The 72089-nt window shown below is 36.0% G+C and overlaps 1 protein-coding gene across 3 annotated transcripts; it reads right to left on the reverse strand.

Annotated features, from left to right (window-relative positions):
* Window positions 1-14387: 14387 nt before the first annotated feature.
* LOC131040326 (uncharacterized) lies at window positions 14388-27521 on the reverse strand. 3 transcript variants are annotated; one of them, XM_057973225.2, is made up of 4 exons: window positions 27283-27518; window positions 26397-27205; window positions 15035-15116; window positions 14388-14925 (listed from the first exon to the last, which is right to left on the reverse strand). In XM_057973225.2, exons 2-4 carry the CDS (start codon window positions 27200-27202, stop codon window positions 14836-14838), a joined length of 978 nt encoding a protein of 325 aa, XP_057829208.2. In that variant the 5' UTR covers window positions 27203-27205; window positions 27283-27518; the 3' UTR covers window positions 14388-14835. The 3 variants fall into 3 exon arrangements, with proteins under 3 accessions (XP_057829208.2, XP_057829209.1, XP_057829207.2); XM_057973226.2 differs by having other exon boundaries at window positions 15035-15159; window positions 26397-27521; XM_057973224.2 differs by having other exon boundaries at window positions 26397-27518.
* Window positions 27522-72089: the final 44568 nt, after the last annotated feature.

Genomic DNA, 72089 nt, shown 5'->3' on the forward strand with positions numbered 1-72089 from the left:
TTTCCAGAAGCTATAATATCTGATAGGGATACCAGGATGAATTCCAGATTTTGGACAACATTGAATGCAGCATTAGGAACAAGGCTAAACTTTAGCTCAGCATATCATCCTCAGACTGACGGCCAAACAGAAAGGGTTAATCAGGTAGTGGAGGATCTTTTGAGAATTTATTGCATGGATCAGCAGTACAAATGGGAGGAGTACTTGCCCTTAGTTGAATTTTCTTATAACAACTCCTTTCATGCATCATTAGGGATGGCACCTTTTGAAGCACTCTATGGGCAAAAATGTCACACACCTATTAGTTGGGATAGACTAGACGATAGGATCATTATTGGTCCAGATTTACTCAAGGAAATGGATGAGCAGATGGTGTTGATTAAGAGTAGATTGAAGGAAGCAGCTGACCGACATAAGAGTTATGTAGACCGAAATAGAACTTTTAGACAATTCGCTGCAGGAGATAAAGTCTTTTTGAGAGTCAAACCTCATAAGAGCTCTATCTCGTTTGGAAAATCATCAAAATTGGCTCCAAGATATGTGGGACCCTTTGATGTACTGGAGGTTATCAATCTAGTTGCTTATAGATTAGCTTTACCCCCTGCTCTAGCTCGAATCCATAATGTGTTTCATGTGTCTTTACTGAAACCTTACAATGCTGATGCATCTCATATTCTTGATTGGCAATCCGTACAGGTTCAGGATCCAGGGGTGGTGCTAGTGGAGCCCATCTGAATCCTAGATCAGCGTAGTGTGAAGCTACGTAGCAGAGATTTCACTCAGTATAAGGTTCAGTGGGACCAATATTCTGAGGATAGTGCTATATGGGAGGATGCTGAGACGATTGACCGTCATTTTCCTCATTTGCTTTCTTAGGAAATAACTGCTATTTAATTTTGGATATTTTGATACAATTATTTAAATTTTATGATGTAAACTTGGATACCCTGTGTGCTATTGGTATTATTATTTGAATACGAGGTATGATTGACATTTTATGAGATATTATTGTTTTGTGATTATTGATGAGTGGCAAGACATCGAGATGATGTCTCTTCCAAGAAGGGAAGGATGTCACGAATCATTTTATTTAATAAAGTGCAATTTAAAGATTTAATGTGATTTTGAAATTAAAATAGATTAGATCATTCATTATCTAGTGTGAGGAAATATTGTATGCATTGTTACTCCTGTAATTGATATGAAATTCGACATTTAATATTCTTTTGGGTTTGTCAATACTGATAAACTTTTGAGTGCAAGTAATGCAAGATCAGGTGAAGGAGGTCGAAGGCGAGAACACGAATCAGGTAGAATTGTTTTTAACTAAATGACTTTGATGGAAAAAGGGAATCTCACACACCACATTTGCATATACATTTATCTTTGCATTTGTGAATGAAATATTATGTTAAATTAGACCATATAGGATGAAAAATTTAACAATGATTGAATTATATAGTGATTCCATGATTTCATTTGCTTTGTGTGAAATTATCGATTATGGTTGGTTTTTGAAATTACATTTTAGTCATACGAATTAGGAATAGATTATAAACTTGTATATTCAAAAGCGAATATAGTTCATGATTTATATTGAATATTTTAGTATGATTAATTAGTCATTAAATAAATTGAATTATAAGACCTAGTTTATGAAATGATTAGTCGTTTGGTAGACAACTTGATTTGGTCGACTACACGTATTCGTAAATATAGAATTTTAGGCGAAATTGTAAATATTAATTAAGACAAATATTGTTATAAGCTATAAAAACGACTATTCATAAAACGTATTTATCTAACATATACGTAAATTATATAACTTTAAACAAATAAGATTATTATTTATATTGCAAATTAGGAATATAAATTATAAACTTTAAATATTTCTAAGTTTATTATTAAATAGTCGCATTTTAATGGGTGGTGGAATTAGTTTGAAAGGCGATTATGTCGCATGACCAAATGAAGACCGCTTAGACTCCATTTAATTAATGCATGGCCAAACCAATCAAACCAAAAATATCAACTAACTTGGAGTTAAAATAACCACTAATATGAGTCGAGTGACATGGCATGCAAACGTTGGAATTAAAACAGTGACTTTAGTTAACTAGAGATGCAAAAACCAACGACTAAATGTTGAAATCTGAGGATTTTAACGTGGAACTTAGCATGCAAGGGACATAGACCATTGTTAGCGTTAGGGAATGCATAGACTAGTGAAATTAAGTGCAGAAGTAAGAGTTCCAACGTGGGTAAATAGCAAACAATCAGTTTACTTCTCCACTCCACGCAACATATGTTTGAAACCTCAGTTTACTTCAGTTTTACTTCTCCATCTCCACGCAGCAAAAGGAAGACTCTTAGTGGTAGCATAAACTAAACATAGCTAGCTTCAACGTGTCGTAGAGATAGACTTAACGTGGCATGAAGTTAACGTGGAGATAGACTTAAATTGTGGTAAAGAACTACAGGAAGAATGAGTTATAAGCTGCAGTGCACATAAGATAACATACATGTAAGTGACTGCCATATCAAATATGCAGATAGACTCCCCATCTCACGGTGTTAGGAGAAAGACCTATCAACCGTAGAAGCCAGTTGAATGCCAAACACGCATCAAAGAATAACATATCTCTCAGACATGGAAGAATAAGAGGAGATAAAGGTAAAAGACTTCTAAACCCTTGCAATCACCGAGCCCTTAATAAAGGAGTAAACGTAGGGAAAAAGTGAATAAATAGAGATGGAGGACGAGAGGAAAAGACATTCATTCAATCATTTTCTCAAGCAGAGAAGGGTGATAAACTCTTGAAGGGAAGGATAGATTAGAAGAGAGGAGAAGATAATTTGATATTATCGAAAGAGAGAAATAGAATAGAGATAGATTTGATAGGAATAGCTTTGAGAGAGACTTGCGAAGAAGGCGAGGAACTATTGGATGAAAGAACGTCAAGGCTGTACAAACCGGATCAAGTTTTCAAAAGGTCAGAATTCCTTTGTTTATGGTTATTATTTGTTATGATTTGGTATAAGAATGCATAGAATTAGAAGCTTTAGATATTAGGTATGATTATCCAAATTTGTTTCATATGTCATTATCCTATTTGAAATGCATTGTAAATCATTTTAGAATAGAAGAAAAGAATATAGAGAAAAGATGTTAACTAATTGTTAATAACGTATTTTGTCTGAAATAATTAGTTCTAATTATATTTTAAGAATGTGTTTGCGTACTTTTGGTTATATATGAGATTAAATTCATACATGTATAACACCTTCTTTTGCATGTACCTTATTTAATCGAAAGATTGATTTTAAGATTATTACTTATGAAAGTTTTATCGTTTTCCAAAATATGAAAGATTGTCTTCGATAGATATATTAGACAAGTAATGATTAGTAAAGAAAATGATATCTCTATTTTTGTTTTAAAAGAAAGATTGTATTCTCAATGAAATTTGTGTTTGAGGGAACCAAGCTAGGGTTAAGCTTGAGTTAGAAAATTACATTTCGGGACGGGTGTCGAATGTGGATGTTTTTAGGGAGAATAGTTGCTTTTTCCAACTATTATTTTGCTGTGCATGGCATATACTCAGCTGAGTTATTGTTTGAATTATCCATAGAAAATGATGGAAATTCCTTATTTATGCTCTCTACCACATCCTAGTATGATAGCGAATGCTTGTTTCTTAGAATGAAGTAGAAAAATGAAAATGCATATATTATCTAGGCATGCACCAGATTCCCTCTTGCTTTCGAATTCTTTGGTTAAACCAATTCGTGCAGGGTCGGGTATTCTTGATTGACCAAGAATTCCGGGGAAGCGTAAGCTTCAAGGTTGGGCAGAAAAAGCATTTGATTCTTGTTCTCGTCTGCGTTCAAAGGACAAAAGGAAGTGACTCAGACTAAAGATCGATGGATGCATCTTCTTGTATATTCTTAAAGCAATTTGGAAGCCTAAGTAGGAAATAAGAACTTCTAAGTATGAAATTGTATTATTCATTTGCATTATAATGATATATCTATGAATGTTTTTATATCCATATTCGATGTTTTCTTATATCTTGTATAAAATATGCTTAGAGATTGAAATTTTAGTTTATTTATGATTAAAGAGTAGTTTAGGTTTAGATCCTAGACTGACGTCTTTACAGAAGCCAACAATCTAATTTGCAACGAAAAATGAACTACTACTTAAAAATTCTGGAAGAAACACAGAAACTGCAACACAAAACAAGAACAAAACTAAAAGCAAATATTTCTGGTTGACACAAGATTGCTCATCGGCCGAGGATCCTCTTGCATCGTGATGGATCATGAGCAATCCAAAATGTTGATGTAAAAACTCTCACATAATCAAAGCTAGAAACAATAACAATTGGCAGGTAGTTGTTTTTGTGCTTGCTAACATCTACGAATGGTTCTCAATTTTTTAGGATTCTGGTTTTTCCTTGAGAAAATTGAGTACAATATTGAAATTTTACAATTTGTTATTTTATTATATAGGGGAGATTATCTATTAGTTGAGCATGTTTCAATAGTTGTAAGGGTGCTTGTCATATTTTGATCCATTAATAGAACATATGCCCACTATTGTTTGAACTTTAAAATACAATCTTTTATTTATTTTTGTGCTAATAAGTAGGATGCAATTAATTGTTTTAAATTTGCTTTGAATAAACAATTAACACACTAAAATCAATGGAGCTTCCCACTAGTCAAATACCAAAAGAGTAAACATGTTTTATTCGTTTCATACTCCATATGAAAAAAAATATAATTGAATAATAACTATAATTTATTGATGAACATATAACATAATTAATAGAAAATCTTATATTATGGTTTAAACAATCTTACAAGATAATTATCCAATCACAAAGACAAAATTGTCAAATCACTACACACTTGCTAGTCAATAGATAATATACAAGTGTTCAACTTTCTATCCTTATGTAATTATATATGTTCCCAACTTGACACAAATAAAAATTCTAATTTATCAAGCTCATTCTATCTCTCATAAATATTAAATAGTAAATGCATAGATTAAAGACTTCAACCATGAAATATCGAGTATATGTCAATTAGCATGCAAATGTGAGGCTCACTGTTTGAATCAAACCAAACACTTAATACATAAAAAATTTAAAATTACCTCTATCAATCCTTCCCATCACCTCTAATCCAATTAAAAATCATTATTTCAAATCCATAGATCAAACATTTTCAAAAATTAGGAGGGAAAAGAGCTATACAAATAACCTAGATAGTGAAAAAAGTCACTTACAATCTCACTCCATACAATCAGAGATGTAAAGAATAACAATTTGACTACAAATATTACTAGACTGTAAATAAGTTTCAACTATAGGGTTTGGCACTATCTTCTCTACATTAGAAAATGAAGAGTATCATTTTCAAAATAAGGAATAAGTTTCAACTATAGGCTTTGGCACTATCTTCTCTATGCTAGAAAATGAAGAGTGTCATTTTCAAAATAAGGAATAAGTTTCAACTATAGGATTTGGCACTATCTTCTCTATAGTTTAGATATTTGAACTATTTCATAGTTTGTCCACTTGTCATCAGTAGTTTCTGAATTTATTTGATCCCACTTTCTTAGATTTTTTACTTTTACTATTTTTCATTTTCTCCTTATGCCTTAGTGCTTTAATTCCATTCCCCTTCTTCATGGAAAAATTCCTAGTATACGTAAATTCTTTTATGCTATTAGGATTATATATTGACATGGAAGGTGACTCCCAAATTTGTGTCAACTCAAATTACAATAATATACTCACTAATTACAAATTATTGAACATAATAGAATCTAAACATAGTATATTTATTGTATGGATGATGTTACCAATCAAAATTGTTATTGAGAGGCTAATAGAGTGGTTGATCAACTGATCGACTTTGGATATGTACCCTAGCTAAGTGCTCTACTTGTTGAACAAAATTTGTCATTGACATGTCAAAAAGGGAGTTGTCTTAGAGGGATATTGTTGGACAAATGTCATTAGTAGTGCTGCAGTCATGTTGCTTACTCCTACTATAACATGACAAAAACCTTAACACACACACATTCTTGCAAATGAATGTTGTAATGTTGCTCCCATGGATGAATGAAGAAGACTTGGATTCTTGAATGCTTGATGATGACCTTGAAATCTTGCATCTTCTCCTTATGCTCTCTATCTCTTATCCTCTATTATCAGTCCTTGAATGAGGGTATTGAATTCCCTTTTATACATGCCTCAAGGATTGATTTCAACCACCAAAGGCCGACAAAGAGGAATAACAAACCCCGAAGACAATAAATGCATAGGAGATCAAACAACCCACAAATAGGACCACTCTAGGAGGTGGGGACAAGGGCACCACGCCAATTTCCTAGGGTGACAGGGGCGCCACGCCTTTGTCCTAGGGGGGACAAGGGTGCCACGCCCCTGTCCTGCCCTATTTTGGGGCCCAGACAGGGTCTAGAGAAAATACCAGACATGAAGGAGAAAGGGAGAAGGGTTAGAAATGCAAAAATAGGTCCTAGTTAAGGAAGGAGATGTCCTCGCTAAGGTGAGGACCCCAAATGTGGTTAAAATTGCAAAGGTCGCAATTTTATGACACTACATTTAACCCCCACTTTAGCGGGAATATGACTTACGCCACTACTGCCAATAAAGTAGAAGAAAGAGAGATGAAGATAAGAGATGCAGAGCAATACCACAAAGAGTATAAGACACCACTAATATTGAGGAGCAAAAAGCCCCCAATCTTAGGGTCTCAACTCCTGCCAACATATGCAAGAGCACACAAAACAAAAAGGCACAAGACACACAAAAACAAAAACAAAAACAAAGCGCAAAAGGACACATGACCAGAACAAGATACAAGACGACAAACTAACTAGCTGAAGAGATATTGAGCTCAGATGTCTCAACAACTAATTAGGACACAAAGACCAATGCCATTACATAAACACGAGCGACCACATAAAAGAGAAAAGCCGACATCATCCATGAACTATCAATAGTAAAACTATGAGTTCATGAGAGGAAGAAGAGAGAGAACATGAATACACACTTTGGTGATCCATGAGAAGAAAAACGAAGAAGAAAGAAATCATGGATGTCTCGCCCCTAAAAATAGGTGATCCATGAAGAGAAGGACATGGAAAATCTCGCCCCTAGAGCTTGTCTAGGTGATCCATGTAAAGGGAGAGAGTGAGAACACCGTTAGGTCCACTTAACCTCATGCGCATGTGTGCAAGTGAGGTTCGAAGCGCCTCATAGGAGTATATGCTTGAGTAAGCTACAACCTGTATAGAATGTATAGTACAAGTGTCAAGAAAGGTGTGATATCTTGCTCTAAGAGACCGTGCTTTGGTTCTGAGAATAATCACCCTGCATAAGAGAAAAGTGGCATCATCTCACTCTAAGAGACCGTGCTCTAGTTCCGAGAATGACCCACTGTACAAGAGAAAAGTGATGACATCTTTCTCTAAGAGGTTTCCCCCTGGTTCCAAGAATGTTTCATTGTATAAGACAAGAAGAATTGAAGACATCTCACTCTAAGAGATCATGCTCTGGTTCCGAGAATGACCCATTGTACAAAAATGACAACATCTTGCTCTAAGAGGTTTCCCTTTGGTTCCAAGAATGTCCCACTGTTCAATGCATGAGAGAAGTATAGTACAAAGGAGCAATGTGGGTGCCCCCCCCTTAAGATGTCAACATAGGCTAATGTTGATATCTTAAGGAAAGTAGAACAAGGATACCTACCTTGGTCACAAAGAAGATATCCACTATGCAACAATGTCATAAATCCAAGCAAGAGAGGGAATACTCTCCAAGCAAGGATAAGATAATTGAAAAGAGATATCTTGTTGTAAGTGTAAAGGTGATCCTGGGAGGAGAAGAGATATTTGTTCAAAAGACATCTACCCCTAAGAGGAGTTGTCTTAGACAGATATAACATCTTCTAGAACAAGAAAAGGAAAGAACAAGAATGCAATCCTTCCTCCTATTTCTAGGTGAAAGGGATTCTTAGTGAGGGATGACTCACTTTTAGCCCCCATAGGGATGGTTGGATTTATCATAGACGTACATTACCAAGTGTAAAAGAGGTCGTAGTCAAGGATTAACACTTCTTGTATAAGAGAGAATCCTTAAGTCAATAACCAACAATTCTACACAAGGAATGACATCAAGTAATAGAACTCACACCATACACTTAATAGGGAAAAGTGGATCCCTAGAGAAAGAGAGAGAGAAAGATCATTGCCCCCCAATCTAAGGGACAATGAGAAGAGCTTACACAACCCACTAGAGAGAGATTAAACATAAGAAAATGTACAATGAACTTACATAAACACATGCATGAAAAGACATTAGTAAATGTGAAATACCTATCTCAAGAAGTGGCAATCTTCGAAAACAAGAGAGAAAAAGCATCATAAATTCCCCAAGGGAGATTAATCATAAAAGCATACCATTGTAAGAAATGATAATCACATATGAAAAATGCAATTCCTAAAGGAAATAATGATACAAGGGAAAGGAGCAAAAATCCTTGCCTCCCAAGTGAGGAGAACAAGGAGAAATATTACACTTTTTTTTATGGTGATTAGTTTCAAGTGACATGTTGCCCAAGTGGAACAAAATCCTCTCAAGGAAAGGATACATACCTCCCAAGAGATCATTCCCTGCTAAGGGGCATATCATACTTGTGAATAATCGAAACCATAGAAGAGGTAAGATTTCCAAGAGAATGAAGGAAAGAGAAGAAGTGCAGTGCCCATTAAAGATGCACCTCTTCAAGCAAAGAGGAAAATCAAAGAACAATTATATGCTCACATAGAAATAGCCCTATGCAAGAAAAGAGATCTAATAATGAATGATGCAGAAAGATAGAGATAAATGTATAGAAAGAAGAAGAAAAATAGACTCCATGTTGTTGTCGTTAAAGTAAAATACTACCACCACTAATGATAAAGAGCCCCCATTACATGGGCTAATTATGCCATAGGGTGAAGAGCAACATGAAGGGAAAGGAAGTGCTAAGGCACAATGTTTTTACCAAGAAAGACAACTAGATCTTTTGTGAGACAAATGTGTGCAAGATCATATTGTAGTTGAACAAATTTCTTAAATGCATAACATTTTCCAATAGAATGTGAAAAATGCAATATTCAATACCTTTCACTTGCTTAAGATTTTTATTTTTATTTTGAGAAGGAAAGGAAACGTTCTTGTCATATTTCAACCTCCAATAGATTCTTGCAGCTAATCTTTTAGGATGGTAAATATCATCTTCCCATGAAGAAGATGGTTTGTTAGAAGAAGGTGTTTCGTTATCCATAATTATAATTTTGCCACTATCTATGCCATCTTGAATAGATTTTTGAAAATCAGGGCACCCATCAGCATTATGGTCATGAGTTTGATGAAATGAACAAAAATGATGCTTTGAAGATGAAGCATTCTCGCAGGCTCTCTTGATTTGTTGTTTTTGAAGGTAATCTTGAAAGTTTTGAAGTCTAAGGAATTCGTCCATAGAAAGAGGGGTACCACTTCCTAGGCCTCTTGTAGTAGTTTGTGGAGGAGGGTTTATAGGGACACGAATTCCATGCTCAAATTTCCCAATTCCTTGTCTTTTAAAACCTTGTTTTGTAATAATATGAAAGCCACGACTATAAGAATGTTGCAATTGACTAGATGGAGGAACAAGATCATGAATTTATTTGAAATATGATGTGTGAGGAGGTAGAAAAGGATTTGTAGATGAAGGAGGAGTATCATGTGGAATGAGAATCTCTTTGCCTTTATCAAGCTTATCCTTTTGGGAAGATTAGGGAAGAATATCTTCACCATCTAAAAGCTCATTTTTAGTGATTTCTATGCAAAGAGAAAGGTCATGAATAAAATGCATGACATCATCCTCCCTACATAGACTTTGATGTTGAAGATAGGTCTTAGGAGAATAAGGAGGATCTAAAGATGTAAGAATGTTGATGTTGTCATATTGCCCCCCTTGCTCAAGGGTATGTGTAGAAGAAGAAGATGGATCCATATTATTTTCCAATGCTTTGCTTTCTCTCTTGTAGAAAGATCATTGGGTAAAGCATTAGATCTGATTTCTTTCACACAAGATACCCTAGGAGAGGTACAAAGGTTAGGATCTCTAGGTTTAGTATCTACAAAAGCTTTAAGATGATTAACACAGGAAATGCATTTTGTTAACAACATCGCCATAATGCAACATAAGTGATACATGAAAGCTTTGAGATCAAATTGAAAAGAAAATAATTTGGAAATGCTAACAACACAATATGGCCAAGTGTTGTGAATACAGAGAAGCAACAGGAAATGAAAGAAACTCTTATCCGACACATGATTGTAGTAAATATATGCAAAAAACAATGTAATCATACGCGGAAGAGCAAGTAAATCCAATTTATTAATTGCCATTAAAAGTCTCTTAAGGGAAATCTGAATTTGCTGGAAAAGCAGATCTAAAATTAGGACCTTTTTATGAAAATTAATTTTAAGATGTGAATTTAATGAATTTTGAATTTGTGTTTGACCTTAGAGAGTGTTAAAAATAATAAAGTATGTTGATTTTCTGGATTTGAGCAGAAAAATACAATCAATTCTGTCTCCCGAAATTTCGAGAAAAAAGCCGAGGACCGTGGCGAGAACGCACACGGTCTGACCAACTTTTTTTGAAATTTTCAAGGATGGTAGAGATTATGATTCTAATGCGGAATCCAAAAACACAGCCGATTTGAAGATGTCTAGATCAATCAAAATTGCAATCAAAGGTCGAAAATGAAAAGATATTAAAAATTAGGGTTTTATGATTTAACCATTGAATTTTCAGAATAAAGAAACAAATTTGAATTGCAATTTTGAAATAGAAATCAGATCTGAAACAAGCAATGCAAACTTCACACCTCACAAGCTTAATTTTCTCAAAATGAAAAATTAGGGTTTTTATGCAATTAACCTCTAAAATTTGCAAATAGATCAAACTTGAAAATGAAAAAAAATTGAAATTCAAATTGCAATTAATCAGATTTAATAATGAGAAATTAGAATTAATGTATAAGACGACGGGTTCACCAAAATGTAAAGTGGAAAATTGGATCTTAGTGACTCCCCACCTAAGAGAGAGAAAGGAAGCCACTAGGATGATTTTCACTCGAGAGGAACCTTACATTCAAAAGAGGGGTTGAATCCACTAGATCCAAATCCAAGAGAGACAAGGATCTGAATACTAAGTGGATTGCAAGTGGTTGAAGTGTGATTTACCCTCTTTTGTAAATGAGAAAGTTGACTTGTTGACTATGTGGAAAAGAGAGAGGAAATGAGTGAAATGAGGTGCTACCAGTTCGGGATCGCGTTGTAACTTCAGATCTGAGCTAATTAAATCGACGCGGAACTGCCCTGCAAATTTGGAGAAAAGTCATCGAGACTGTGGTAGGAATGTACATGGTTCGCCACAAAATCCGTGAAACGAAAAGGGTTCTCCCGTCTCTGCAAATGAAGGCCAAACCTGCAATTACAACTGCGCATCTGCAACCTACACACAGAAAAGAGAAGAAAGGGGGGTTGTGGATAGGGGTTTGTCTCAGTCAAACCCCGGTTGAGGAATCAACCTAGAAAGAAAGTAATTGCAAATGCTTGAATGTAAACAATGAAGATGTATACTTTGTAGATCTACAACTTGTTGATGATGATTGCATTGATTCTTGAATGTAACCACAAATGTTGTATGAAATGGCATGTAACATGACAAAAAACCTAACACACACAGATGCTTGCAAATGAATGTTGTAATGTTGCTCCCATGGATGAATGAAGAAGACTTGGATGTTTGATGATGACCTTGAAATCTTGTATCTTCTCCTTATGCTCTCTATCTATTATCCTCTATTGTCCGTCTATGCACTATCCATCTATCCTTGAATGAGTGTATTGAATTCCTTTTATACATGCCTCAAGGGTTGATTTCAACCACCAAAGGTCGACAAAGAGGAATAACAAACCCCGAAGACAAGAAATGCATAGGAGATCGGGTAACCCACAAATAAGACCACCCTAGGAGGTGGGGACAGGGGTGCCACACCAATGTTCTAGGGGAGATAGGGGTGCCACGCCCCTGTCCTGCCCTATTTTGCGACCCAGACAAAGTCTAGAGAAAATACAAGACATAAAGGAGAAAGGGAGAAGGGTTAGAAATGCAGAAATAGGTCTTGGTTAAGGAAGGAGATGTCGTCGCTAAGGCGAGGACCCCAAATGTGGTTAAAATTGTAGGGGTCACAATTTTATGACACTATAGTTTATAATTATAGTGATGAATCATATATATGAGTGTCCTAGATTCATTCCTTGAGTGTTCTTGATGATGTAATGTACTTCTAAGGATACAAATTCATATCATGTGATTTGAAGAATGAATCAAAAGGAGATTATTTAATTTGTGTGTGTGATTATCAGAATAACATAAGCAAAAGAGGAGAGTTTGTGGAAGCTAATTTGATCAGAGACAAGTTGTAAGTTGAAGGTCCTAAAACTATATCATTCATATTGTTGAGATAGAGGTCCTATATTCTAGGTTGGTGCTCAAACCTAGGCTTATGATATTGGGTCTCTAGTGGGTTGGTGCTCCCAAAACATTAAGGAGATTGGTGTCTTCAAGGTTGGTGTCTACCCAATCTATGTAATTGATCCATTATTTGTGAGGATGGATTTGGGTAGTAGACCCAAGCAATTATTTTCACCATGGTTTTCCCATCTTGGATTTCCATGTATATTTCGTGTTCATTGTGTGAATGTGTGTTGATTTACATATTTTATTTGTTGCATCATTGGGATATTTAAGTGAATTTGATTTGATGTTTGAATTTATAAGTTGTTTGTGGTAATTAAGGTTGAGCACTACGAGAAAATTGGATATACTAATTCACAAATGACCGTGAAATGATGAACAAACATACATCAAAGTTGAATTTTATATAAAGTAACTAATGTAATTTGATTCAAGTACAAGGAGAAATAAACCCAATAAACCTAAAAGAATATGCAACATTGTCACTTAGAAAACCCTTTTCAAATAAAAAATCTAGCACAATAAGATTCTTCAACATTGCAAAAAAATTCAACCATTCTCCAATGTAATAATGATCTTGCTTCACCATTAAGCATGTACAAATTAAATAGACACACAAAGGCACTTTTACATATTACAAGAATAATGCAAAAGATAAACATGGACATTTAATTCTTTAAAGCATAAAGTAACATCCAAAAAATCTAAAATATCCCAACTATGAAACATGAGGAGTATACAACACTCACCCAACATAAAGAAAATTGTGACATTTGAATACATAAATTCAGTGTCCACTAACACTAATAATAACCTTCTGACGTAATATTCAAGATCACTTATCATCCTAGCTCACTATCTTTCTTTCTTTCTTTTTCCTTAGCACCTGATTGTGAATTATATTTTCGACATGATTTTGAATAGAATTTCTATGAATCTTGTACTGTTGCTATATCTTATTTGAAACAAGCTTGATCAAAAATTTAAATCTTTAAACATGGGTGAAACTGTGAATTTACATACCTCAAGCTGACTATGAGTGTCAACCGTTTTACTCTTTTACATGCATCTATGCTTTGCTATACTTCTCTCTCTCAGGCATTGACAAATGTGTGGGTGATAGCTTTCATGAATATGTATGAATAAGCTGAAAGCAGATATTTTAGGCTCTTTTTATTACGATTTTAGGGTTTCCTGGTGTGTCAGCTGGACTTCCTACCACTAAACTTGGGTGCAAGCGCACCCTGTTCCATCCATGCTTTCTTGCAACTATGGAAGTAACTGAAATAGCACATTGAATGCCTCAGTAAGTACATGACTATTCCAAAATGTTAGGTACTCTTTAACTTCATGGTGAATGTTATAAAAGTTATTGTTGCAGGACTCTTAAGAAAGAATTAAGTTACATTTTCAGGTAACAAGAAAACCATATTTCTTAGAATACGTCCAGCCATACACTAAACAAACTTTTCTTATCAACCCTTGTAGCAACATATGCAAGTCACTTAGTCAGTGCATATACACATTGAAAATGCTGAGATGGTTATGAATTGTATCCAATCACACCAGCATTACAATCATGGAAAATATACAAATCTACTTTAGGGCACCCTCTAAACAGGTTTTATTAAATTGTAAACCTGAAAACCAAGGATAGTCCTGTTCTAATTGTGGAACTTGTTACACTGAGCTTCATCAAATAGTCTCAAACTTCTGTATATAACAGCAGTTGTATTAGTGATTATAATATTAAAAAAGGAAAATAATTGAAGGGTGGAAACATATTATTTTCACCATTGCATTTGAAATTCGGAAACAAGGGGCAATGCATGACATCAATATCAGAAAATTCAGAAGCACCACACACCAACTCAATGAATGGTGCTCTTTGGTGGCCCTTTTGGTCAAGGTTGGATATTCCCCAAAGACCCTTCATTGCGAGGAGGAATCCAAATTAATAGGTCCTCAACATATTGTATTCTTAGTATTTAAAATTCATAGCATAACAACTGATAATCTACTCCCCAACTACTCCCCAACTAGAACACTGCAGTGCTAGTTTGTAACTTATGCGCATGATAAGATCCTGATTAACACTTATATATCCATTTATCTGTCAAGTATGTTTTCATAGATATCTTACTTCCATGGATAAAGTATAAGCCATAATACATATCCTTCTGCTAAGACATGCTATTAAGAATATTCTCTCTATTGATTCTTTCCGTTTCCAATGGAGATATGCTGCACATAGTGATTTCTTAGGTCTTTTAGTGTTGCTTTTTTCTGGCATGTTGGGCACTGTATAAAATTGCAACAAAATGAAATTAGTGATTTAATAGAAAACAATACCATTCTAACTGATTTCCAAAGCAAATAATTTTTACAGTGCAGGCTGAAGGAATCTTACCTTGGACGAATTCCCATCGCAATGTTGCTTAATCCATTTCATAATGCATGACCTGCCAAAAAAGTGCCCACAAGCAAGGGAGCTGCAACTCCACAATTATGAAAGTTATATATCTTCCTGTGACCCTGCTTCCAAACTTGAATTGGTATAAAAATGGACGGTCACATAGAGGAAAGAGACAGGCTTCCTCTTTCATATTTCCTTATTGCTTTAATAAGTTAGTTTTGAAATTACACAATGATACATACAGAAAATACTTGTCTATAACATTCATTACATTATGGTACTATTTTGCAAGCTTTATGTCACTGCATATAAAAACCCTTGAATAACAGGGTAAAAGAATATTGAATTTAAAATTCATTTGTAGAATGCTAATTAAGATACATATAAAATTGCAAAATATAATCCATTCGAGATGCTTGTTATGTTTTTTTAACATAGGAAATGAAAGGGTTTTTGGCAAATATGTGTAAAGAGAGGAGCAGAGGACTCGACAGGCTATGTAGTAGGCCTATCAAAACAATAATTTCTTGATTTAAAAAAAGAAAGCAGAGATCTATGATCTTTGAATCCATCCTCCCATGGTTGCTATGAATAAGTTAGATGAAATGATAGAATGTCTATACCTATTGCTAAATATTCTACAAGGTAAAGCGTTAGTAATGGAGAATATCTACATATTTCAGGGCTTGAAATTTTTTTTCTTAAAAGTATCATCAGAAGTGTCAGTTTCCATCAATCAGCTAGGACTCGAACCTAGGACCTTGCATCTGCATGATGGAATGCTCTCCACTAAGCTACTAAACATCTTTGTGACTAGGGATTTTTGGTAGGCTCCTTATCATGGTTCCAGCATGGCTCATTCCTCCAACACCCCCTCTTAAGCCATACTTTGGTACTTAGGGCTCCTAATATGGTTTTGATACCATGTTATTTTCCATGGACTAGCTAGGACCTACCATGTGCATGCTGGGGTGCTAAACCATTGAGCTACCAGCCCTTTCATGACCAAGGTTTTTTGCTAGACTATTTGTGATGGATCTACTGTGGCCCATTTCTCCAACAAGAAGAAAGACTGAGTAAAACATGTAAATTCCATAAGAGTCTCAAGTACTCTTTCTTAGTACTAAGATTGGAAGACAGATTCAGATTAATAACGATATGGATTTCACTTGAACTCTACTTGACAGCTGATATTTGGGCATCTTTCTGTTCTATGGAAGGGTCACTAACATCATTTGGTATGACTTAACTGGTAGATATAGAAAGAAAATTGTACGATGGCACAAAAAAGTGCCATCCACTCTATGTAATGTCCCCTATTAAGAGGCTGCCAATTCCTAAAGAGCAACATACATTACTACTTATTATGCTATACTAATTACATATTAAATAACTATGGTTGCTCATGGTACAACTGATATTGTCCTTATTCAAGCTCTAATCTTAATCCCTCCTAATTCTCAACCCTGGATGGGGATTTACTTGTCTAGGGCGTGATGACATCACCTCCGTAATGCAGCCCATATTTCAGGAACATCAGTCCATTCACCCTTGGGGCTCATAATGCAGCCCAGATTTCAGGATCATCAGTCCATTCACCCTTGGGGCTCATCTATTTTTGGGATGGATTTACTCTGCCTCTCCCTAACAACACCACGCCTCTCCTTGGGAAGAAATAGAATTTGTTAAGTACTTAGGCTATGAATACATTGATATCGTGTTGTACTATGAACATATTAATCTATAAAGAATTTAGACATTCTGATTTATATCACTGATTATCTTATGATCCTATTTCTGTTATAAATCAGACAAACTAATATACTTAATGAAACATGATAATAAGAAAGCATTTTTGCATAAGTCAGCACAGTGTACCAGTCTGTTATCACAAGACCAGAATGTAACTCCTTTGATATTTAATACAAACCTGATCTGAATTCCCTAATATGCATCTATAAATATAGTGTCTTATGTTATAGATATTTGTTCTTTATTCTTAATATTATATATCATACAATTGCAAATAGACACTTAGCAATAAGTGAGATGCGTCATACCAATCTGTTGTCACAATAATAATCTGCCTGTAAACAAGTATGGTCTGCAGAGAATATGATCTGCTAATCCAGAATCATTATCCTTCCATGCCTTTCTCAGTGGCCTAAGTGCTGCATATATATCCTGTTAATATGAATGGGAGGTCATGTCTCTCCCAGTGGTCACCATCTTTGCAAAGGTGGTGACTCTTTACAACTAATTAAGTGGTTGTCCCTTCAACAACAGACACAATTCCTTTGTTAATTGCACCCTTTCACTTAATTGATGTCTTATTATTTCCATTAGCCATTAGTTTACTTAATTGCTGCAATTATGAGAGCCTTAATTACTTATCGTTGCCTCTGGTATTTAAGCCTACATACTGTGATCACTTAGTCAATTGCAATCACTGCTCCTTATAAGTTATCCTGTGCCTTACCTAATAACTATTTGTTGTAATCAAACCTCTTTGATTGCTTAATGGTACGTATTAACATAAACACAAACCTTCATATGTGTCTAAATCTATTCACTGCATTATTATTTTAGATAAGTCTATGCATCAATGTAATTTAAGAATTTTGGCCATTGATAGAATGAAATCTTTGCCTTCATTTCTGCTTTGTGAAGATAACTACTGGCTGATACGTTGACTCCAGAAAATCACAAAGTCTCATAAATGAGGCGATTTTCTGATTAACAGTGTCTCTTGATTTATTTATTTATGTTTTCTTCCTGTGAGAGACTATTGATAGGTGGGGCATGACACTCTAGCAATACTACTCCAATTCATCATACAGCTTTGCCAACTTACTTCAAGTGTTTCCTCTTGCCAAAGTTAAAAATACAATTACCTCTTTATAATGTTAGTTCCTTCGGTAGGGGGTTGAGTAAAGGCACCATGTCCAGGCTCTTGTAACATATGATCAAGTATGCCTCTAAAAGTACTATGGATGTTCTAGAATCATAATGGTTAGAGAAATGAATAAAAGGAATTTCCTATGGGCTTCTTCTGACAATGGAAAAGGTTTTCACCATGTTGCCTAGAAATTTTTCTCCCTTCCCTATGGTTTTTGAGGGGGTTTTTCTCATTGATGTTTAGAATTCCTTGATGGAAATGAAGCTTGGGACATTTTGTTTCATCATTGTACTTCTACTACCATTTCCCTTGGTTGCAAAGCCTAGACATAATGAAGTTTTCAGTCCTATTATTGTTATGAAGGAAACTAGTCAAATTCAAGGCACTTTTATGGTAAAAAACGTATGGAAGGCTACCAAGTCATGGTTGATATAGAATGATAATGACTTTCACAATGTAATTTCTATGAACCAACAATCTCTTTGGTGGTCTCTTGACCACTTTCTAGGATAGACTTTTAGCCAAAGTTCCTGGGGTTCATACCCTTAAGTTTTCTCACAAAGGTTTTTGGACCATTTCTAACCATTTCTCTAAGACTAATAGGAATTTTTTATATTGGCTTGAAGCAAAGACAAAATTTAGACTTTGGAATAAGACTTTTGAGTCTTTTCAAACCATTATGGACTCTATCACTCTAGAGATATTGTAATGAAATTGTTTGCACAAGAGAGAAAATAATAGGAAATGCTTGATAATTTAATAGAAATTACTTGCCAATCCTTAATAATAAATTATTAATAATAAGCCACATTGAGTGGGCAACCTCCAAAAGTTTTCAATAAAAAACGAATTTGCAATATGATGGTAATATACTAACCATCACATCCTATGAATACCCTACTTTATGCCATGGAGGCTACCAAACCCGACCCTACTACCATATAAAGCTATATAAATTATCATATGAGTTAATTAAAGGTTATGATAACCACAAGTCGGCCACACATATACCAATTAACACTATAGGTTAAGGGCATAGCATGCCCCTCTCCTTAAAATCGATGTTGGTGATCTAGGAATGCTTCTACATGAACACTTCATCCTCCCATGTCACATTTTCACTTGCCATGTTCTTCCACTTTGATTAGATACTCTATAATCATCCATGTCCATAACCTCTTAGTCTATGTTTCAATAATTCCCTGAAGTTCTAAACTGATTTTTCTCTCCTAGTCAAGCTCTAGTAGCTCTATCTAGGTTGAAATTTTTGTTCAATGACCACCTTGAAGTAGGAAACACGGAAGATGAGATGTATATTTATTGACTAAGGTAACTCTAGTTTGTTTGCTACATTACTAATCTTCTATTTAAATCCCATACTCCTACTTCAACATTTCTTTTATTACGATGTTGATCAGCTTGTTGCTTCATTTTGTTCTATGCGTTGCCAAGTTCTCCCTTTCACTAGAAAGTACCTACTGCTATTGTTTGTACCCTCAAAGAAGTGATGATTAATGGATGGGTACCCATATAGTGCAGATAATAAAGATATTTTAGATTAAGTGTGAAAAGAAACATCATACCACCATTCTTTTAGTGGCATCTATTACACCCAACTCTCTTGTTTTTCTTAAGGAGAATAATAGAGATAACTCTCCAAACACTTATTGACCATTGTTGTCATTTTATGACACCCTTGGTCCATCAGTGAGAACTGATCAGAGATATGTTCCATGGACCAGCGCTGCCCCAGTTGATCAAGGACAAAACCAATGGAATCATGAAATGTTAAGTGTTGTCTTCCCGGAACCCCTAGGTTCCAAGGCTTTTCCTTCATGACCCCGGAATCTCGGAACCCCCAGGTTCCAAGCCTTTTCCTTATGACCCCAGAATCCTGGAACCCCCAAGTTCCAAGCTTTTTCCTCATGACCCCGGAATCTCGGAACCCCCAGGTTCCAAGCTTTTTCCTCATGACCCCGGAATCTCGGAACCCCCAGGTTCCAAGCCTTTTCCTCATGACCCTAGAATCCCGGAACCCCCAGGTTCCGAGCCTTTTCCTTCATGACCCCAGAATCCCAGAACCCCCAAGTTCCAAGCCTTTTCCTCATGACCTCAAAATCTTGGAACCCCAAGGTTCTAAGACTCCTCTCCCCTTGTGGCAGGACTCGACGTCTGACTTCCGATGACTTGTGACACTTCCAGATGACGTGATCAACACTCAAGACTCTTAATGCTCCGCCAACCCCTGCAACTTGTCTACTTTCATTCATGGAGCTACAGGGGTGCATTTAATGTTTTTGCAAGGTTGCCATCAAGTGGAGTCTAGGGCCATGCTTATTTATGGTTACTTGATGGCCTTCATGTCAAAATTGCATGCTCTAACTTTAACATGTCAGACAATCCACCTTCTAGAAGTACTTTTCTTCTTGGGTTTGCCTTGTTAGGGTATGGCCAAGTTGCCTGCATACACACTATGTCAGGTTTGTGCATCTCCCTGCCTTCCCTGACTGACATTCCTTTGTGCACGCTAGGGTCAAGGCTTCCTCTCCTTGACCATTGGTCTCTCCTCTGCGACCAATTTGCTATATATAGGCTATTAAGCCTCATTGTAAAGGGTTCTCTCCCTGTTGGCTTGAGCTACTCTTTGCTCTTTCACTTCTCTTGAAGATTTGTATTTTTTCTTGGATTTCTGCAACTGTAAGTTTGGCCATTGGCCTAAGAACAAATTGAAATCATCATTCTTGCCTCTCTACAACTTATACATGTTGTGTATGTTTCCTTACCTTCATTATAAGTGTATGTTTTATGGCTTTCACTCATGTATATGCTATGTTAACTTGTTTTTGAGTGTGACTTGTGGGAAACCTTCTCCCCTTTGACATTCAACAAACTCTAACCTCCTTACACATCGTTTGGGGTCCTTCATGCAATTGAAGTTTGTGCATCTCCAAGGTATTTCTATTGGTTCTTTGTGTCATTTCAGGGTGGGGAGAGGGACATCTTATCTTGGTGCATCACCTCCTTCCATTTCAACATTTCTTTCTTCTCTTTTCCTCTACAAGCCATTAGGATAGATTTAGAAGTAGAATTTGGAGTGTTGAGTTGGTTCAACACCTACACTTGGATTGAGAAGGAAGCCAGCCTTCTACGGAGTTTCAACCCCATTGCGCAAGGTCCTACACTTCGGGGTTGTTTCGATGTTTCATGAGGTTGTTGAGTTGTTAGCTTAGCAAGGGTGCAAACTTTTGTGACAAAAGCCACCTCAATTTAACCATCTAATTGGGGACATACAAGTGAGTTGAGCACCCAAACAAGATAATAAACCTGTCCAAAATTAATAGTAAATCTAGATTCACAATCACTTACTATGATTTTTGGGTTCCATGCAAATTCTCAATGGTGTTCATAAAATCTGTTGCTATAGTACTTGCTAAAAATGGATGTGAAAAAGCAAAAGAATATACACAATTGAGCCTATCCACACAATCATGATGATATTTTTTTCTTCAAACTTGAATGAACCATGATGAACTCCATGGGCAAATCCTCCCAACTTTGGCTTGGACTAGATAAAGATTGTAAAAGACACATTGTATCAATTGACTCCTCCTTGTTCTCTAGCATAGCATACATTCTACCACATTTTTATACATCCCCTTTGGACCCATTGCAAAAGAAATCTTATTTGATTATATACTATCTTCAAAAGCCTAGATGCCTGCCTACTAGAGAAGCAAGAATCTCTACTAAAACTTTAAGGGTTGAGTTCTTACACAAGTACAACCTACCCTTATACCATAAAGCATCTCCTACCCACACAAACTTGTTTGAAAGACTTGGATCTAGGAACTTTTGTAAGAGATTTTGTGTATATGTTTTCTCTCATTCTTCTCATGCTTCATTCATCGAATTTGCCTACAACATGAAAATGGAACACAATAGTGACTTTGTGAATTCATCCCTCTTAGAAAAAGCATAAACCACAACATTTTCCTTTCCTTTCTTGTATATGATTTCAAAGTCATTTCCCGACATCTTTGGGGCTCTTTTTATTTTTCTTTAGATGACAACCTCTATTCTAGAAGTATTTATGACTATCACGGTCTCTCTTCACCTTAAAGTGTCTTACCACTAAATATGGTCTCATTATTTCAATGCATGAAGGATAGCCTCATTTCCTTCGAGTTGGTGACTCTCAAATGCAAGGGATCTTCCCTCTTCCATTAGAGAAAATCTTATGCCATAACTTGAAGCATCACATTTCACAATGAAGGTTCAAAAAAAAAAATTAGGTAGCTAGAACTAGAGTAATGCACATGGCTTCCTTTAGCTTTTCCAATGCTTTGACAATTGCCTCATTTCACTAGGAGTAATCCTATAAAGTTGTTTGTGATGCTATGCTACTGTAAGTTTTAACAAATCAACGTTAGCAACTTGTAAGCCCTAAGAAACCTCATAGGTTCTAAGGGTTCTAGACACTTTCCATTCTACAATGGCCTTGATCTTGTGAGGGTCTATCTTGATGCCCTCATGTGAAACAATATGACATAGGTACCTCACCTCTTTAACTCCAAAAACAAACTTGTATGGCTTAGTATAAATCTAAATTTGTTTAAGCGAGTCTTAAAGAAAATTCTAATGCACCGACTGTTCCTCCCAAATTTTGCTATATATTAAGATGTAATATAAAAAAATACCAAAAGAAATTTCCACAAAAATAGCCTTAAAATGGAGTTCCTCAAATTCAGAAATATAGATGGTATATTTGTAAGGCCAAAGGGCATCACTGCGATTTCATATTGTCCCTCACGGGTTCTAAAGTTTGTCTTATGTGTATTCTCATGTGTAATTCTTAATTGATGATAATAACCATGAAGATCTAGTTTGGTAAAATAAACATCATCATGTAGCTCATCTAACAAATCAACAGTTATTGGGATTGGAAACTTATCTTTGATGATGTACTTGTTGAGATCTCTATAATCTAAATACATCCATCAAGTATCATCTTTCTTCCGCACCATTACCATTTGAGAGGAATAAGCATTCCGACTATGTTCAATATTGCCTACCTCTAGTAGCTCTTATATAATCTTCTCAATCTTTCTGTTTTGTACATATGAATACCTACAAACCCTAATGTCGGGCAATTGGTTCCATGGCACTAGTTGAATGACATGATTCTGATCTCTTTTGGGAGGCAATACTTTTGGCATATGCCCGAACTATTGAGTGCCCATCTACAATTTCTTATAGATATGGCAATGTAAGAATCATTGACTATTGTGCTTTGAATGAAAACAATTGGACTGCAAACCATTCCACACCTTTTTTAAGAATCGTTTACATTTGGTGAGAGTTTACCTTCTATGGAGACTTTTCACACAACCCTCTTAGTTAAAATTTCCGACCCTTTGAATGAAAAAAACACGAACAAATTTTAAAATTTCATCTCAATTGTTTCCAAGGTACTAAGTCATTGGACTCACTAAAAAATATCTACTCTGCCATGGGAATAGCAAACATAAGGACATCTAGCCAATATTCTCCCATAGAAATTTTTATACTAGACATCTCCTTGAAAAACTAATTGTATCGCATCCAAAATCATGACCTACAATTTTGGAGCTAGATAAATAAAACAGTTTAAATGAGCAGCCAACTTACTATTGATAAAGTTGTGAGTGTTTCTTGAGTCTATCATTATCGTTGTCCTCTTTTTTTCAAGAAACCCACCATCTTGAGGTTTTTTCGAGCACTAATTGGAAAATACATAACAAGAAAATTGTTGGTTGCATCTCTTCTAATTCTTTATTTGGATAATCAAAATCCTCTAGTAATTTATTTGTATCTTCTTCATTGCTAGCACCCTTTGTAGAACATTTATTTTTTTCAACACATTTATATCCTTGACTATATTTGCTATCTTAGTTATAACATAATCCTTTTGCCATCTTCAATTTGTTGAGGAGTCCACCACATAATGGTTATGCTAGAGAGCTCCTCTCTGTTATTTTTATGAACCCTTTTATCTGCCCTACATGCCATATTAAAATAATTTATTATAGTAAATGGATTAAACATGCATACCTCGTGTTGGATTTGATTCTTTCGCTTGCCAAGAAACAATTCATTCAAGTTCCCATTCCTAATAAACTCTAATTGCAAGTGTAGGTTTTGGAATTGTTGAATGTAATCCTTGACTGATCTTGTTTGTCATGGTTTGGCTGACTAGCTTAAGTAATTCTTTGGTACATTATTGCTATAGTGCATATAAAATTCCTTTGTAAAAACTAACTAGGCAACATTAAGAGTTTTCTTCCATTTTTTTAGCACACAACCATATGTACCAAATAAATTACTCAAGTTCCAAATATTTAATTGTAACCTTTTGTCCACACGGGACATAATGGATATAAAAAAATGAAGAAAAAATCTCCATTTGTTTAATCCAAGTTACTAGATCCTTTCCATCGAACTTTGATATGTCCACTTTTACTAACAAGTTTTGAGGTCCGGAATGAGTGCTAGCCATGGGTTGAGGTTACACATCATTTGGATCAAGATTGATTTGTCCTAGCGATTTGCTCTCAAAGGGTTACAAGTTGGTTGTGAGATAAACAAATTCTTAAAAGAATCTTAGAGAGATGACAATAACACATTGATGCCAACCATTTCTCTTTTCATTTCAGACTACATTTTGAGTGTATCTCTTCTAGATGGCGCATTTCTCCTTTGGTTTCAGAATACATGATGTGCATACGCTCGTCTATATGGTGCATTTCTCCTTTTCTCCTTTAATTTTAGACTGCATATTGTGCATGTCCTCTTCCAAATGGTGCACTTTGTCATCTAATGAAGGAAACACCATATCATAAATTGCACCTAGTACTATTTTAGAATCTATAACCTCTTTATTAGGAGGTTTCCCTGGTGTGTAGGAATTCTTGCCTCAACCTCTAGTTTGCAGTCCTATCATGCTGACACTCATTGGAGAAGTGGATCTTTACTCTCGAGCCTTGATCAAACTTTGACCATATAATTTCAAATTGAGGTCAGCCCCAAATCCAAAAATGCAAAGAACAGATCCACAATTAATTTTTGGAAGCTTTCCAAAAATATAAGACGATAAAACAAATCCAACAAATTGCATGTTGTAAAATGAATTTATGAAATCCCCTAATCTCAAGATATATCACTCAATGTTGATCAGAAAAAGCTAAAACTTGGAATATAATTTGCTTGAATGATTCTCCAACTTCAGAAAACAATTATAAAAAATTCACAATGGTTTGCAAGATATAGGCAAATCTTTAAAATTATGGTTTCTTCCACACTTTTGCCCAAATCAAATCTCTTATATCACTTATAATGAAATTACTTGCATGAGAGAATATAATAGGAAATACTTGAGGATATAATATAAATCACTTGCCAATAACTGATAGTAATATGCCACTTAAAACGGATGCTAAACATTGGATAGTTTCATAATGAGGAAGATGCTAAAGATTGGGCGGAGACAATCTGACAGTTGACTTGAGGGAAATAAGTTACTTTGCAGGAGCCATCCAAAAGAAAAGAGAAAGTTTAGAATTTTCATAACTTATGCATAAGAACTAGTAAGAATTGAATACTAAACTCAAAGCCTAATATAGATCTGAAACTCATCCATTAAAAATATCTCAAATGGGAGCAACCAGAAAGGGTAGTCCTAAAGTTAAACTTGATTGGATTGAAAGGAGAAATCCAAGAAAACAGGGGCAAGAGGAGTTTACAGAAATCATAATGGAGACTTGTTGTACATCTACTAGAAAAACATCTATGTATAAGTACTAAGAATAGGGCTGAGATGGAGGAATTGTATACCAATCTAGCTTAACAAAGGAGTATTAGGAATGGGCGTTTAAGGCTACTTAAACATTGTAAACTAAAGCTGTTCAGAACAGAATTATCCTAACTTGGCATCGACATGGTATGCTTGTCATTGGATCCTCTGATAGCTCTCTTTTACACATGCGTACAGAGAGAAAAGCATTGCATAAAATGAGACTGCAAATGAAGATATAGAATTTTGAAATCAGAAAGGGCTGTAGTGTATAGAGGGGTTGGAAGGCATCTGTTACACTGTGTGCTTAAAGAACGCACAAATTAGATTGAGAGAAAGCTCAAATCAAGAATAATTTATTTGTCCATGAAAGAATGGCCCGATGTTGTACCTTTAAAAGAGTCTGCTACAAAATTAAGCTATTTCAAAGACTGAAAGTTTCATAACTTCTTAATGCCATTGGGAAGACCGATGTGAGGGGAAAAACGTTCATATAACTAGTGGTAACCACAACAGAGGATGGCAACAAGTTTATTAAGGAGGTGAGGGAAATGTGAAGAAACCATTTGAATGTTTTCACATTGAAAAATTTCAAAATAAGATTACATGATTAGGTGATGCCAACATACCAGATATTATGCTCTCCAGAATGAGATTCAGTCCATGGTTCCATGCAAATAAGGCAATTAAAAGCATCATCATCTGTATCAGAATCTTTTGGAGAATGCTCACGGGCCTTCTTTAATTCATCTGATATTTTGTCCTTCTCCTCTGACATTCGATTCTTCTCTTCAATAGCAAATTTCAACACAGCTTTGAACTTCTCAAACTTTGTCTGCGTTTCCCTCAACTGGGTACCCTTGTGTCTGTAATATTCAACCATCTGCTCCGATTTTTGCAAGCTGTCGGCTATTTGATCTCTCTCTTTTAGTATCCAACCTTTCTCTTCACCCAAATATTTCATCTCATCTTTCATTGTGTTCAAATCCTTCATACTCTGTTCAGTTTTTTGCTTGCATTTCTCAATCTCCGGCTTGGTGGTTTGAAGCTCATCAGCTATCTTATCCTTCTCTTCTTTCAATTGATCAAATACTCGTTTACTACGTTCCAATTCTTGAGCAGCCGTGTGCAATTCATTTGCAAGCTGTCTTTTCTCTGCAATCAATTTTTTTGTTTCTTTATTTGCTATGATCAACTGTGACTCAATGAATTTGAACTGATCATCTCTCTTCTTTTTATAAGAAGATTGAGTTACCACATAATGTTCTAATGAATCCAAAAGGGAGGATTTTAAATTATCAGATTTGACGGGGAGTGGATTTGAAATTTGGAAGGAAAAAGATTTGGGTTTTTTGGCTGTGAATCGTTGCTCTGCAACAGGCCATCTTTTGGGTGTTTGCAGTGCAGCTTGCTTTTCCCATTCTCCGCTAGCCATCCTCTGAATCACCAAATTTGTTGTTAATACTCTTCTTAGATTGACCTGCTTTACAAATCCATATTACCCAGTTAGTTTACCTGCTCTACAAATCCATAATACCCACATTTCTTCTTTCAAGATTCATCTCCTGCAAATAGTTTGTGCAGGCGCTTTCGAAGGCTTGCCGTGCATCTTGATTTAGCCGTATTCAGAGACGTGCTATACGCTAGTAATGGCATGTGGCATATCAACAGGTTTGGCTTAAACGGAACGTTATGAGCAGAAAGGACAACTTCCAAAACCTCGGTACTCAAAATCTGTTTCGGAATTTTTAGTGAGTATTAGTTGCCTGTACTCGTAGCATTTAAAGCTGGTTACACTGAGTATCACCTTTGATGATGGTTAATTTTTATTTTATTTTTTAAATATGCACACCAAAATGTTTTCTATTCAATTTAGGAGTACTAATACATAAGTTATCTATATATCATAAATTAAGATAAATTAATTACTGTATTCTAGGGGCTGAATAGTCTTCTAGTTAGAATCATAATTTTTGTTTTTTAAATTAAGTGGTGTTTATGTAAAATTTATATTATTAAATTATAGTATAGCTTTCAGGGTTTTATAAATGATAATATTAAAGTATTGTCATTAATAATTTTAGCTGATTGCTTACTATGAAAATGATCATCAATGTATTGAGAAGAAAAAATGGAAAAGGTTTCTCATGTGTATGGTTGTTTTGGAGTTCTTTTCTTCTTACTCAACATTGGTTTTGGGTTGTAGATGGTTGTTGGTAGTTTTCTAATTTCATTTATTTTCTTAGCAACTTGTTTGTTGCCTAATTCTATGTAATTGTTTTTGCTTTGATTAAATATAAAAAAATAACATATGTTAATAGAAACAAGTAAACGAAGTTATAATTATTTAATGTTGTACTTAAAATTAAATCATGGATTTTCTATATTTGTATGTGTATATATACATGTACACACACACAGATATATATATATATATATATATATATATATATATATATATATAGTTACTACTTATCAAGTTGCCATTAGTTTTATGTTCAAAGTTATTCTATATACTCTAGTCGGTTATCGCTATCGGAATATTCAGTCCGTATGCATAGTCTAATCGGTTATAGAAGAAAGTAGTCTCAGAGCGTAGTATACATCGAGCTGTCTACCGAGTATCATTTCATGTCTACCGAGCAGCAAAGACGACACACCGAGTGAAATGTGTTACCAGATTCATTGAACCTGGACATACATATGAAAACGTGTTACAAGATCGAGGCACATAGAACCGTTATCACATTGGAAATTGTACTTAAAGATTGTGTATGATTTTGAGGTCATCTAACCAATGAAATATTTTGCATGGTTATTCATTCGATAAAACATATTTGTAAGATCGAAGCAATGAATGGATCACCGACATAAGAGATCTATTTATACAACATGGATTAAGATCATATATATACATGTAGCATGACAGAAAGGAAGATAGAGAAATATATGAAGCAAGACATGTGAAAGCACTAAGTGTTATGACTGTTACAGAGACACAAAGGTCACCGAGAAGGATTCCAGAGAACAATCAAAGAATAGAGTAAACATAAGGGTTTACCGAATTACTATATGGGTTACCGAGGTATGCTATAAGCAAGGTAATCTTATTCTGAGCACATAGAATCTGCTATAACATTTCAGATGTAAAGTTGCAGATATTTGTAATGATTTTATTGTAATATTTTGAAGTTGTAAGAGAAACCTTTAACAGGGTAAAGGACTCTAATCAAGTTTATACATTGTAAAGCCTCTAACCAAGTGCAACATTTAGATTAAGTGTTGTAAAATCCTTTAGCAAGGTAGATCTAACTGATCTTGATACTCCTAACAGGGTAATCTATCAGAAAGAGCTAAACATGTAGCTCTAACCGAGCAACTTTTATTATTGCAGTAGTGAAGTTGTGGGTGCCATCCCCACCGCAGTTTTTCTCTCTAACCAAGAGTTTCCGCGTAACCAAAATATATGTGTTATGGAGTGAATCATGTATGATTGTTATCTATTTGTTTTAGCTTTATATTATGTTACTGCACTATTCGGTTTATGCATAACAGTAAAGTTATTGTTGAAGAAAAGTTTTGAAGTACTGATTCACCCCTCCCCTCTCAGTACATTAGCTTTCCATATTGGGCCTAACATATATATATATGTGTGTGTGTGTGTGTGTGTGTGTGTGTGTGTGTGTGTGTGTGTGTGTGTGTGTGTGTGTGTGTGTGTGTGTGTGTGTGTGATACATGTATATATACACATACAAATATAGAAACTCCATGATTTAATTTTGAGTACAACATTAAATAATTATAACTTCGTTCACTTGTTTCTATTAACATATGTTATTTTTTTATATTTAATCAAACCAAAAACAATTACATAGAATTAGGCAACAGACAAGTTGCTAAGAAAATAAATATGTGTGTGTGTGTGCGCACACACACACACACAGAGATATATATATATATATATATATATATATATATATATATATATATATATATATATATATATATATATATATAAAATTGTAATGTTCAAATTGATCTAACTTTTGTCAATAATTCATCAATCTAATGTTGTTTCAAATCATTTTGGTTCAAATTAATTTGCATCTCCACATCATTTTTCATCATATGGTAAGGTGTGTGATGTACCCTAGTCTATGAACTAGACCAAACAATGTAGTCTGTCAAAATTAATAAGGGCTAAAGGAAATCCTAAAGAAGATCAATATGATAGAATACATTATATTTTGATCAAAAGATAGATTACAATGAATTTGGACGAGTTCTCACACCAAAGCAAGATATGCACATATATAGGATGCACCACTAAGATCTATGTGAATATACAACTAATGTGGGATAAAGGAGGTGTAGTCACATGTGTGCATGACATCTTCACCAAACAAGAAAAATATGGCATATAATGCAAATACAACCTATCTAAAAAGATAACTACCTAAGAAATATTATTTTATCATAGGTGCATAGTATAATAAAATAATAAATTAAAATGCAAAAATAAGATAATGCATCAACCTCCCCTAAATGTAGCTTAAGTGGGTATGATAGATAGATAGATAGATAGATAGATGGGTCCTGAAAAATGTGTAGCCATGGTAGGCACCCATATACAAAATGAAAGATTGATACTCTTTCCAAAAGTGTCAACATGAATGATAACTAATTTAAATATGTGAACTTATGAAGATTTTTCATTATGAAAACATGAATAGGTTGAGAAAATATAGGAGGGTTTGAATATGCACTCACAAAATCTAAATAAGGAGATGCAATTGCATAGGAGTCATCAAAGAAGAGATGAATGTCGTCACTAGTTCCCTCCATATCAACAAGAAGAGTCTCACAAAACAAATATCAAGATTTATAAGGCACTTGTTCAAATTAACTACCTCTAAAAAATAATGGATGTCATGTTGCATTAAATCATTAGAAATCCCATCAAAAGTAACATTAAACTTTGAAGAAGTGAGATAAGATGAAGATGAAATCATTGTGCATGTCATCCACCTACATTAACCATCCAATGTTGATGTGGCCATTTAAGATAATTGAGTATGAACACAAGATGTATCTATCAATGCTAGAATATAAGAGTCCTCTTAATCTAAATATGTTGACTCACAAATGAAGAAGATGAGCCCTCCGTGTCAATGTTATAAGTTGTTAAAGTTGAAGACCAATAGTATTCTATGTAGGTAGAGAATGATCATTAAGTGAAGTTTCTATTTCATCATAGAATTTAATACTTTAATTATAAATATGATCCTCTGTTATGTCATCGCCATATGGTAGGTAATAAAAATCATCAAGGGGTACAATACAATTCATTCCAAGGATTATTTAATAGTGAATGTTTATTTAGGTTTCCATGCGTCTCAAGTGCCCTCACATATTATAGTCCAAAAAGTGTTAGGGCACTTGATATGTCAGATGTTACACACAATATCAGTATTCAACCAATCAATCCTAGTACAATACCATCTTTATTAGCTAATACTTGCTTCTACCAATAAATAACTAATCCAAGAATAAGTCCATAGAATGAGGCTACTTGATATGTTCCAAGATACATCTTGCCAAAACTTGCAGTTTCCTATTTTAGGGTGATAATAGAATGATGAATTGAAAACCCATTATTAAGTGTAATGAACTTCTTAAAACAACTACACAAAAGACTAAATAAGAGACTGGCCCAACAAAATAAGTGTATATACCCTCCCTAAAAAATCGCACAATCATGAAAACCTTAACATAATATGATTATGGTACTTTACAATACATTTGCAATTCCTACCAAATGGGCATTATGGACTTGATCAATGAATGGAAATTCCTTGAGAAACTAATTTAATAAAACTATAATTTTGAAATAGAATGGAAACAAGCTAACGTTATAACTATGAATTACATAAAAATAAAATAATGTATTTTAAAATCCCACAAAAAAGAAGCCAACATGAGCCCAAATTGTGCCTCATAAGTTCTCAAAATGAGAACAACTTAGAAACAACTTAAGAAACTATAATTTTTCAAAAAATAGAGACCAAAATTATGAGTCATCTACACCCTTACAAAATTATTAAAAAATGACCCCAATTAAAAAAAGTTCTCAAAAACTAGAAATAATATGATTGAGAACAATGCAGGCCATAAAATTCAAGTGTCAAAATCAAAACTCAATAGAGAGGGGGAGGGTTGGGAGACTAAAATGTTTATATTAGTATGATGTCAACTAATGATGACTTATAGAATAGGCCCTTGGCTAAAATAATATTTCACCTTCACATTGAAATCACTATCAAATTTTAAAAAACCACATTCTATCATGTAAAACTACTCAATGTTGTCAAGCAAATTCTATTTATATGTCGTGGTTTCAAATTACAAAATGTAGTTTTAAGGGGGATTGTTAGCAAGAGGGATGGGGACACTACAATCTGAAGATTTGTACCCCAAAGATATCTTATTGTAGTCTCTATACCCCAGAGGATTGTTGTCACAAAAGTTTCCACCCTTGCCTGAGCTATTAACTCAGACAACCTTGTGAAACATGGAAACAACCTCCAAGTGTGGGACCTTGACATGTGAGGTTGAATCTCCGGAGAAGGCCAACTTCCTTTCTAATCAAGGTGCAGTGTTGAACCAACCCAACACTTATAAAGTTTACTTCTAAACCTATCCTAATGACTTAGAGGGAAAGAAGGGGAGAAAGAGTACTAGAAATGTAAAAGAAGTGATGCACCAATATTAGAAATTTGATCCTATTTGTCTATAATTACACAACACATCAATAAACCTACCCAAAGACATACACAGTTCCCCACATTAACCAGTTCATTGAAGAACATACGAAAGTTAGAGCTTAATGAGACATTGCAAGGAGCTAAGAGCATTCACAAGCAAGATACATTAAGTAGTTTAACACAACATACAATCTGAAATAGAAAAAAATGTATTCAAACATAAAGGTAAGATAGTTTACACAAAATGTTTAAATTGAAAGAGGCAAAAAATAGATAACTTTATTAATTCAAGGCAAGGCAAAATTTATAGTTAGAGAAAAACATGGATTTCCATAAGAGAAATAGGGAGAGAACCATGAAAATATAGTACAAAATTGCCTTTATAGTGCAGCCATAACTCAGATTGGGCATTGAATTCAGAAACCCTAACCAACTAGGGTTAGGTTATAGCAAGAATGAAGGTACCTGAATCAGATCAAAGATTTGATTGCTTGCATGCTAGAATAGGTCCTCTCTAGTGGAGAAGGACAAAAAGGAGGTGTTCTGCAATCGTTGAAGGCAAGAGGCCTCAAAATTCAAGCGGCTCTGTCACTGGGATGGCATCTACAAATTCTTTGTTAGGACAAGAAAGTCTTCTGCGCGTAATAAATGAGCATGGACAACCTTGAGAAGCATAAAAAAAGCCTGGATAGAGTAATTAAAATCGTCTTGCATCAGCTGGAAGTGGTTGGGGTGAAATCAGATCATATTTGAACCGTCGATGAGGTTAGAATTAAATGTCAACCTGCAAGTCAACAAAAACCCCCGATTATCCATTTGAATTCAAACATTCAATTCAGGTTTTGAATGCTAGCCATTAGATTTGGTCCTCGCGTCCAAATGAGTGGCTAAGATGCACTGTGGAAATAATCATAACAGGTGATTAAAACATCATTGTCAATCTCCATCTGCTCTGCAAAATGGACGACCGAGATTGGACGAGGGGCCCAATATTACCTTGTGCATCTCCACAGTTCCGCATGTGCATTTTCTTTTGCATTTTGTTACTCCTGGAACTGTGGAGTAACGCATTACGTTGTTTCTTTTCCCATCACCCACATCAGCATTTGGTGGTTCTCGAGCCAATGAAATGGTCCCATATCGGTGTCTAGTAAGATTCAATGATCGTTGGCCCCACCTTATTGTTTTATGCCTCCTCTGCAACTCCACAAGTGGCATTCCCAACTGCAATTATTACTTGAGGAGTTGCAAAATAAATTATGTATTAAACCTTTTCACTTTGTTGTTTACCATTTGATCACTTCACAACTCCGTAGGTTTACATTTGAACCTTATTTTCTACTTGCAGATTTGAGGAGTGGCATTTGCACTAATCACTCACACTCAATAACTTTGCAAGTGACAAAACCAACTGCAAATTTTACTTGCGGAGTTGCGAACTTGCCCACTTAAGTCATTCAAATTTGCACGTGCTGAAACAACTTTACTTATCAAAGGGTAATGAGGGTCATTTACTAGGCTTTGTCAGGGAGACATATTGGTATCAGAGTGATAAGTTTTGAGGTCTCCTTGCTGTCAAAGGAATGATAGGTGAAGACAATCGGTAGCAGGGAGCTAGGGGTCGGTCACAAAATGCTTTGGGGGCCTCTATGATGCAAGAGCATCCTCGGTTCATAGATTTCTTACATCAATCAAAAATATTTCGTTTGTGTTTTGCTTTCTGTTTGCAGTTTCAACATTTCTTTCCGTGTTTTACGGATTTGGCTCACCGAAACCTGTGGAGTTGGATTTTTCTTGAAGACTTGATCATCTTCCTTATTCCCAAACCACAGAGCATTTGGATCATTTTCTAGCAAGTTATCGCTGCCAGTTTTTGAGACAATTTTCTGTTACCAGTTCCTTGGACCTATTTGCATCGGTGATCTACCAAATCCTTTCCATAGCTTGCAAAGCCCTGAGCGTTGATTCAGTTGTTCCTTGGCGTGTGTCCGACCTTCCCTTTGAGTCTCACTTTGTCAGTTGGATTTTCTTTGTTGGAGGTCGACCTTGTTGGTTTTACACGTTAGGTCTTGTTCTTCGGGTTTTGATCCCTTTTGGGCTGACCAGATCCCCTGGGATCGTATAAATCATTGTAATAGAGCATTAGAAAGTAATCAAAGAAGTTAGACAAAACATAGAAGATAGATCCTAAGATTTGAGGTCCCAGTTGTAACCTATTCTGTATTTTGGGCATGTTTTAGCAGGCCTGTGAGCCGGTTACTATAAGCCGGTTGTTACCGGTTGGTTGTAATCAATTTTCATGATATAATTCAATCTATTTTGCATTGTCTCCATCATGTACTTGTGTTTACTCTTGTTGACCGGTCTGGAATGATCTCTTTGAGGTCTCTCCTAACCGGTGACTGCACCACTCTAGTTGGTCAACCTTAAGTGATGCAACTGGAGATAAAAAGTCAACACAAAATTATAACTAGGGCAAGATATTTAAGGCGGGAAGCCTTAGTGGTTTAGGGTTTAAGGCCTTAGGTCAAATGCATAAGGGGTTAAGCCATTGATAATATCTTAAATTGGTGATAATTGATGGCTTAGGGGTGACATAAAATGTCAACAAGGACACAGTAAATAAAATTAGTGGATGTAGAGGTCAACAAAGACAATAAACCTTTCAACCATCAACATTCATAGGGAAACAATCATAACACATACGTGTGGACTAGCAACAACATCATTATATTATATCATCAATCTCCAAAATGCAGGTCTCAGTCTCCGCTTTATAATTCACAGTAAGTATCTCCTTTGTATCATCTTATATCATTTGTTCTCTCAACTATATATTCTAGATATCAATCTCTATCCTATGCTATATTTTGGGTATCAATTACAATACAATTATATACAATTCCCAATATGGCATGTAACTCATATAGTTGGACAAAAGGTTTATTTATATACCATAGACCATATGCGGTAGCCTGAGTCAGCTTTGTTGATAATCCTTTGTCCTGACAAAAAGAATACTCCTCAAATATCCTTTAGGGGATGGTAGGTGGGTTAGTGCTAGGTTTTTTTTCCAATAGAAATGTAGAGGAGTGCTAGGCCAATTCTATGGTGGCATTATGTCATGTTTGTAATTTACACATGTGGATCTAACAAAAAACCCATTTTTTTTTTAAACATTTTTTTTTACTAATATCATGCTTAACGTGATAACTATCATGCACACGTGGTGGAACTGCATGTGCAGTGTCATCATTGACATGCCAACCAAGAGTGAAGAAAAAGGAATACCATAATTATTGTAATGCAAATCAACACACTCCCTAACAATGAAGGAAACCTAATATGGTATGGTATCTTACATAAGACACCTTTTGGAAGAATTTTGTTCAAGAATACCCTTCAAAAATCTTTACCATGTGAATGATGATAAGTCCAATTCTTATGATGAGATATAAAATGAAATATATATATATAAATGCACCTAAGATTCAAATAAAGTTCTCTTCACACTTTTGATTGATTACCAATATTTAAATTTTAAAAAGTAAACCACTAAATATCAATTCTTAGTACTAAAAACCAATAATAAGAAGGGTAAGGAGGAAGTTGAAATGCTGGATGGTGATCATGGGGAGAACCTGAGCACACAGAGAATGCAGAATGAGGGTCAGGAGAACAACATGGGAAATCAAAATGACTGTCATGGTGACATTGGTAATGACAGCATCAAGGGTTTTTGTGAGGTCATTAGCAAAATGGCGAAAGAGATTAGTGACTTGAAGACTTACCTCAATGTGATAACAATGCTACTATGGGTGAGAAGCCTCTCTCTGAAAACATAAAAGAATTAATGGTTGCTATTAACAAGGCTGAAGCAATTGAGGCTATGGTTAGTAAAATTCTAGAAATGGAAAAGAAGGTGAAGGAGCTGGAAGGGAACATAGATGCTAAGGGTCTGGATACAAACATGAACAATCTGGTCAACAGAGTGGATATGATGGAGCTTACTGTGAAGAGGATTGCCGAGCAAAACTTCTAGATCCTTGAGGCCACTGTTGACCATATTAACATCCTGATTAACAAATTTGAGCAGATTAAAGGCAAGGAGGGTGATAAGGATCAGATGGAGAAGAAGGGTCACGAAAAAAGAACAAGGGCCAACACTCAGAAACAGGTTGATATCAAGGAGAAAGAGCTGGAAGAAATGAAAATTTTTGCGATCGATATGAAGTAGATGGTGGTTCATGCTGAAGAACTTATGAGAAACATTTAGTTGTCCTTGTGTTGTCTTTGTGCTTTCCTTTGGTTGTCTAGTGTTGTTTCCTTTGTCTTGTGTTCCCTTTTTATTTTGGCTGGGAATTGTTCTATGTGTGGGTGATCAGGCGCTGTTGTTTTCTGCCTCTTTTATGCTTTATCTTTCTCCTACTTTGTAACAAGGTTTTGGGTTCCTTTCAAAAACCTGTTTTTAATTAATCAAAACACTTAGTACTAAAAATGATTCTGATTATTTAAAGCTACTTAATGCTTAATAAAGGATGGAAATATTTTTTTAACAATTTTCCTAAATTTAATTTAAATGTAATTTAAAGTTAAAATTTCTTTGTTAATTCTTAGAAACAATAGCTCTTTAAATTAATTTTGAATTCTATCATAAATGTATAATTAAGTTTATAGTTATAAATATATCTGAGCTAAGATAAAAAAAAATTACTATTAACCTTGTTATCATAGACAATTAAAATGCAAACCACAAATGATACATTCATTTATTTAACAATAATGTTTTGAAAACCCCTTAAGGAATGAGTGGGGAATCACATCTAAATGCTAGCAACTATTGTGGATGTCTAGATATAATACTGTTAGCAACTATTGTGGTTTTACATTCATGATGACAACCCCTAGCCTTGGAAGTGAAATCATGTTTTAGGATTTTGGAGTAGTGCTTTTATGACCTAACAAATTCAAATCTACATTATGAAGAAGAATTGATTTTACGAAAAATATTGAAAGAAAAAATAAATAATTTTTAGAAAGAACAACCATAAACCATTGAATGATTAAATAATTATTTTTTCATAATTCAAACTATAAATTAAAAGATAAATCAAATATCTTATTTTACTAATAAATTCTACAAATTCATAAAAACCCCAAATTGTGAGAGAAATGTTGATAAATAGTTGATGGGGTTTAATAAAAAAATTGGTCAAATAAAGATTTGTCTATTTAAATAATCATGAAAATATTATTAAAAGCTCATTACATCCCCTCCTTGTTTTGCCAAATAGGTCAGAGAAAAAGAGCAAGTAAAAATTGAGGATTGCGATGAAAGAAAAGGATCATTTGGTTTGTATTGTTTAAGTAGTCCTTGACTAGGTTGAAATAATCACCCTATATTTGGTATAAAGTTTGATGCATTTTAATTAGAGCTCGATTTTATTAGAAGTGAAGTAAATCATTTTTAATTTTAAATTAATTGATGATTGGTTACCAATCATTGTATTATATATATGTGGATGATATGTTATTTATTAAGAACAAGAAGGGGTTGATTAAGGAGCTAAAAAAATAACTATCTAGAACTTTTGACCAAAAATATTTAGGCGATGCTAAATATATTCTGGATTTGAAAATATATAGGGATTGGGTTAATATAAATTTTGGTTGAAAATGGAGTACATTGAAATAATTTTGTAATGATTTTCTATGTAGGATTGTAAGCCAATAAGTATTCCTTTACTGATAGGCACTAGGATTTCATTGGAATAATTTTCTAAATTGAATAATAATTTTGAATATATATGTATAACATTTCTTACTCTAGTGGTAGTGGAAGCCTTATGTATGCAACGATATGTACAAGATTGTATATTTCCCAAAAAATAATGCAAGTTTAAAGGAGGTTTGTGTCTAGCCTTAGTAGGAAAGTTGGACCTATATTAAGAGAATATTAAAATATTTGTGAGGGACTTTTGATTACCATATTTTTCATCATTGAATTAATGATGTGGGAAGTCTGCTTGATTTATTGAGCTTTTATATCTAGATAGTATAAGGACTATGAGCAACTATGTGTTTAATTTATTAGGTGAAGCTATTAGTTGGATGAGTAAGAGGAAGTTTGTAGTTTCTCTTCCAACTATAGAATATAAGTATATGATTCACATATGATTGCAACACATGATTTTAAAGACCTATAGTATGGCTAGAGATATTGTTCTTGTTGAAAACTTTTGAATGCTAGGGGGTTGGGGGGGGGGGGGGGGGGCGGTGAATCAATTACATACATTAAAACTTCACCATTCATTCAACATTTATTCCAATTATCATAAGTACAGAAGTGAACAATAGAAAGAAAAACATCAATCACACAATGATACCAAGATTTTACATGGAAAACTTAATGATGGAAAAACCACAGTGAGAACTATCTCACTATATGAAAACAAATTATAAAGTTTTAGGCTCTAGGCCAAGGAAACTCAGTACTCCTGATTTGGACTTGCAGGCTAATGTGCACAACCTTAGGGAAAAATACAATGGACTTGAAAAACACTAAAGATCACTTCTTCAAGGAAATATATAATAAATCTAATTACAAAAAGCAATAATTGTTGAACTGAGTGAAGCATATCCTCTAAAATGTTGATTACAATTCATAGTTATAAACATCTAAAACTGACTTCACCACTACTTATTTGCTCTTGTGCACCTTCAAAATTACACCATACACCATATGCAACTTGTCATCCAACTCATACATTAATATCACTTCCTCCAAAAGATCTATTTCTTTATATATCATTCCTACAAAGAAAATACATCAATTAGGTCAGCCTAATTAGATGTAACGTGTAGAATATATACCATCAGCCCAAAAAAAATCACGAAAGTAGTGAAAAAGGGAAACAAAATATGTGAATCATCACACCATGTCGAAACAACTTCCTAACAATCCTAAATATTTTCCTTCAACTTTGTATGCTACCACATGGACCAAAAAATACTCAAGTTGGCTCTAGAGTCTAGAACCAATAGAGCAACCAATTAAACATACCCAAAATATGGTGTAGACCTCCACAACACTTGTGAATGTAGAACATAGAATCACTTGACACCAAAAATACAACATCAGAGAATCACAATACCATAACCACTAGAAAGGTGAGGAATGCAAAACATTCTTGCAAACAGGTACACTGTTACTACATAACCAATACTCAAACTAACACCAAATCAATTGTGGATCAAATGAGAACATAAATCCTTGTATATAGAATTATTTTGCACCCACCAACATCATATTATAACCGCAATCAAAGATGAACCAATGCAGACCAGAAAACTAAACCTTATTTGACAGACTGTTCACTAAAACAGTCACACTTAACCAAAATCTATTGTAGAATCCAAATACATCTTCAATGCTCCGGAATAGTCATAAGACAACCAGATATATCCTCTACACCAATATCCACTAATATCCATACATTTATATGAACCTATGAGCAGTCACCTGATATAGCACCATTAATCACATACTTCCAAACCAACTTTTGGACCTTGGTTGACATCAAAGGCAAAAAGTTTGACATCAATGACAACACAAGAACACATTTGCAACAATTCTTAGGTATTGATTTTATTTATAAAAGGGTGAACTGATCAAAGTATAATTAGTTTGACTAGCAACCATATATATTACACTCATACTAAACATCATGATGTGTAGTATAATATTTTTCATAATATGGTAGTGGATGGAAAGGACATGATTCAAAATGTTATAATTTTGATGTATTAATTTGTATGATAATTTATGATAATTATGACATGTAATAGCATCTATTGTAGTGTCCCTCCTAGACTCGCATTTTGATTTACGCACTGATAGACTCATTTAGACTTATGATGGTTATTTGGGTGGTTGTTTATGACTCTTCACCTATTTTGGATGGTATCTATGATACTAGGACTTTATGTGGATTCATGGTATCTGTTATGACTGTCCATGATTGGAGACTTTTATGATTGATGATGCGAGACTTATTATATGACATTTGATTCTTATGGATGTTGATATATATTATCTCCTAGATGGATGGAATTATATGACTCATGGATTTACATATGATTATTGTTTACATGGATTATGTGACAGATGATGATACTAACCCTACTTCATGATGATGATTCTATGCGGTGTTTTGGTATTATATTGTGTGACTATCTTCATGAGTAGAGACGATGCCATATCACTCATTGTGAGCGGGATATGTTGTCGCGATTCTCTATCACCCGTCTATTTATTTTGATGTATATGTATCGTATATGTCATGTTGGTTTTTGATGCAGGTTTGCAGGTATCAGACATCGACTCCACTTGACTCCATAGGTTTGAGCGTGTCTTTATCCCAATGGCAAGTTGTCGGAGATGACATAGTTTTCCTCACACAATCTAGGTCTAAGATGTATACTTTGTTAGTTTATCTTGATGTCATTTGCTTGGTTGATTTCCCTTTAGGGTCAACTTAGAGATGTGGTGTATTGGTTAAGTCTCTTCCACCTTGTTTCATAGGTCATGAGGTCAAATCTCTCTAGCTTCTTATTTTGCTAAGTCGTGGTTTGGTTATTGGCTTTATTGCATGATTGGATTATTCATTTTATTAAGAATCTAATTAAGTAATTAATATATTTAATATGGCTTTGATATTTAATTGAGCTTCATTTATTGTTTAATTATTTAATTTGTTTGATTTATTGTTGAGATCACTTTTATTTATTGATTTTAATTTAATTATTTTATTTTAGTTCTATTTATTTTATTTTATTTATTTATTGGTGTTATTATGAATAATGATAATTAATTATAAAGTATTGTGTGGGAATTACTTAATTAGAATATGGGATATTATTTGTAAATAATATTATTTCTACCTACCATCTAATTATGAGGAGATAATTGTATTTCCTAATTGATTGTCATTCCTATACTAAAGTACTTGAGTTTTGATTTATTTTAACTACCCTTATTTTTGATTGGTCGGCTTGATTGAGTAGGTAAGAATTATATATTTATATTATGTATTTTTCGAACTTTGCAATAGTAGGTATGATATATGGTTTATGGAATTTTCTTATTGGTGGGAAAAACTATAGTCTAGAATTTAATTTTCTATTTATTCTGGCTTGTTGGTCTATGCACTGGTTAATCATCCGACAGATCATTACAAAGGCTTTCGAATTTGGTTTGAAGATTGGATTGCGATTTGGATTTACGAAGGCTTGACAATTTCAGGTTTCATCTTCAATTTTTGGTTTTGCGAATTGCAAGTTGGTGGCTTCTTTCTTCTGTATTTTATTTTCGAAAAATATTGTCTTCTCCATGTCTACAAATTGAGTTTTAATTGCTCTTGGGGATTGGTTTGATTGTGGAAATGATTTGTCTTGATGGATTTCAATTTGTTTATGCAAGTATGGGAATGGGGGATATGCAAATTTGATTCTATGTCTTCATTATGTTTTTTGTGATCTCACTGTGACTTGTATCTCTGAGAACAGACCTTTAGGAAGCATATGCATTCATGTTGGGGTTCCCTTTTAGGTTGTTATGTGACTTGTGTAAGTTATTTTGATGATTTGATAATATCCCCTTGTTTGGGCCTGTTTTGGTGTCCTTCTCTTGTTGTGTGAGGGTGGATTCTCTGTGATTGCACTGTGAGTGTGCAGACACTTTCTTCCACTTGCTTTGGCTACATTTAGTCCCTACCTAACTTGCTTGAGTCTCCTTTTGTTGGTTGTTACATTTATCTCTCTCTCCCTTATGGTTTTGGCTCCTTATACCTCAGATTATGCTTAGTAGGAGAGAGGATTTATTCTGCAACTTTTACCAGTGAGTATGCAGTGAATGTTTTGGTTGTCCTTATTGTTTTTTTTAATGTCCCAGACCACCTGTGTGTAGTATGAGGGTCGTTTTGTACCCCTAAGTCTTCTTGAGACACCTCCTAAGTCTTATACCTCAGTATTGGGTTGTTTTCTGCAAATTTACCAGAAGCGCTATGAAAACACCCAAAAGCGTTGTAGTTTGGACAAGGGGCACTATGGGACATACCAGAAACACCACCCTACTCCCCAAGAATGCCACTATTCATGCCAAAAGTGCTGACAAACATGCCATGGGTGCTAAGGTCTTGATTTGTAGATGCAAGCCTAGAGACCAAAAACGCCATCCTAGAGACCAAAAATGTTGGCATACATACCAGGAACGCCATCCTAGGAATCAAGGGTGTTGAGTTGTCTCGGGGTCTCCAAAAGTCAGTTTTTAGCCTGTTTGAGTGCATTTTTTATTTGTTTGATTACTCCAAAGGCTTGTGCAATATGTATTGACATTTTCAGATTTGATTATGATGTATTTTTATCTCTTATGATGTTTTATGTTCTTCGATAAGAGGGTTCATGCCTTACTGTTGAGGTGTTTGCTATGCGATTTGACGCTCTGACGAGAGGGAGAATGCCTCAATGTTGAGGGATTGATTATATGACTCGAATGGGATGTGTTATACCTCAATGTTGAGGATTTGATGTTATTTGGATATCTTTTTGTTGGCAATTTGGAGGAATTGATTATGTGTTGCATTGATGTTTTGTCATTGATGTCAACACTAGCTATTTTGCTGTCTATCGGCTTCCGGTAGAGTGGTTGGACTATGATATTAATATGGAGACCATCTCTGGTATTCTCCGATTTGGTCTGGCTTGTGGTATTGGCTTGGATTGGTTATTCATGTGTTCCTAATGCATATCACATTCAAAGGTTCAGGATTTGATGATCTGGATGCTATCATTTGTTCTAGTAAGCCTTTTTCGTCACCGGTAAGGGTTTTACCAACAACGCTTTGATGAAGATCTTTTGATGAATCCAATAAGTGGTGTTGGTGTGGCTTCTAGAAGGTTATCTTAGTCCTGTTCCAGTTTATCAATGGTGTTTGCATTTAGGACCAGACCTATTCTATCTTAATCTTATTCTGCTAGGTTATGGACCGGTTTGTGTAACGTGTTGGTTGATGCTCTCGATGCGTCACTGGTTGGATTTATTATTTGGATTATGTTGTTTCAGTCTTAGGCTGACTTGGTTTATCATTGGTTTGCGGGTTTATGTAACGAGTCTATTGTATTATCTTTTAGGTGGCCGACCTAATTGTTTAGGTCCTGGGTTGGTATAAATATGATGTAAGATCTCTTTTTAGATCATGGTTTTATGGGATATAGGATTATCTGTGTGCAAATAATGTTGTAATCATATGCATAGGCTTTGGTCGATCATAGGTGATCGAATTGGGTTTGTGAAAGAGGTTTAAGACCTCCAGTATTGAGCTTAACCGAAACTGTACTCAGGCATTGGAGATGCTATTCTTGCAGCTCATTCTTATTTTCGGATTGTAGTCTGGATTTCTTTGTATTTAGTGAGGCTCCTTTTGTGATGAGCAATTTTCTCTAGGCAGTGTGTCTTCTTGCATGTGCAAGACCCTCTTATTGTAATCACATACTTGCTATAGAAGTATTATCTGACTGTGGTTAGTCTTCCCACCGTGGTTTTTCCCTTTACCGAGTTTTCTACATACAAATCTTGGTGTCATGTGTTATGGATGGTTGGTTAATTATTATGTAATTTATGTTTATGCTTAATTATTACATCTGCTATTCTGATATTTGGTTTATGCATTCCAGTAGAAGGTTATGTGAGCTTAAAGTTTTATAATTTGTTCACAACTGATTCACCCCCCCTCTCAGCTGTCCACCGGTTATCCTAACAATTGGTATCAGAGCTTGGTCCTCTTTTGTAGAAGCTCAACTACTTGAGGAAGATCCTACGACAACTAATAATTCAACTGCATATGTTTTCCGGAGAGAAACCCCTAAGCTTGATTTGACAAATTATAGGATATGGAAGATTCAGATGGAGACTCATTTAAAATGTATTGGGAAATAAATTTGGGAGATCACAGAGAAAGGCTATACTCCTCATAATCCGACATCTGGAAATCCTCCTCCTGCAAGCCTGGATAAGGACATTGAAAATGATTGTAGAGCTAGAGAAGCACTCTTGAGCGCACTATCTGATCAAAAAATTATGGGATTAACTAATCAATCTAATGCGAAGTCTATATGGGATAAGTTGGAAGCTTTGAATGAAGGTGACCCTACTGTTAAAATTGCTAAACTTGATGCTTGCCGGGTAAGGTATGAGAACCTGAAGATGGAAGAAGATGAAATGATTACTGCCTTCATGGAAAGAGTTAATGAAATTGTTATGGGAATTTAGTGTTGTGGTGGATCTCTGAGCGAAGATGATATTATTTCTAAAGTTTTGAGAGCTTTGTCACCGACTTACCAGATTAAGGCTACTGCAATTAATGAGCCGAGAACAATGGCTAACACTTCTATTAACCGAGATAATTTGGTTGGAAAAATTTCTGCTTTTGAGCTTGAAGAATTTGGTCCTCAAGGAGATGCAAAGACTGAATCTGCTTTTCATGCACCTACATCATCAATCGACAAGAGTGATTGGAAAGCTTTATATGTGAAGGAACTGTATGAAATGAAGAAAGAAGATGAAGAGTTTGAGCAACTAGAAGCCCTATTTGCTAGAAGAGTACCTAAAGGTCCTGTTGGAAGTAAGTATGAAGGGAAATCACCTTTTAAATGTTTTGCATGTAATAAGATAGGTCATTTTGCATCTAGATGTCCTGAGAGGAATTCAAGATTTGAAGAGAGAGCTAGAAGATCTTTTAGGCCTAACCATGATTATCAGAAAAAGCATAAGTACAAGAGAAACAAAGACAAATCATGTTACTATGCAGATGAGGAAGGTGTAACTGATTCTGATGGTGAACCAGCACAAGATTCGGCTAGTGGATCTGGTACTGGTAAGGAATGGGTATTTTTTGCTATTAAGGAAGATGCTCCGATACCTGTTATTCAAAATGAGGAAAAGGCCCTTGTTGCTAAAATTGAAGACAAGGATGAATGGGTGATAAAAAGTGGTTGTTTACATCATATGACTGGAGATAAAAGGAAGTTTTTATCTTTGCCAGAATTTGATGGTGGACAGGTTAGATTTTGAGATGACAAAGCATGCATGATCAGAGGAAGAGGAACTATATCATTGGATGGTAAGCATAATATTGATAATGTTTATTATGTTGAAGGTTTAAGGCATAATCTTTTAAGTGTAGAATAGTTGGTGGATAAGGGATTTCAATTACAATTCAAGGATGGAAAATGCAAAATCATTAACAGATCTAGATTGGAGTTGCAACTGGTACACAAACTAAAGGTAACATCTTTCATCTAAACTCCGGTGAGAAGACATATTTGATTGCACAAATTGATGAGAGTTGGCTATGGCATAAGAGGTTGTGTCATGTGAATTTTGATTGCATCGTAAAGACCAGTTCAACCAAAGTTGTTAGAGATATACCAAAGATTGTGAAGCCCTATAATCCGGTATGTAAGGAATGCCAATTGGGAAATCAGGTCATAACTTCTTTTAAGAGTATTCAATATAAATATAATGATGTTCTTGATATTATTCATACTGATTTATGTAGTCCTACTAGAACAAAGAGTTTTCAGGGTGATAGATATTTTATGCTTATCATTGTTGACTACTCTAAAATGATGTGGGCTACTTTTTTGAAGGAAAAATCTGAAGCTTTTGAAAAGTTTAAGATCTTTAAAGCTAAAGTTGAGATAGAGACAGGGTTGAAGATTAAATGCTTAAGGTTAGATCAGGGTGGTGAATTCACATCCGGTGAATTTAACAGTTATTGTGAGAAGTATGGGATAAGGAGACAGTGGTCTGCCCTCCAGACACCTCAACAAAATGGTGTTGTGAAAAGAAAGAACCAAACTATCTTGGATGTGGCTAGAGATATGATGATGAAAGCTAATCTGCCTCATACCTATTGGAGAGAAATTGTGAGCATGACGATATACACATTCAACAAAGTTCATATCAAAGGAGACACCGGTAAGACACCTTATGAGTTATGATTTGGTCATACACCTTCAGTTAAGTATTTCAGAATCTTTGGTAGTAAATGCTATATCAAGAGAGATGGTTCCATTGGAAAGTTTGATCCTAGATGCGATGAAGGGATATTTCTTGGTTATTCTTATAATAAGGGATTGTGGAGAATTGTGGAGAGCGCTAATGTCAAGGTGAATGAGTTGTACAAAGGTTAAATCAGAACTTATGAGAGAGAACCGAAAGTGGAGATGATCATAATTGAACTAGTAGCACCTGTACTGGAACAAAATGTTGAACCAGTTACGCCGGTAGTATCAAAAAATTCAACAGTGACTGAAGATCACAGCAGGGAAAGAGAAAATCAAAAGACTCCTTGGTATGTAAGGTTAAATCATTCAAAAGATCAGATCATTGGAGACAAGAACAAAGGAGTAATGACAAGAAGAAGGTTGGTAACTGATGAGGTATGTTTAATTTCTCAAGTTGAACCAACATTGGTCATTGAAGCTTGTAAAGATGAATGTTGGATGAAAGCTATGGAAGAGGAATTAGATCAGATTGAAAAGAACAACTCATGGACTTTAGTTCCCTGACCTAAAAATAAGAATGTTATTGGAACTAAATGGGTTCTTAGGAACAAATTGAATGAGGATGGACAAGTTGTGAGGAGAAGGCTAGATTGGTATGTAAGGGATATTCTCAGAAGAAAGGAATTGATTATGATGAGACTTTTTCTCTGGTAGCTAGGATTGAAGCTGTGAGATTATTTCTTGCTTATGTTGCCCATAAGAAATACAAGGTTTATCATATGTATGTTAAATGTGCATTTTTGAATGGAGATCTTGAAGAGGAAGTTTATATTGAGCAACCTGATGGTTTTTTACTTTCAGATGATAAAAAAATGGTTTGCAGGTTAAGGAAAGCATTATATGGATTGAAACAAGCACCTAGAGCTCGGTATGCCAGATTGAACAAATATCTTTTGAAGCTTGGTTTCACTAAAGGTAATGCTGACAATAAATTATATTATAAAATCATTGATGATGACATATTGATTGTTGAAGTATTTGTTGATGATATCATTTTTTGAGGTGAGGATAAATTATGTATGGAATTCTCTAAAAATGTGAAGAATGAATTTGAGATGTCTATGATTGGGGAGATGAAATTTTTCTTAGGTTTGCAGATTACTCATAATGATAAAGGTATTTTCATCTGTCAAACTAAGTATATGCTAGAGAAATTTGGTATGGAAAATTCTAAACCGATTGGTAACCCTATGGTTACAAGTGAGAAATTGATAAAGAAAGATGTATCAACTCCGGTAAATCCTACAAGGTACAAATCTATGATTAGAGGTTTGTTATATCTGACTCAAACTAGACCGGATATAATGAATGATGCTTGCATTTTATCAAGATATCAGAGTGATCCTAGAGATAATCATGAGTGTGCGGTGAAAATGATTTACAGGTATTTGCAAGGAACAACTAGTATAGTTTGTGGTATCCTAAAGATGATGACTTTACACTATGTGCATAGACAGATGTTGATTGGGATGGAGATGTTGATGACCAGAAGAGAACATCCGGTGGAGTTTTTTTTCTTGGAAAGAAACTTGTTTCATGGATCAGCAAGAAGCAATCATGTACTTCTTTATCTATTGTTGAATCTGGGTATGTTTCCGCTGCTACTAACTGTACACAAGTTTTATGGATGAAACAAATATTGAAGGATATAAGGGTTGATTATAATGAACCAGTAGTTATTCACTGTGATAACTCTGATGCTATTGATATATCAAAGAATCTGATATTTCATTCTAAGACTAAGCACATTTCTATCAAGTATAATTTTTTGAGGGAGAAGGTGGAAGGAGATAAAGTCAGACTGGTTTATGTGAACACTAAAGAGCAGATTGCAGATATCTTCACTAAACCTTTGCCTAAGGAATCATTTGAGTACTTCAAAGACAGATTGGGAGTTTCTACCCATCTGGTAGAGACTTGAGTGATGTTGATTGGTATCAGTCTGGTATGCATTTATCAGTGTTGTCATTCATTCTGGATTGATGTGTTGATGCTACTACTCAAGGGGAGTAGTCAGTTGTGTGGTTAAGAGGTTTTATGATTTTTCTTTGATGTTTATGTTAGATTTTTGGCATTGATGTCAAAGGGGGAGAGATATATGTGAAAAACAGAGCTTTACTGTGATATCATTCTCAGGGGGAGTTTGGTTTTTGATTCAGAACTTCATTGTCATATCTTCCTGGAGAGTTTATTGGATGTCTTCCATTAGGGGAGATTTGTTTGGCATTTTCTTGGCACTTGCATGTTTTTCACATCTAGTGTTGCCATCAATGCCAAAGGGGGAGATTGCTGGCAATTTGGAGGAATTGATTATGTGTTGCATTGATGTTTTGTCATTGATGTCAACACTAGTTGTTTTGTTGTCTATCGGCTTCCGGTAGAGTGGTTGGACAGTGATATTGTTCTGGAGACCATCTTTGATATTCTTTGATTTGGTATGGCTTGTGGTATTGGCTTGAATTAGTTATTCATGTGTTCCTCATGCGTATCACATTCAGTTGGTTCAGGATTTGATGATTTGGATGCTATCATTTGTTCTAGTAAGCCTTTTGGTCACTGGTAAGGCTTTTACCGACAACGCTTTGATGAAGATATTTTGATGAATCCGATAAGTGGTGTTGGTGCGGCTTCTAGAAGGTTATCAGGATGTTGATGGTTATCTTGTTCGTGTTCCAGTTGATCAGTGGTGTTTGCATTTAAGATCGGACCTATTCTATCTTAGTCTTATTCTGCTAGGTTATGGACTGGTTTGTGTAACGTGTTGATTGATGCTCCCGATGTGTCATCGATTGGATTTATTGTTTGGATTATGTTGTTTCGATCCTAGGCCGACTTGGTTTATCATTGGTTTGCGGGATTATTTAACAAATCTATTATATTATCTTTTAGGTGGTCGACCTAATTGTTTAGGTCTTGAGCTAGTATAAATATGATGTAATATCTCTTTGTAGATCATGGTTTTATGGGATATAGGAATATCTGTGTGCGAATAATGTTGTAATCATATGAAGAGGTTTTGGTCGATCATAGGTGATCGAATTGGGTTTGTGAAAGAGATTTAAGACCTCTTGTATTGAGCTTAACCGAAACTGTACTCGGGCATAGGAGATGCTATTCTTGTAGTTCATTCTTATTTCCATATTGTAGTCTAGATTTCTTTGTAGTCAGTGAGGCTCCTTTTGTGATGAGCAATGTTCTCTAGGTAGTGTTCTTTCCTGCATGTGCAAGCCCCTCTTATTGTAATCACATACTTGCTGCTAAAGTATTATTTGACTGTGGGTAGGCTTCTCACCGTGGTTTTTCCCTTTACCGGGTTTTCCACATACAAATGTTGGTGTCATATGTTATGGATGGTTGGTTAATTATTCTATAATTTATGTTTATGCTTAACTATTACATCTACTATTCCGGTATTTGGTTTATGCATTTTGGTAGAAGGTTATGTGAGCTTAAAGTTTTATAATCTGTTGACAACTGATTCACCCCCCCTCTCATTTTTCCACCAATTATCCTAACACTTTTATGGGTTGCACTCATGATTGGCTTATCTTTGATGTTGCATTTGTGAAGGCCTCCTTCTTTGAGTTTGATTCATGAGTCCTTTTTGCTCAGTTAGTGCTCACTTTGTTGAGATTGTTATTGTATCCTCTTTGGGCCTTCATGATGATGTTATGTGTTCATTTGATATGTATTTTCATCCTATGGTAATGGTCCATGGTAGTGAGAGTGGGCTCTTGCATGTGTGGACCAGGGTCTTGAGCATTAGGCCTCTAGGAGGGGGTGTAGATATATTGGAACCACATGAAGAGTTTGTTGTAATCTCAATGTACACTCCCCTAAATTGCATTTTCCAAAAGGCCATGTAATTTGCAAGTTAGGGCCACATCTTGGGTGAAACCCTATGAACCGGGGTTTGTATTACAGTTTTCAGTAAACTGACCACTACTCGCCCCAAACTATGCCAAATGGAGTTAGACCACTTGCATTAGAGCTTGGACTCACACCAAAATACAACCACTTCAAATTTTCATTGAATCAAATCCTTTTTCAGACCGTACTGTACAAAAAACAACAAGAATTGGGTAAAATCTTAGTTTTATTATTGTTCAATCCACCAAATCTTCACATACATCATCCAACACCAACATGGATGATCTCAGAGGCCTAAATAGGCATTCCTCCAATGGCTATAATGGTTTTCAAATGGTTATGGTTGTTGGAACCTCTTTTCCATAACCGGTGGAAATGTTGCTTAGCAACTTTGCATATTTGACACTTTTGATATGCCAAAGTCCCCAGTGGACTTTGTAGACCTATCCTAGGCCTAAAACTACTCAAATCAACCTATCAACATGCTTCCTATGCTTCATGAACCCCATGGCCTAATTTGGTCTCTAGGTTTATAAATGACCTTAGAGCCAATTGGCCTTACAAATGGGTTTCTTATTACATCAAGAGGATCCAAACTTATCCAGCACACCAACCTAGGATCTAAGACCTATCTAGCACTCAAACAAAAAATGGAACCAAGAGGGTTCCCTGCACCATACTCCCGGGGCTAGAAAAACTCAAGTCTCTTGAGTTGGCAGATCTGGAACCTTGCATCCAATCTTCTCCAAGGCCTTCTCTATCATCCAGGTTGCATCTTCTAAGGGTTTTTCCTTCCATTGGACCAGGTACTCATAATAGGTATGCCTCCTTGTTTTCTTACTCACCCTCTTATCAAGTACATGCTCAACTTCAAGCTTAGGTTACTTAGGTAGGTCTTGTAACATCTCTTCCCTGCTGGAGTCATCTTGACCTGCATCACACAGATCAATAGCAGGACCTTTATATGCATATATATCTGACACATTGAAAGTGTTAGAGAGACCAATGTCAAAAGGAAGATCAATATTGTAGGCATTGTTGTCACACTTTTGAATGATCTTGAAAGGGCCTATCTTCTTCATCAACTTGGTGTATTTCTCCTTAGGGAGTCTCTCCTTCTTGAGATGAATCATCACCATATCTCCAACCTTAAACTGCAAATCTCTTCTTTTCCTATCTGCTGCATTCTTGTATTTGTCTGAGGTTTGTTCCAACCTATCATTTACTTGTTGGTGTGTCTCTCATCACTTCTACAAAGTCTTCTACTTGTGCACTTCTTCTTTCCAAATCCTTCACATCTCTCAACTCCAATACACCTCTAGGGTGTGACCCATACACTATTTCAAAGGGACTGTGACTAGTGCTACTATTCACTGAGTCATTAAAAGAAAATTTTGCTTGAGGAAGTATTGAATCCCATGTAGCTCCTTGATCCTTAGTTAGACACCTTAATAGGTTCTCAAGTGACCTATTGATGACCTCAGTTTGCCCATCAAATTGGGGATGATAGGTTGAGGTAAATGACAGATTGGTACCCAACCTTCTCCAAAGGGTTTACCAAAAAGGCCCAATAAACTTAGAATCTCCATCTGAGATGATTGTTAGTGGCAAACCATGTAACCTTACAACCTCTTTGAAGAATATACCTTCTATGTGAGATGCATCATGTGTGGTTTTATAAGGTAGGAAGTGAGCCATTTTTGAAAACCTATCAACAATTACATAGATGTTGTCATAACCTTGTTTGGTCTTTGGGGGTCCTAATACAAAGTCCATACTAATTGAATCCCATGGCTTGTTTGGTATGGGAAAAGGGATATATAAACATGAATTTGAACTGCTACCCTTGGCCTTTTGACAAATCATACAACCTTTCACATACTTTCTGATCTCAACCTGCATCCCAGGCCAGAAGTAGAATCTTCTAACCAATTCAAGGGTCTTGTCACTCCCAAAATGATCTGCCAATCCACCACAATGCTTCTCTTTCACAATGTTTTCTCTCATGGAGCCTTTAGGGATGCAAAGTTGGCTTCCTTTGAAAAGTAGACCATCCTACAAAATGAAGTCTGAGATCTCCTTGTGGTACTTGTCACCCATTTCCTTGCACACTTGGTATGCTTCTTTGAAGTCCTCATCTCCTTGGTACATATCATTCATGGAACTGATTCCTATGCTCTCCAAATGAACCTCCTTCACTATCAAGTTCCTCCTGCTAAGGGAACCAACCACCTTATTTGCCACTCCTTTCTTGTGCTTGATGGTGAAAGTGAATTCTTGAAGGTATTCCATCCACTTCATATGCCAGTGGTTCAACTTCTCATATTTATTCAAGAAGCTCAGAGCATGGTTATCAAGAAAAACTAAAAACTCCTTTGGTAACAAATAATGCCTCCATTTCCTCAAATATTGGACCATTGCATACATCTCCAAGTCATAGGTTGAATAATTTTGTTTGGATTCATTTAATTTTTCACTAAAGAAGGCTACTGGTCTACCTTCTTGACTCAAGACTCCTCCTATTGCCTTGTTACTTGCATCATATTCTATGGTGAAGACCTTATGGAAATCAAGTAGAACCAATATAGGTTGCTCTGCTACCCTTCTTTTCAAATACTCAAAGGACTTATCTGCTTTACTAGTCCATACAAACCGACATTTTCTACCCCACTTTATAGTGTCAATCATAGGTACACATACACCACTAAAATTCTTAATAAACTTCCTATAGAAGCTTGCAAGACCATGAAAAGTCTTTACCTCACTTGCATTTCTAGGTGTAGGCCAATTGAGGATTACTTCCACCTTGGATGGATCTATCTTGAGGGTGCTCTTGGAGATCACAAAACCAAGAAACACTAACTCCTCCTTCAAGAAGACACATTTTTCCAAAATGATCTTCAACTACTCTTCATTCAACCTTTTCAACACCAAATCCAAATGTATTAGACGTTCATCTCTATTCTTGCTAAAAATCAGGATATCATATAAGTATAAAACAAAAAAATGATTGATAAAGGGTTTAAAGACTTCATTCATGAGTCTCATGAATGTACTAGGAGGATTTAAGAGGCCAAATGGCATAACCAGCCACTCTTAAAATCCTTCATTTGTTTTGAAGGCTGTCTTTCACTCATCTCCCTCTCTTATCCTGATTTGATGGCAGCCACTCTTCAAATCCACCTTGGAATAGTACTTGGCTCCTCTTAGACAGTCCATCAAGTCTTCTATCTGAGGCATAGGGAACCTATACCTGATTGTGATCTTGTGTATGGCTCTTGAATCCATACATAATCTCCATGTACCTTCTTTCTTTGGGGCCAGTACTATAGGGACAACACAAGGGCTAATGCTCTTCCTTATGAACCCTTTCTCGAGCAACTCATGTACTTGCCTTGCAAGTTCTTCATTCTGATCAGGGGTCAACTTGTATGCTACTTTGTTGGGCAATGTAGAGCCTGGTATGAGTTCAATGCAGTGACTTACATCTCTGAACGGTGGTAGGGTCTCTGGTTTGCTTCCTACAACTACACCCTTGTATCTTTCCAACAACTCTTTCACCTCTCTAGGACTTGCAGTTCTTTCTTGCACCTTGTCTTCTTATTTCTTCCTCACTTCTTCTCTTGGCTTCACCACTATGGCAAATCATGGAGTATCCTTCTCTTTGATTGTCTGCATAAACTCCTCCTTACCTACTAACATGACACTAGTCACATCATGATTGTCTTTACCATCATCCGGTAGTGGGGTCATAGTGTATTACACACCATCTTTGGTCAACTTGTAGATTTTTTTCTTCCCATCATGCTTTGAGTCTACATCATATTTCCATGGCCTTCCGAGGAGCAAATGGAAAGCATCCATCTCTACAACATCACACAAAATCTGGTCTCTATACTCACCTATTTGAAAGTCCACCCAAACTTGTTCACTTACCAAGGCTTGTTGCTCTTTTCTCAACCAGGAGACGTTGTAGGGGTAAGGGTGAGGGAGTTTCTTCAATCCAAATTTGTTGACCATCTCTGTTGAAACAAGATTGACCCCGAGTCCACAATGACTTTGCATACCTTTGCACTTACCTTGCAGGTAGTTCTAAATAGTGCCTTCCTCTGTGGTGGCTCTTTGGTGGTTGGTACCTTCAAGAGGGTCCTTTTGAACCTTAGACACTCCCCTTTCTTTGGATGTACATGCCTTGAAGGTGAGTTCACACTTTGGGTGTCTTCCTCTTGTGCCAAATGAAGTCTTCTTTCTCTACCTTGACTGTTAGAATCTTGCTTTTCCGAACATCTGAATGATTGGTGGCCAACTTGATTACATGTGAAACATCTTCCAGTGAGCACATTGGTTCCTCTACCTCCAAATCTACCTCGGCCATTTGGTCTTCTTCCTCTGAAACTACCCACGTGGCTTTGTTCTCCTTCTGATTCTTGATTACTTGACTCTCCTTGTGGTCTAGGAGATGTTCCTCTTCCACCAAATCTACCCCTTCCTCTGAAGTTTCCTCCTCTTCCTCTACCTTGTTGGTCTCCCTTTCTTTTGAAATTTTCTTCAATTCTTAATGCCATTTTATAACATTTATGAACTGTCTCAGGATTGAAGAGACTTATTTCATCTTGAATGGCGTACTTGAGGCCATTCATGTATCTTGCCAACTTTTGCTTCTCACTCTTTGGCACCTTTTCTCTTAGGGACAATTTGTGAAACTCCTCTATGTATCCACTCACATCCAAATCCATTTGTCTTAGGATGTCCAACTTCTTGTGCATTGTCACTTCATAATCCTTGGGTACAAAATGCTTTTTCACTTATGCAGCCATCCTCTTCCTTGATGAGATGGGGTTCTTCCCTTCTTCTACTCTCTCATTTCATAAGAAGTTCCACCAACTAAGGGCGGATCCCTTCATCCTAGACTTAACACTCTTCATCTTCTAGTTCTTAGGCACATCTTCACACTCAAAGTGGTTCTCTAAGGCCTCCAACGAATCCATGAATTCCTCTGGGTTCATCTTCTAGTGAACATAGGCAGGCTTGCTTTGTTTTCTCTGCTACCTACTCTCTCAAAGGCCTCAAGGAAACCTCTTTGATTTGCAATTATCCTCTCTCTTGCCTTTAAAAGGGAATCTCCATCATTCCCTTCTTCTTCTTCATCAGAGTCTCCTTCCTTCTTGTCCATCTTACCCTTCAAATTATCCAATTCTTTTCTCATTTCTTTGTTTGCTGTTACCTGCTCTCTTACCACCTTGGCCAATTTAATGTTGGTCATCCTTCTCCCATCAATGTTGTCTTCTCTTTCTGACATCTTTTCAACCTTCTTCTTCCACCCTCAAGAACCTTCTTGGCTCTGATACCACCTGATGTAGAGTGGGCAACTAGAAGGTTAGAAGACCCAGAATCACCCCTCTATGCCTAATCCAAGGCCTAATACAACCCCACTACTAGGGGTTCTACAAACACTAATGACAACCAGTCACCAATTACACTTCCTTAACCTTCCAATCAAGTTTGGAACTCTCCTTTGTGCACCCGAGTCAAGAAACCTCTATTTAGGCCTAGTTTTAGTAGCTCTGCCAGACTGGTATTTCTAACTTTGTTCAAAATTCAACCAAAACACCCTTGGAATAGTTTGCAGATTTGAGTACCCTTTTGGGGATTACATCCAACCCCAAGAGATTGAGGTTTCACTTTGCTCCAGCACCCCTAAGCACCTACTGTGGACACGAACCTAATAGGCCTAATTAGGCTTGATTTCCAAAGCAACTACTTGAAGATGGGTTTGCAGAACTAGACTCAACACTAGGACCTATTCCCCTGTCCTCTAATGGGATAAATCAACAATCAAATTGGTCTCCATATACTCCCTTGGTGACTGTTTTCTCTTTCCTCCTTGTAGTCTAGACTAAACACATTATCTTATTTAGCCTAGGGCTTGGTGGTGACCGCCCCAAAACTCACTCCTTGATTCCACCCTTTTGGAATCTCAATGCACACTCCCCCAACTTTTATTTTCCAAAAGGCCATGTAATTCCACCGTGTAATTTGCAAGTTAGGGCCACATCTTGGGTGAAACCCTATGAATCTAGGTTTGTATGCCAGTTTTTACTAATCTAACCAGTACTTGCTCTAAACTATTCCAAATGGAGTTAGACCACTTGCATTAGAGCCTTGATTCACACCAAAATACAACCACTTCAAATTTTCATTGAATCAAATCCTTTGTCAGACTGTACTGTACGGAAAACAACGAGAATTGGGTAAAATCTAATTTTTATTATTGTTTAATCCACCAAATCTTCACACACATCATCCAACACCAACATGGATGATCTAAGAGGCCTAAATAGGACTTCCCCAAATGGTTATAATAGATTTCAAATGGTTATGGCCTTTGGAACCTCTTTTCCACAACCGGTAGAAATGTTGCTTAGCAGCCTTTTGCAACTTTACATATTTGACACTTTTGATGTGCCAAAGTCCCTAATGGAATTTGTAGACCTATCCTAGGCCTAAAACTACTCAAATAAACCTATCAACATGCTTCCTACACTTCATTAAATCCATGGCCTAATTTGGTCTCTAGGTTTATAAATGACCTTAGAGCCAATTGGCCTTACAAATGGGTTCCTTATTACATCAAGAGGATCCAAACTGATCCAACACACCAACCTAGGATCTAAGACCTATGTAGCACTCAAACAGAAAATGGAACCAAGAAGGTGCCCTACACCACATGTGATGACACTCTTTCCCTACATGTATCCATTGTCCATATGCATTTCTTTATTGATTATGCCTCTGGAGGTCTCTTGATGATTTCAGCCTTTGTAGCTTTGTGTTGTGATCTCTTTTTGGAGTCTTGTTGAGTCTTGATGTATCTGTTGGTTGATAGGTGTCAAATTAGGTCACGAGTGTGGGTTGGAGCCTTTGTTATCTCCTAGCACGTGGGGTGGTTCCTTGATTGGTTCCACATGGTCGGGTGGTTAATTTCCTTGTTCAATTGAGATGCTCTCCTTGGTGTTGCGTGCTTGGAATGGATTCTTCATGAGATTGCACTTTGGAGCTGATTTTTCTATGTTCATGAAAAGAAGACATTGTATCATAATGAAATGTATATGTAAAAGAAATGATGTATCCTTGTATATGGTATTATCATGTATTTGAAGAAGAAAGTTGTAATAGGACTTGATGTTAGAATTAGGTATAGATCTATGACTACTTCATGATGTAAAAGATGTTTGCTTTGAGTTTAAAGAATCCATGTGAATGGAATAGTTTATATGTATTTGAGTTACAATGCATTTATGAGGTGGATAGTATTATGTTATGTTGTAGAATGAATGATAGTAAAAAAGAAGGATTGGATAGCATCGATCTTTACTTGAGTAAATAGGTGATCATTGACATTAAAGGTTAAATGATTTGTATAATTTTCTAATAAAGTATACTATGTTTTTTAACTATGCATAAATGATAATGATGATTAGATGCATAAAGGTAAATGGTTAGAGGATGATAAATATGACCTTCTAGTTGGATAAATGTTGTAATGAGATGATGTTAAGTAGTGACGTTAAGATACCCTAGGGAAGGATATTGTTGCAAGATTGTAATTGAAGAATGTTTGATAGAATTACTCTGCTTGCATAATGTTGATTTATGCTTTCATGCATGTACTTTTATGTGTTCTTGCAATTGGATAATGTTGTGTTGATATATGTTAATGTTGGAGTAATGTAATGAATGTATTTTTTTTTTTAAATTCTTCATTTGATTAGTAGATTTTAGATTATTTCTCTAGGGTATTTTAGCGGGCATTACATCTGGTATCAGAGCCCATGTTCATACACTGGGTACTTTGGTTTCATATGAGCCCATTGTGTGAGGTAGCACATGTTAGCATGGGGTAGCCCAATGGTGTATCCCTGCTTGTTATTCTTTTGCTTATTTGCCCTAGATTTTAGCTCATAGACTCTTTTGCATCTTGGATAGACAAGATGCCTGCTAGAGGTAGAGGTCGTGGTCGCAGTCATGGTGGTTGCATGGGTACTCATTGGAATCCTCATCTCAAGGTTTCTGAAGAGTCACACCATGAGGAACAACAACAACAGGATCAGGGAGGTGGTGATGCAATTCCACAACTGGTTACGACACTTCAAAATCTTGTTGACTGTCTAGGTCCAGGGCAGCAGGAGAATCGTCAAGAGGAGTCTCATCATTTGGGTCATGAGGATAGAGTTGAGTATCAGGAGCGTGAGAGGGAGTGTTCACATTCACCTCGTAGGAGAGTGGATGTTGTGGTGGATCAGGATGTGGATACAACTGGTCATATGAGAGATGTCCTTAGGGCTCGTCCCCCTACTTTTGATGGTTCTGGCGGTGGATTGGAGGTAGAGACTTGGTTGCTTGACTTGGGTAGGTGGTTTTCCATGCATCCATATGGTAGTAACACCAAGGCCAGGTGTACGATTATGCATCTTCGAGATTTTTCCTCCATGTGGTGGCATATGGAGGAGAAGAAGCTCCATTTGGATATTGCGACAATATCATGGGAGTTATTTCTTGAGCGATTCCATATTCGTTTTCTATCAGATCTTTGGAGATAGCGTAGGGCTGATCAGTTCCATGATTTGAGGTAGCGGGGTATGATAGTTGAGTAGTATAAGAATAAATTATTTGAGCTTAGGAAGTACTCTGGGATTGTAGATGATGATGCGATGCTTGTGCAACATTTCGTTAGGGGTCTTAATGACCGCATGGTGGTGATGTTCGGGTTCTCGAACCTAAGTCTATGGAGGTAGCGGTGGAGAAGGACCAGTTGATTGAGGAGAAGATGTCTTTGGCATCGAGAGGTTCTATAAGTGTGTAGACTATTAGTGCCCCAGCTTCAGGATCAGTTGTGAGAGGTGCTCAGTCACAGTTCTTAGGACAGGCTAGGAGCTATCCTTCCTCTTCTCGAGGTGGTCAGCGATATCGGAAGAAAAAATTTTAGGGTCCAAAATTTGTGTGTAGAGCTAGATCACAACAGGACAGGGATCATGGTAGACATCGTGATAGACGACCAGTTTCCTCTCAGCTAGCTCAGAGTGTTCAACATTCTAGTAGAGGCAGTGTGCAGCAGTCTAGTGCCCCACCAGTTGCACGAGGTTTCACTAGAGGGAGTTTTTTCATGTGTGGCCAGTTGGGTCACTATGCATCTCAGTGTCCTCAGAGGTCCACACAGATTTCAGGACAGAGACCTGCAACTTTAAAGCCTATGGTTGGCGATGCGGGTAAATCCCATCGTGTGTTTGCGGCGGTTTATAACCATCAAGCTGAGCATTAGGGCACCATTGTTGAGACTACAGGTGAGATAGGTGGTATCTCTTGCTCGGTATTGTTTGATTCTGGTGCTTCTGATTATTTTATTTCTCCTTCTTTAGTAGAGAGATGCGGGCTTGCTATGGCAAAGCAAGCTGATAGGTGGCAAGTTAAGTTGGCCACGGGATCCAAGGTGGTTGTGGATTCTCTTGTGCGTGGTTGTGTTCTGGAGTTGGGTGTTCTCTCTACTTTGGTGGATCTTCGTGTTTTATCTTTGGGATCCTATGGAGTGGTGTTAGGTATGGATTGGATTGAGTCTCATTAGGATAGGATTGATTGTCAAGGTAAGAGAGTGTAGTGTTTGGAGGATAGCGGGAAACATGTGGAGATAGTAGGTATTCAGTGACCTATCTCTCTTCGCATGATTTTCGCGATGTAGATGAAGCACTGTGTGCGCAAGGGTTGTCAGATTTTAGCAGTTAGAGTGGATGAGTTGGATGAGGGTGAGAGTAGAGACAATGTATTTGCTCATCATCCTATTTTGCAGGAGTTCTCAAATATATTCCCGAGTGAGATTCCAAGTATGCCGCTTAAGCGCGACATTGATTTCAGGATTGATTTGACTCCAGGAGCGGAGCCTATATCTAAGGATCCTTATCAGATGACCACCAAGGAGTTGAGTGAGTCGAGATTGCAGCTTGAGGAGTTATTGGCAAAAGGATTCATTCAGCCTAGTGTATCGCCTTGGGGTGCGCCAGTGTTGTTTGTGAGGAAGAAGGATGGGTCTCTTCAATTGTGCATCGATTATAGACAGTTGAATAAGGTGATGATGAAGAACTGTTATCCTTTGCCAAAGACCGATGATTTGTTTGATCAGATTAAGGATGTGAAGGTCTTCTCCAAGATAGACCTCAAATCCGGGTATCATTAGTTACAGATTCATGAGATAGACATTCAACGTACAACTTTTCGCACGAGGTATGACCATTATGAGTTCACAATGGTGCCATTTGGGTTGACGAACGCTCCATCGATTTTCATGAGCTTGATGAATGGAGTGTTTAGGACCTATCTTGATAGATTTGTTCTCATGTTCCTAGATGATATTTTGATTTATTCGAGGACAAAGGAGGAGTCTATGCAGCTAGTTTTACAGTGTCTCCGTGAGAATCAGTTGTACGCCAATGTGGCGAAGTGTGAGTTTTTCTAGTTTGAGGTGAAATACCTTGGCCGTGTCATTTCAGGACAGGGTATTGCAATGGATCCCTCTAAGAGTAAAGTGATTGTGGATTGGCCAGCACCCACTAATGTGGGTGAGGTACATAGTTTTATGGGTCTTGCAGGCTATTATCGACAGTTTGTTCAAGATTTCTCCAGGATTGCACATCCTATTACTTCTCTTTAGAGGAAAGGGAAGAAGTTTATTTGGTCAGAGCGGTGTGAGACAACTTTTTGGATTTTAAAGGAGTGTTTGACTAGTGCACCTATCTTAGTAGTTCCAGATCCTTTGGGTGACCATGTGGCTTGCACAAATGCGTCTTTGGAGGGCCTCAGAGCAGTCTCATGCAGGATGGACATGTGATTTCCTATGAGCTGTGTAAACTCAAAGATCATGAGTTGAACTACCCCACTCATGATCTAGAGTTAGCGGCTATTGTTCATGCATTAGTTAGATGGAGGCACTTCCTTCTTGGGCATCGATTTGAGTTGCACAAAGATCATCGCAGTTTGAAGTACATTTTCACGCAACCGAATCTGAATGTCAGGCAGTGGCGTTGGATGGAGTTTTGTGTGAGTATGACTTCGAGGTGGAGTACATATAGGGTAAGGATAATGTGGTAGTAGATGCATTGAGCCACAGGAGGATGAGGTATCAGTAGTGGTTCTTAGTGTGGATTTGAGGAGTCGTATTCTCAATGCACTGTTATCAGATGCTTGGTATCAAGAGGTTAGAGAGGAGATTGCTTCTGCGAGGCCTTTGGATGGCAGGTATACGGGATATTCTTTGGAGTCCAATGGTCTTCTTCATCATTTGGGGTGTATTTATGTTCCACCATCAGATGGTCTTCGAGCATTGATTCTATCAAAGGCTCATCGTGCACCTTACTCGACACATCCAGGTGTCAAGAAGATGCACGCAGATTTGCGATAGCTATATCATTGGGCAGGAATGAGGAGAGACATAGCGGATTATGTACCATGTTGCTTACAGTGTCAGCGAGTGAAGGCAGAGCATCAACATCCAACAGGTTTGTTGTAGTCGAACCTGATTCTGAAGTGGAAATGGGACATCATATCTATAGATTTCGTCGTTGGTTTGCCTATGTCTTCATGTCGTCACGATACTATTATGGTCATTGTTGATAGGTTGACCAAGGTAGCTCATTTCTCGCCAATCAAATATTCCTACACAGTAGAGTCAGTGGCTCGTATTTTCATGGAGCAGATAGTGAGACTACATGGTATTCCTCAACGAATCATATCAGATCGTGATCCGGTGTTCACTTCAGCATTTTGGAGAGCCCTTCAGCATGATTTGGGATCTCAAATGAACTTTAGTTTGGCATATCATCCAGAGACAGATGGTCAGACAGAGAGGGTTAACCAGGTTTTGGAGGATATGTTGAGGATGTATGTCATGGATCAACAGTTTGGATGGGAGGAGTACATCCAATTGGTTGAGTTCGCATACAATAATGGGTATCATAGTTCGATTTCTATATCTCCTTTCTAGGCATTATATGGTCGCCCGTGTCGTACACCCTTGAGTTGGGATAGATTAGAGGACAAAGTGCTTCTTGGATCAAAGATGTTGCAGGACTTGGAGCAGCAGGTGCGGCGTATTAAAGAGCATATGATAGCAACATAGGATAGACAAAAGAAATATGTGGATGCTCATCAATTTGATCATCAATTTTCAGTGCGTGACAAGGTATTTTTAAGAGTGCATCTATAAAAGAGTCCTATCCGATATGGAAAAAGGCTCTAAGTTGGCGCCTCACTTTGTTGGACCATTCGAGATTTTGGAGAGGATTGGTCTTGTAGCTTATCACCTAGCCTTGCCACCTAGCTTGTCCTGCATCCATGGTGTGTTTCATGTATCAGTTTTGAGACATTATTATCCTTATGTGACACATGTTTTGGATTGGCATTCATTGCAGGTAGAGGAGGGGCAACTTTCTTTGGAGCCCGTATGCATTCTTCAGCGTCGGGGATTGACCCTCAGGGATCGGGACATAGAGAAGGTAAGGGTCCAATGGGACCCGAACAATGATTCTTCGACAACTTGGGAGGATGCTGCGGGGATGAGGGAGTTATACCCCTATTTGTTTTCAGGCTTCCAGGAGTAAGCCTAGCCAATCAGGGGGAGGATGTAGTGTCCCTCCTCGACTTGCATTTTGATTTACTTACTGATAGACTCATTTAGACTTATGATAGTTATTTGGGTGGTTGTTTATGACTCTTCTGCTATTTTGGATGGTATCTATGATACTAGGACTTTATGTGGATTTATGGTATCCGTTATGACTCTCTATGATTGGAGACATTTATGACTGATGATGCAAGACTTATTATATGACATTTGATTCTTATGGATGTTGATATACAGTATCTCCTAGATGGATGGATTTATATGACTCATGGATTTACATATGGTTATTGTTTGCATGGATTATGTGATAGATGATGATACTAACCCTACTTCATGATGATGATTCTATGCGGTGTTTTGGTATTATATTGTGTGACTGTCTTCGTGAGTAGAGACAGTACCATATCACTCATTGTGAGCGAGATATGTCATTGAGATTCTCTATCACCTATCTATTTATTGTGATGCATATGTATTGTATATGTCTTGTTGGTTTTTGATGCAGGTTTGCAGGTACCAAACATCGACTCCACCTGACTCCACAGGTCTGAGCATGTCTTTATCCCAATGGCAAGCTGTCAGAGATGACATAGTTTCCCTCACACACTCTAGGTCTAAGATGTATACTTTGTTAGTTTATCTTGATGTCATTTGCTTGGTTGATTTCCCTTTAGGGTCAACTTAGAGATGTGGTGTATTGGTTAAGTCTCTTCCACCTTGTTTCATACGTTATGAGGTCAACTCTCTTTGGCTTCTTATTTTTCTAAGTCGTTGTTTGGTTATTGGCTATATTGCATGATTGGATTATTCATTTTATTACGAATCTAATTAAGTAATTAATCTATTTAATCTGACTTATTGATATTTAATTGAGCTTCATTTATTGTTTAATTATTTAATTTGTTTGATTTATTGTTGAGATAACTTTTATTTATTGATTTTAATTTAATTATTTTATTTGAGTTTTATTTATTTTATTTTATTTATTTATTGGTGTTATTATGAATAATGATAATTAATTATAAATTATTGTGTGGGAATTATTTAATTAAAATATGGGATATTATTTATAAATAATATTATTTCTACCTATCGTCTAATTATGAGGAGATAGTTGTATTTCCTAATTGATTGCCCTTCCTATACTAAAGTAATTGAGTTTTGATTTATTTTACCTACCCTTATTTTTGATTGGTTGGCGTGATTGAGTAGGAAAGAAATATATATTTATATTATGTATTTTTTGAACTTTGCAATAGTAGGTATGATATATGGTTTATGGAATTTTCTTATTGGTGGGAAAAACTATAGTCTATAATTTAATTTTTCTATTTATTCTAGCTTGTTGGTCTGTGCACGGGCTAATCATCTGGCAGATCATTGCAAAGGCTTTCGAATTTGGTTTGAAGATTGGATTGCGATTTGGATTTGTGAAGGCTTAGCAATTTCAGGTTTCATCTTCAATTTTTGGTTTTGCAAATTGCAAGTTGGTGGCTTCTTTCTTCTGCATTTTATTTCCGGAAAAGATTGTCTTCTCTGTGTTTGCAAATTGAGTTTTAATGGCTCTTGAGGATTGGTTTGATTGTGGAAATAATTTGTCTTGATGGCTTTTAATTTGTTTATGCAAGTATGGGAATGGGGGATATGTAGATTTGATTCTATATCTTCATTGTGCTTTCTGTGATCTCACTGTGACTTGTATATCTGAGAACGAACCTTTAGGAAGCATCTGCATTCATGTTGGGGTTCCCTTTTAGGTTGTTATGTGACTTGTGTAAGTTGTTTTGATGATTTGATAATATCCCCTTGTTTGGGCCTATTTTGGTGTCCTCTTGTTATGTGAGGGTGGATTCTCTATGACTGCATTGTGAGTGTGCAGACACTTTCTTCCACTTTCTTTGGGTGCATTTAGTCCCTACCTAACTTGCTTGAGTCTCCTTTTATTGGTTGTTACATTTCTCTCTCTCTCCCTTGTGGTTTTGGCTCCTTATACCTCAAATTATGCTCAGTAGGAGAATGGATTTCTTCTACAACTTTTACCAGTGAGTATGAAATGAATGTTTTGGTTGTCCTTGTTGTTTTTTTGGATGTCCTAGACTACCCGTGTGCAGTATGAGGGTCGTTTTGCACCCTTGAGTCTTCTTGAGACCCCTCCTAAGCCTTATGCCTCAGTATTGGGTTATTTTCTCCAGATTTACCAGAAACGCTATGAAAACACCCAAAAGCATTGTAGTTTGGACAAAGGGCACTATGGGACATACCAGAAACACCACCCTACTCCCCAGGAATGCCACTGTTCATGCCAGAAGTGCGGACAAACATGCCATGTGTTATAAGCTCCTGATTTACAGATGCAATCCTAGAGACCAAAATGCCATCCTAGAGACCAAGAGTGTTGGCATACATACCAGGGACGCCATCTTAGGAATCAGGGGCGTTGAGTTGTCTCGGGGGTCTCCGGAAGCCAGTTTTTAGCCTTTTTGAGTGCATTTATGGTTTTTGTGGTTACTCCAGATGCTTGTGCGATATGTATTAACATTTTCAAAGTTGATTATGATGTATTTTGATCTCTTATGATGTTTCATGTTCTCCTATAAGAGGGTTCATGCCTTACCGTTGAGGTGTTTCCTATGCGATTTGACGCTTTGACGAGGGGGAGAATGCCTCGCTGTTGAGGGATTGATTATATGACTCTAGTGGGATTTTTTTTACCTCACTGTTGAGGATTTGATGTTATTTGGATATCTTTTAAGGGTTGCATTTGTCTTATCTTTGATGTTGCATTTGTGAAGGCCTCTTTCTTTGAGTTTGATTCACGAGTCCTTTTTGCTCAGTTAGTGCTCAATTTGTTGAGATTGTCATAGCCCTAGAAGCGTGCACACTTTGGATGAGCTTGAGAATACCGTTGTTGCGGTAAACCAATCTCCCTTGAATGACTCCAAGGTTGAGATGGTTCCACATGTATATCAGGGTGAGGCTTGGCCCCTTCTATTGTGAGGATAGCATGTGATGACACTATTTCCCTACATGTGTCCATTGTCCATATGCTTTGCTTTATTGATTATGCCTCTGGAGGGTCTCTTGATGATTTCAGCCTTGTGTTGCAGCTTTGTGTTGTGATCTCTTGTTGGAGTCTTGTTGAGTCTTGATGTATCTGTTGGTTGATAGGTGTTAGCTTAGGTCACGAGTGTGGGTTGGAACCTTTGTCATCTCCTAGCATGGGGGGTGGTTCCTTGATTGGTTCCACATGGTTGGGTGGTTGATTGCCTTCTTCCATTGGGATGATCTCCTTGGTGTTGCGTGCTTGGAATGTAATCTTCATGAGATTGCACTTTGGAGCTTATTTTTCTATGTTCATGAAAAGAAGACATTGTATCATAATGAAATGTATATGTAAAAGAAACGATGTATCCTTGTATATGGTATTATCATGTATTTGAAGAAGAAAGTTGTAATAGGACTTGATGTTAGAACTAGGTATAGATCTATGACTACTTCATGATGTAAAAGATGTTTGCTTTGAGTTTGAAGAATCTATGTGAATGGAATAGTTTATATGTATTTGAGTTACAATGCATTTATGAGGTGGATAGTATTATGTTATGTTGTAGAATGAATGATAGTAAAAAAGAAGGATTGGATAGCATCGATCTTTACTTGAGTAACTAGGTGATCATTGACATTAAAGGTTAAATGATTTGTATAATTTTCTAATAAAGTATACTATGTTTTTGAACTATACATAAATGATAATGATGATTAGATGCATAAAAGTAAATGGTTAGAGGATGATAAATATGACCTTCTATTTAGATAAATGTTGTAATGAGATGATGTCAAGTAGTGACATTAAGATACCCTAGGGAAGGATATTGTTGCAAGATTATAATTGAAGAATGTTTGATAGAGTTACTCCGCTTGCGTAATGTTGATTTATGATTTCATGCATGTACTTTTATGTGTTATTGCAATTGGATAATGTTGTGTTGATATATGTTAATTTTGGAATAATGCAATGAATGTATTTAAAAATAAAATTCTCCATTTGATTAGTAGATTTTAGATTATTTCTGTAGGGTATTTTGGTGGGCATTGCATCTATCACATTTATAATAAGGTGTAAGAGCATCTTTGAGTGGTATGACAACTTATTATAACCTATGATAGATTCTATGACATGGTATAATTATATATTATTTCAAGAGGCTTCACATGTGTGAGGGAATTGCATTTTTTTCCCCACATATGTGAGGAGCATTTATATTGGAATAGGAATTTTTGGCACTTATTTTGGGTATATGGGTTTACCACTTGCTTTGAATACCAATTATGGTATCTTGTATTACATTTTTGTATATAAAAGGCATAGTATAGTAGTTTGTAAGGTTTTGTGAGTTATGTTTCTATGTTGCCAAAATGTTAATACAATAAAGTGGGAATTTGTGTTTGTGTTTGTGTACTCTTCATTTGAGATCAATACAAGCTTGTTCTCTCTTTTGTACCAATGGATTATATCTTGAAAGGATTTTCTCCATGCATATTGATATTTTTGTGGTTTGCATTTTTTATTGTTGTTTATTATTCTAATTCGCTATCACTTTCTACCATTGTTGATGAATTGTAAGGATTGAGGTTCAATAGTTTTTATTGAATTTTCATCCATTCTATCAACAACACATTCATCTATGAGTCATTTTAATTTCCCACAACTAAACACAAGTTTTACCTTCCCTTTGCCAACAATCAAATGTGAACTATTATTACCAAGGAACACCTCACAACCATCATATAATTTGTAATGATAAAATAGTCCATGTGAGGATTCATGTGATATGAGGTACTTGAGTAAATAAGCCACAAAGTCATCACTAGCAATGTTAGAAAAAATAAATATAATGACATTTTCATCATTAGGGGATTTTTCTACAAAGAATCGTCAATGGTCTTGTCTTTTTTCTGCATTCCTTCTTCAAATGGCCCTATTTTCCATAGTTCCAACATGTAAGCATACTCTTATTGGGAATTTTATACCATCTTTTAGATTTGGATATCTCATTATCCCCTTTTATTGCCTCTTTTTTATTGAGTCCTCTCTTTGTAAAATTTCACCACTAATTGCAACGATTAGGTTCTTCCAAGGTTTAAGTAAAGAGAAAATAAAAAAAAATACTCTTATCCTCTTCATCAAGTTTAACATCTATACTTCCCAGTTGTCTCAAAATAAGACTGCAAGCATTAAGATGCTTGACACTAAATCTCCTTCCTTCATCTTTGAGGAATAAAGTTTTTATTTAAATAAAAACTTATATACTAGACTCTTGGTTTTATAGAATTCATCTATCCTTTTCTACAAACTGTGTGTTTTAGTCCTCAAAAATATCTAGGACACAATTGGATAGACTTAGTCATATGGTTCCTCGATCCTTCTTTCATGATTCTTCTAGTATTATAGTCTACTTAGGGAATACCAATCATCACACAACCATTCAATGACCTTGTGATGATGTCATCACTACCACTTGTGTAACTCCCACAAAGATTCTCCAAATAGAAAAAAATGCTCATCAATCTAGGTGTGCGGACAAATAACCAACTAGTTATTGGCCAATACATCCAATTTATGAAGCATAGTGAAATAGTATTTTATGATACCACCAAGACCATTCCAATGGTTTGTAATAGTAGAGACAAGACTCTCATGAGTTACAATATTCTTGAGCACCTTATCCATCCAATATTCTTAACTCTAGCACTGCCACACATACACCTATAATACTATGCATACTCCAACAATGTACTTTGCACAAGATGCAAAAACCACACCACAATCAAACCTCATGTAGTTACTACCATGACTTAACCAAGGGACAAGACACCTCTAGGCTATACTCTAATGTCTAACTCTCAGTGTATTTTACCTCCAATAACATTCAAAATTCTAATATCAAACATTTACTTAATAGGAAGACTATACGAAGTCCAAACATTCTTCTCTCTCAATAGCTCTTTATAGTTGAATAGAGCACCAAAGTTCAACATAGTGATCATACAATTTGATCATTTTTCCTTCCCTATATTCATCTCTCTTGTAAAACCTAATCATATTACATTTTCCATTGGTCAACTAGCACCTAAACATGTCTATTTAAGTAATATTTCTAAAAATGAAAAGGATCCTTCCAATAATCCATCTTCCTCCATGCTCTTACACTCTCACATAATTTTCTCTTTTAGAAAGTCACCTTTACTACTATAGACATAACCATTCTTGCAACTCTACATGCACCCATAATTTCATACACATAAATATGTACCTACTTCCATGTTAGAACACTATCTTTAGGGACTTAACGAAGGAAAACTTCTAAACATTTCCTAGTGATAAACATGCATTTCTTTGCCCCAACTAATATATTTTAGAACTTTAGAGGTTTCTTCTACAACATTATCAATATTGATTTACATATACAAATTAAGTAATTCTACCCCCTATTCCATGAAAAAGAAAGGGTAATGCAATGGCATCATTTGAGGTAAGATCAAGGCAAAGAATGCAAGCTTATATGGGAGAATTCAAGATGACAGAGGTTCAACGTGGTAAGGATCTAGTGTAAACTACAAAGTGCTAATAAATACATTGGTGGGTTGTTTGCTTATTCAAAAAGATTGTTTATAATGTCCAAGCCCCAGGATATAGATGAGGGATGTGCCCAAGTGCACCACCTTGAAATAGATGAAAAATGAGGCCTCATCCTATGATAAAAACAACATAGTGAAGAGAAATAACATGTGGTGGAAAGAAAAGGGAAGATGGTAATGTAGGAAAGTCAAGATAAATGCTACTTCAATAATAAATCCACAGATAAAAACTAAAGGGAAGAGTCATCACATACATTTGAGGAATATGGGCATATCAAAGAAGGATGCTGGAAGCTATACTTAGAAGTGGCAATTTTAGCAAAGGCATAAAAATTGAGTAAATCTTAGAAGTTGAGGAAACGTATTCTTGTGTCATAGTTTCTAAGGGTGCATGAGAGGTGAGCGATGCTCTCATGGTAAGGAAAATCTCACCCAACTGGATGTTATGTTTGATATGTATTCACAAGTGAACATCATTTCCTTTGTGTTGGTTGTTGAACTTAGTTTGGATCTATTAGATTATTCTCAATTGTATTGGTAAGGATGGGTGCAACTAGGAGTGAAGATGACCATAGTGAATAAATGTAAGTCACAATTTGGACTTTCTCCCAAGCTTAAGGGTGAAGTGATGGTAGATGTTGTCTCATTAGACATTTATGATGTAACTTTTGAGAGCCCATATCTTTATAAGATGGATGATGTTTACTTTATATAAGCTCCAATTAAGAAGGAAATGTTTCACTTTACATTCTTAGAGAACTAGAGATAGAGATGTGTCAAGTTTGGGTGATTTTTGTCTTGCACCTACAAGAACAAATGGCATCATTACAAAATGAAGGATTGTTCAACCCTCATTCATTGAATCACCATAACTTTAAGGGACCAAAATATTCCTTAAAAAATGGATTATCAAAGTTGGAATAAAAGCATCAAAGCAATTCGACTTAGCCAAGGAGAATATCATAATGTCTTAGAAACAATATTTTGTCAGAATGAAGGTATTACAAAGCACAATAGACCATAACAAAATCCAAAGAATGTTACTGATAATATGAAACATTTCATGAAGTCTTTAAAACAAGTTACAAATGTTCCAATAACCTTAAAAATCTACTTTGTTGAATTTATCATTCACAATGAAAACACAAATGCCTCAGCAAATGTATGAATACCCTTTGTTGAAAGTAGCAAATTTTGACACTAGAGACATAATGTGGAATGCAAAGAGTTTTGTTATTTGATCTTTATTTTTGGTGTCATAGCTTCCAAACCCACAAGAATATCCAATAAACTCTACATATGCTACCCACCGCATTGTTTCGTAAGTCGAAGGTTTGATTCCTCCAAGGTTGTACTAAGATTCGTAATCTCTCTGATTACAGATGGGGGTGTGACTGAACAATGAACCGTGTTGAAAGAAAGTTTTAAATGTTGTCATGGATGTCTTGGTTCATCGTACTAGAGAATTCTTCAACACATTGAACATTTGAACTACTCTCATTTATATCTCTGTCAAGGAGATTCTCTGCTGCTCTACTGACGTCATCCTCAATTTGGGCATGATTTTTTTTTGTTTATCGAGTCACCTTTTCAATGCAAGTTGCTTGGATTGCATCATAAAGAACGTCAGCAAATCCTTGGATGGATTGCACGGTAGATATCAACCAACCATGGACACAAAACGATGACAAGCCCCCCAAGACAATGAACAATTAGTCATACACTACAAAGACAAAGAAACTTGTACAAAGAAATATGAACAACCACGAGTTTGATCACAAAAAAATGTCAAACCAGAAAACTTATGCCCTCCAACACATTTCCATGATAACCCATCTATCCCTTAGCACCTTGAGACCATCCTTTCAAAGAGAATCAACCTCATATTAAGCTCCCTAAGATAATATTTTCAATTCTATATTTAGTTCATTAATCTATTTAATAACAACATCAAGTTCACCAAAGGCTTACAAATTTTTTTGCAGCCCCAATAGGCAAGTTCAACCAATAGAAGTGTCCAAAAACCCTTAGAAATTTAGGCTTAGTGTGGATTTGCAATGTTCAAATATAGCATGGTTCTAGGAAGAACATTCAAAAGTAGGAATCAATCTATCATGTAAAATATTACTATCTTGAGCCAACCAAAATCCAAAGGAAAAAAAACAAAGAAAGAGTTTGGAGGCAAGAAAAGCTTCTCGTTGAAGCCAATTTTCAAGACAATAATTCATGGACTTGATTTAACAATCATTTAGTTT

This window comes from Cryptomeria japonica, chromosome 4 (assembly GCF_030272615.1).
Source record: "Cryptomeria japonica chromosome 4, Sugi_1.0, whole genome shotgun sequence".
Classification (NCBI taxonomy): domain Eukaryota; kingdom Viridiplantae; phylum Streptophyta; class Pinopsida; order Cupressales; family Cupressaceae; genus Cryptomeria; species Cryptomeria japonica.

What these genes read in the sequence shown, in the direction of transcription:
- LOC131040326 (XM_057973225.2), bottom strand. Translation starts at nt 27,202, where the DNA reads ATGGCTAGCGGAGAATGGGAAAAGCAAGCTGCACTGCAAACACCCAAA. An exon ending in TCTGGAGAGCATAATATCTG is followed by an intron (nt 15,117 to 26,396) that starts GTATGTTGGCAT and finishes GTGGAGTTGCAG; the next exon opens with CTCCCTTGCTTGTGGGCACT. An exon ending in GCGATGGGAATTCGTCCAAG is followed by an intron (nt 14,926 to 15,034) that starts GTAAGATTCCTT and finishes AATTTTATACAG; the next exon opens with TGCCCAACATGCCAGAAAAA.